At 38.9% G+C, this 72,089-nt stretch overlaps 1 protein-coding gene across 4 annotated transcripts; it reads left to right on the forward strand.

Annotated features, from left to right (window-relative positions):
- Window positions 1-15,905: 15,905 nt before the first annotated feature.
- On the forward strand, window positions 15,906-57,139 carry IL18RAP (interleukin 18 receptor accessory protein). 4 transcript variants are annotated; one of them, XM_012740537.2, is made up of 12 exons: window positions 15,906-16,002; window positions 16,146-16,295; window positions 21,924-22,095; window positions 22,565-22,889; window positions 22,984-23,167; window positions 42,986-43,136; window positions 47,044-47,109; window positions 48,894-49,017; window positions 50,825-50,976; window positions 52,461-52,598; window positions 55,386-55,559; window positions 56,357-57,139. In XM_012740537.2, exons 3-12 carry the CDS (start codon window positions 22,026-22,028, stop codon window positions 56,839-56,841), a joined length of 1,869 nt encoding a protein of 622 aa, XP_012595991.2. In that variant the 5' UTR covers window positions 15,906-16,002; window positions 16,146-16,295; window positions 21,924-22,025; the 3' UTR covers window positions 56,842-57,139. The 4 variants fall into 4 exon arrangements, with proteins under 4 accessions (XP_012595991.2, XP_012595994.2, XP_012595993.2 ...); XM_012740540.2 differs by lacking the exon at window positions 52,461-52,598; XM_012740539.2 differs by lacking the exon at window positions 47,044-47,109.
- Window positions 57,140-72,089: the final 14,950 nt, after the last annotated feature.

Genomic DNA, 72,089 nt, shown 5'->3' on the forward strand with positions numbered 1-72,089 from the left:
CTAACCGCAAGGGATTATGAGTATATTATGGGATGCAGAGGAAAAAGACAAAGCATGTAGAAACCGGAGTCTCTCAGCTAGGACCCAGAACAGGTTAGAGCTTCTCAGGGGCAGGATGAAGTAAGAATCACTGTGGGGGCGGATGCATGACCAGTGTGTTAAAACTGAGTTATAAAAAGGGGACTAACACACAAAGGAGGGTCCCTGCCCAGAGAAGAGGCCACTGCGCTGACACTCTGGGTGCTCGGACCCTAGCTCGAACTAGACAATAAAACTCCTTTTGATAATTACAGCCTCGGTGACTCTGTCTCTCTGTCCTGCGGCCTTGCGAATCTCAAATATAACAAAATAAATAAATACAAAGGTAACTTTAACATCACCCTATGCTTTTGATTTTAATGACCTTCTAAAAGGTCATGGTTTAGATGTAATGAACATAATTCTCCCTAGCTAGTTTAACCAGAAATGGTTACAGAATTGTTTAGAGAGATAAAGAAACCCACTCCAGGCTCCTTTTCCAGGGATATCTTCCAAATTCACACACACTAAAAAACCTGGGCTGCCAAAAGAGCTGCCGAGGTTACCACAGCCAGAGAGAAATAGGTGCTGTCGGGAAGCTCCTGCCGCAGCCCAGCTCCAGAACCGCCCGGGCTGCAGTCCGACTTGATGGAGAACCCCCGAAGATAGAATTGTTGAGGGCTGAGAAAGCCAGTTGTTTTTGTGCACCTAACTGGGAGCACTAGGAGCAACAGCTTTGAATGACATTCTTAGCAGGGCGGGGAAGCTGGGCACTGCCCCCCAAATGCCAACAGAGATCACCTTAGAGGTGCCCCTTCCAGTCTGTCATTTGTTTTAGATGCTTTCCAAGTGGCCACTGTTAAAATGAAACAGAGGAGGGAGCCCCAGAGCACAGAGGCCAGTAAGTCAGTGCCTTGAGGCTTAGAATCTTTCTCGTGAAGGACATTTGGCTCTGGTTCCTAGCACATAGAGCTGACCAGAAGGCATCTTCGTGGTAGGGTGACCTTGGAAAGAAATAGACTAAGGCCACTTATATTGTGCTTGTTACTGTTTACAGCTAGACCTCATATGGACCAACATAACCTCTAAAACATACCTGAAAACTGCACTGTGAACTTAGAATGATTATCTCAAATGGCCTCTGAAAATGAAAGAATGAATAAATGGGTTTTTAGAAATATGTCGGGCATAAGAATCAGCTTTAAAATCTCCAAAAGATTTGGTTGCATTATTTATATTGTATTCAATGATCATTTGCACTATGTGCAGAATGAAGTTTAAAGATGAATGAAGGTGTTAGGAAAATAGAAATTATAATTAGGATGCATTTTTAACAAATATATATGAAATTAGCATCCAAATGAGAGTTGTCCTCTTCAAAGTAAGCACCTAAGCAGATCACAGACTTTCTAAAACTAGTTTTCTTGAATCAAATCACTTTTTAAAATTCATCTTTAGAAACTCACAACCCAAGGCACATGATAGCTAATACCCTTACATTTTCATTCATTAGTAGATATTTTTGAAATTATCGAGGCACTTGAGCTAAGCCTGATGAATAATATTGATAATAAAGTTGATTTTTAAAAATAAAATCGTAGTGTGATGTTAAAGTTACATTTGTTTTGCAATGAGTTGTAAACTAGTTATTGGCTTTTGAAGTTGTTTCTTTTGATTTTCAATGTTATTATATTATTACATTCAAATTGTGAAATTTAGAAAAAGTATGGTCAAGAGGGAATTCAAGCTTGTGTTAACTGAAAAGACAAAAAGAAGAAGACCTGGCTTTACTTTTTACAATGTTTATTATAAAATTTTTGAAACATACAGGGAAGTAGAAGGAAATATACAATAAATACTGACATATCTACAATTCAGATTCAAAGATTATAAACATTTTCCTATCTTTCATTAATCCCTCACTGTACTTTTTGTACTATTTATTTATTTATTTTTATTTATTTATTTTTTTGAGACAGAGTCTCACTTTGTTGCCCAGGCTAGAGTGAGTGCCATGGCGTCAGCCTAGCTCACAGCAACCTCAAACTCCTGGGCTCAAGCGATCCTCCTGCCTCAGCCTCCCGAGTAGCTGGGACTACAGGCATGCGCCACCATGCCCGGCTAATTTTTTCTATATATATTAGTTGGCCAATTAATTTCTTTCTATTTATAGTAGAGACAGGGTCTCACTCTTGCTCAGGCTGGTTTTGAACTCCTGACCTTGAGCAATCCACCCACCTCGGCCTCCCAGAGAGCTAGGATTACAGGCGTGAGCCACCGCGCCCAGCTGTACTATTTATTTTTGCTATAATTTTTTTGCATCATGACATCACTGTCAAATACTTCAGCATGCATCTCCAAGAAATAGATGTTTACCTATGAAACCACAATATGATTGCCAACATTTAACAACATTAATTCCCTAACACTCAAATTGTCTATCTTTGGCCATCTTCAGATCGACTCATAAGTCCTTTTGATACCACTGTTGTATTTTTGATCATTTCCTTTTGTTGCTGTTGTTGTGGTTTCCTGCTATGAGAAGATGTTCTAGACTTAACTTGTTCTTTTCTTTGTTTCAAAGCCATTTCTCCAAGAGCCATAATCCCTTTTGGTGGGAAGTTATATGTGGAGACTCTTAGGGTTGCTCAGTCTTAACTAGGTTCATCATAGTTTCTAGGCTTTTTAAGTAGATAGAGCAAGGAAATACATACACATATATAAAATGAATTATGAATTAATACTGAAAAGTCCAATTTAAATTCAGGACTACAGCTTTTACTTAGTCTCATCAATTTTACATTGATATCACTTCCATACAGAAAATCCCAATTCCCAATGACATCCACATAATTGTTAATTTGCTTTATCGCACAATGTGTATATTAAACACACATAATATACATATACTTCAGAATAATTATGATACTAACACATCTATCAATATTTTATTTACTAAATGCAGTTCAAGTTTTTTTTGCATTGTTTTATCCCTTTAGACTATTTCATTAGAAATAAAGTCAAGTTGTTATGTTCTAAAGTCATTTTAAATTATTCCTCTTGGTGTAGTTTTATCAATTCAATATGCAGATAGATTTATTTGTTTTCTTAGGGATTCTTAAAATTTTATTTTGTTTTCTAATAATATGTAAAAATATTTACATTTTTAAGATCAAATCTACAAAATGTAATATATGCAGAGAAATCAATATTAATATTTTCTATTCCTCTTCTTGCCACTTCTTTGCTCCTTCTATAGGTAAACATTTTGCAAAAATGATGTTGGTTTATCTTTCTATATTTTAATATAAATAAATACACATGTATATTTATCTCTTCTTACCTCTCAGAGATAAATGGTAGATATTATGTACAATTTTTCCACCTTGATTTTCCCCCTTGATAATATATTCTAGAAATTATTCCATAATTGTATATGGAGCTATTTCCTGTTCTTTCACATAGATACATGATACACTGTTGTATGGCTGTACCATAGTTTATTTAACCAGTCCCAAATGTTTCCAGTCTTTTGTTCTTCCAAATTATGTTATATAGGTGTTTTATACATACATATTTTCACATTTTTTGCTAGAAAATGGGATAGATTCTTAGATGTAGGATTTCTGGATCAGAGGGTAATGCATATGTAATTTTGCTCAATATTGACAAAATTCATCTTCATATGGATTGTACCATGTTGCATTTCAATTATCAATATATAGGAATACTGGTCCCTTAGCTTTGGCCCATTTTTCTCTAGAAATGTTGATCTCTTTCATTATTACTATTTGAAAGGTCTTTACATATAAGCAATATTAAAACTTTGTGATGTAAGTTGCAAATATTTTTTTCTAATTTGTCATTTGTCTTTTTACTTTGCTTTTGGTAGGTACCTACTCCCAAATTATAGAAGAATAACCCATTCTTCCAATACTTATATATATTCATTTATCATTTTAAATCTTCAGAGCATTTAGAACTTCTTCTGGTGTGCAGTTTAAAGAGTGAATCCATTGCATTATTTTCCATAAGGCCATCCATTGATCACAATACCACTTTAAAAAGGTCATTTTTTACCCACTGATTTAGAATGCCCAATTTAACTTCTACTAAATTTCCATATCCAATTATACCTATTTATGGACTATCTACATTGGTCAATTTTGTTTCTAATTGACACATAATAATTGTACATATTTATGGGGTATAATGTGATGTTTTGATACATGGATACATATATATACATTATATAAAAATTAAATCAGAATATTTAGCATATCCATCACCTTATAACATTTAGGACTTCTTAGTAGTGAGAACATTTAGAATTCTTTTTTCTAGCAATTTCTATTTTAAATTTTTTGAGGAATATCTATATTGTTTTCCAAATGGCTGCATTAACTTACTTTTCCACCAATGGTGTTTAAGTGTTGCCTTTTCTCTGAATCCTTGCCAGTATCTTATTTTGCTTTGCTTTGCTTTGCTTTGCTTTCTATCTTTTTTTCTTTCTTTCTTTGTTTTTTTTTTGTTTGTTTTTTGTTTTGTCTTTTTGGTAATAGCCATTCTAACTGGGGTAAGATGATATCTCATTGTGGTTTTGATTTATATTTCCCGATGCTTAGTGATTCTGAGCATTTTTTCATATACCTGTTGGCCATTTGCATGTTTTCTTTTAAGAAATGTCTATTCAGAGCCTGTGCCCAATTTTAATGAAATTATTTGGGGTTTTTTTGCTATTGAGTTCCTTACATACTCCAAATATTAACACACCCCCCCTTTTTTTTTGAGACAGAGTCTTACTTTGTTGCCGAGGCTAGAGTGAGTGCCATGGCATCATCCTCGCTCACAGCAACCTCAAACTCCTGGGCTCAAGCAATCCTCCTGCCTTAGCCTCCCAAGTAGCTAGGACTACAGGCATGTGCCACCATGCCCGGCTAATTTTTTCTCTATATATATATTAGTTGGCCAATTACGGGGTTTTGCTCTTGCTCGGGTTGGTTTCGAATTCCTGACTTGGAGCAATCCACTTGTCTTGGCCTCCCAGAGTGCTAGGATTACAGGTGTGAGCCACTGTGCCCTGCCAATATTAACCCTTTTTCAGATGCATAGTTTGCAAATAATTTCTCCCATTCTGTAGGTTTCTTTTCATTCTGCTGATTGTTTCCTTTGCTGTGCAAAATCTTCTTAGTTATAATCCTGTATGTCCACTTTTTATTTTGTTGCCTGTGTTTTGTCCAAAAATTCTTGCCCAGACCAATGTCATGAAGTGTTTCCCTGAAGTTTTCTTCTAGTAGTTTTATCACTTTGGGTCTTACGTTTTAGTCTTTAATCCATTTTGAGTTTATTTTTTTATATGGTGAGAGATAGGCATCTAGCTTCATTCTTCTATGTGAGTATATCCAGTTTTTCCAGCACCATTTATTGAAAAGACTGTCCTTTCTCCATTGTGTGTTCATGGCACCTTTGTCAAAAATCAGTTGGCTATAAGTACGTGGATTTATTTCTGCTCATCAGTCTATCTGTCTATTTTTATGCCAATACCATACCATTTGGGTTACTATAGCTTTATAATATATTTTGAAGTCAAGCAGTGTGATGTTTCCAGCTTTATTCTTTTTGCTCAAGATTGCTTTGACTCTTCAAGATCTTCTATGGTTTCACTCAAATTTTAAGATTGTTTATCTGTTATGCAGAAGAATGTCATTGGTATTTTGATAGAAATTATATTGAATCTGTAGATCACTATGGGTAGTAGAGACATTTTAACAATATTAATTCTTTCAATCCATAAGCATGGGATATCTTTCCATTTTTTGTGTTTTCTTCCTTTAATCCTTTAATTTCTTTCATCACTGTTTCATAATTTTCAGTGCAGAGATCATTTACCTCCTTTTCAATTTATCCCCAAGTGATTTATTATTTTTGTAGCTATTATAAATGGGATTGTTTTCTTGATTTTGTTTTCAGATAGCTTGCCATTACTGTATAGACACAATAATGGTTTTGTATTTTTATGTTGTATTATGTAACTTTATTTACTTTATTAGTTCTAAAAGTCTTTTAAATGATTCTTTAAGATTTTCTGTATATGAGATCATGCCATCTGCAAATGGGGACAATTTCACCTCTTCTTTTCTGAATGGATGCCTTTTCTTTCTTTCTTATGCCTAATTGTTCTGGCTAGGACTTAAAGTACTATGTTGACTAGAAGTGGTAAGAGTGGGCATCCTTGTCTTGCTCTAGATCTTGGAGGAAAAGCTTTCAATTTTTCTTCTTTCAGAATATTATCTATGCGCTTGTTATATATGGCCTCTGTTGCATTGAGGTACTTATACATTCTATAAATAATTTCTTGAAAGTTTTTACCATGAAGGGATGTTGAATTTTGTCAAAGGAATTTCCTATATCCATTGAAATGATCACACAGTTTCTTTCCTTTGTTTTATTACCGTGATGTGTCATATTTATTGATTCGTATCTTCCCATCCCTGGGCTGAATCCCACTTGATCATGGTAAATGATCTTTTTAATGTGCTGTGAAATTCAGTTTGCTGAATTTTTTTTGAGAATGTTTGTATTTATGTTCATCAGGGATATAGTAGTTTTCTTTTTCGTTGTCGTGTTGTGTCCTTGTCTGGGTTTGGTATCAGAGTAATGCTGGCTTTATAGAATGAGTTTGGAAATATACCCTCTTCTTCAATTTTTTAGAATAGCTTGAGTAGAAGTGGTATTAGTTCTCCTTTAAATATTTGGTAGAATTCAGCAGTGGGCCATCAGGTCCTGGGCCTTTCTTCCATGGGAGACTTTTTACTGATTCAATCTTGTTACTCATTATTGGTCTTTTCAGATTTTCTATTTCTCCATGATTCACTATTGGTAGGTTGTGTGTGTCACAAAATGTGTCCATTTCTTCTAGGTTATCCAATTTGTTGGTATCTAGTTATTCATAATAGTCTCTTCTGATCCTTTGTATTTGTGTGGTATCAATTTTAGTGTCTCCTTTTTTATTTCTGATATTGTTTGTCTTCTTTCTGTTTTTCTTATTCTTGCTAAATGAACCCAATGGATATACACAGACAATTCTATCCAAGAGCTGCAGGATATACATTCTTCTCAACTGCGCATGGAACATTCTCCAAAATAGATCATATATTAGGTCATAAAACAAGTCTTAGTAAATTTAAAAAGATTAAAATCATATCCAGTATCTTTTCTGACCACAATGGTATAAAACTAGAAAATAATAACGGGAGAAACTTTGAAACTTTACAAATACATGGAAATCAAACAACAGGCTCCTCCATAACCAATAATGAAATCAAAATGATGAAATGGAAGAATTTCTTGAGAAAAATGGAAGTGGAAACACAAGAGGGAAGTTTATAGCAATAAAAACCTACATCTGAAAAGAAGAAAAATTTTAAATAAACAAACTAACACTGCACCTCAAGAAACTAGAATAACAAGAACAAACTAAATTCAAAATTAATGGAAGGAAAGAAATAAATATCAGAGCAGAAAGAAATAGAGACTGAAAAAATATACAAAAGATCAACAAAATGAAGAGGTTTTTTTGAAAATGGTCAGCTTTCTATTCATATGGTAATATTACACTGTTTTAATGATAGAGATTTTGTAGTATGTTTAAATATCTTGTAGTAGATATGTCCTCTGCTACTTCCCAAAGTTCCTAGTTTTTAGCAATTTTCTGATTTTTCTTGCATGTTTTTTCTTTCAAATTAAATTTATAAATAGCATATTTAACTCCAGAAAAAAAACTTGATAGCCTTTTTATTGAGTTCACATTCAATTTTTAAATTAATATGGGAAGGTTGATTTCTTTTTGAGGTTGAGCCTTCCTAGACAAGAACATAGGACAGCTTTCCACTTGGGCAAGTCTGATATTACATCAGAGCATAGTAAAGAGGAGCTGAAAATTTAAAATGAATGACCTAAAATGGAAAGCACAATATCTGAATCGGAGAATAGTGAAGTGTCACCCATAATGTAAAACAAAAAGCCAAATAAATGAAAATAGAGAAAATACCAAAATAATTAGAAAATTAGTGTAAACTAAAGTAATACAATGTCTATAAAATGGGAATAGATGCTCTATAAAATGAGAGTAGAGAAACAATGAAAATTATTTTAGAAATAATTAAAGAAAATATCTCTTTTCTTTAATTATTTGGGAGAATATGCATTTCCAGATTGAAAGAGTTCCCCAATTACTCAGCAAAATGGATAGATAAATGCCTTAAGATTTTGGAGGGAAATGATGTTGTTAACTTAATAAGTGACTGAAAAATGAGAGAGTCACATTCAGTTGAGGTTTATTAAGCCAAGATTTTAAGAGCGTGCCCAGGAAAAGCACATCCCACAAAGTATCTGTTGTGGACTGGTCTCTCCGTAGACGAGGGTGAGGAGTTCATATTTAAAGAAAAAAGGGGGTTCACAGGAAAAAGGGAAGGGTGAAGGAGGTGAGCAGTAAAGCCATTGATGGTATTCTAGTAAATCTACATAAGATAAGATGAACATTCATAAAAGCGGGTGGAGGAAGTATTCAATGTTGTAAATCTTTTCAGGGCGGGTAGAAGAATGATCTTATGTCTTCTTGGATTTGCATCTGTTGAGATAAACTTGTAATTAACAGTTAGGAATTCACTCAAGCCAAAGTCCTAAGATTATAATTGACATGCACCCATTTTATAGGGGCTGTATATCTTAAAAGAGTTTTTATAGGGCTGAAGGAAATAAGAAATATTTTAACCTCAAATACATTTCTTTGTCATGTTTTGAGATGGCTACAGGCAAACAGGAATATGCTGTAAGGCTGTCTACACGGATAGGTTGGGGGAGAGATTTCCGTCTGCAGAGAATCTCTATTAAATGCGCCCAGGCCATGCCTATTTGTTCTGGGACAAATCTGTAGAGAGTCTGGTACCCTTAAAAAGCTGAATAAAAAACCATTTCCCTGAGGGCTGTTATGAGATTTATATGCATAACAAGACTATCTTGCCAACCCATTTCTCCCTCCCATACCTAGTCCAAAGAGAAAAATTCTGTTTAGCCATTTTCTAAGCCCCTTCGTTTCTTAAAAGAGTATCCCTGTACCTCACTGGGGAGAGGATGGCAAATGTTTGTGTGGCTCAGTTCTCAGTTTTCCCTTTTGGCATAATGAATTTCAGGGATTGCGGCGGTGGGTGGGGGGCTCCTGGGATTTTTCTTTTTCGTTTACAATGTGTCACTTAAAGTTCTCTACTAAGCCAAACTATTATTCAAACATGAGGGCAAAATAGAGATTTTCAGATGTGTAAGCCCTCAAGACACTTACCTCCCATGTACCCTTTGTATGAGGGCTAAAGGAAGCAGTGGTTCTCTAAAAAGAGAACATACCCTAAGAAGAGAATGGTTTGGGGTTCAGAAACAGGGCATTCACTGTGGGGGCGGATGGGGATGCATGACCAGTGTGTAAACAACTGAGTTATAAAAAGGGGACTAACACACAAAGGAGGGTCCCTGCCCAGAGAAGAGGCCACTGCGCTGGAACTCTGGGGGCTCGGACCCTAGCTGGAGCTAGACAATAAAACTCCTTTTGATAATTACAGCCTTGGTGACTCTGTCTCTCTGTCCTGCGGCCTTGTGAATCTCGAATATAACATGGGATTCTTGAAACTGAGAATATAAAGGTGTAGCGATTATTAGTAATGACAAGTATAGGGTATGACCATGGGAATAAATGGCTAAGGTAAGGGTGGAGGACAAGAGCTTTGGAGGAGAGGAAGTCAAAGAACTGAGAACCCAGGATGTTAAACTGATCATCTATGTAAATACTAAAATGACCCAGAATCAAAACAGGAAGGGTTCTGGTGACAGTAAGAGTGCTGGGGAGCTAAACTTGTCAGAGAGTGGAATAGAGTGACTTTGTGGATGACTGCGCAAGGAGGGGTAATGGGTGGCTTAGCACAAGGAGGGAGAAGGGAGGTACAGTGGCAGGATACCAATAACACAAGGAGTCTGAGAGAGAAAACAACCACAATTCTAGTGTTGTTAGAGAAACAATGTCCTGAGGGGAGAATCAAATAGTCATAAAGGAGAGTTAGTGAAAAAAAAGTCTAGGGAAGGGTGTGCAAATATTAGAGAGGATCAATTTGACCATCTACACTTAAAGTTTCAAAAAATTAGTAAACATTCAGTGAATTCCCTCTAGAAGTCATCCTTTAGTCCCTAGCTTGACTGAGAGCCTCTCTCCGATGGTTTGCTGTGCACACCTCTAACATTACCATATAAGAAATAACCTTTAGAACTCCCTCTCCCTCAGTAAGCTGTTAACTTCTGAAGGGCAAAAGCCTTCTCATATTTGTCTGTATGATGACATTTCCCAGGGAAAAAAGAAAAATAGCTCAGAGTAGTCTGAGCTACATGAAGTATGCAAAGTTTATCAGGCCCAGAGACGTGAATATGGGATTTCAGTCATGCATTCCTTATCTGGGGGCCATTATTTAAAGGTATTTTTGTTCCTGACTAGCTGCCTTGCCCATTATCTTCACATACCTGGAATTTGTGATAGGCAGAACAATGTATAGCAAATCAATAGGTTATATTATTATTATTTTAATGTAAATTCTTGGTAAACAATTTAGGAACTGCCTCTTTTTTTTTTTTTCCTTTGAAAATTGCATTTGTAACTGCTGCTAACTGGAGTGTTAGGGCACTTGAATCATTGCTCCCCTGTTGCAAATTCAGAGCAACTTGAATCTATGCTCCTCAGTCACTGTCCTCAGCTTTAACCCGGACTCTCTACTTACATGAACTTTGCTTCACCTTCTTCCTTTTGAGTGGTCATACTTGGCATAGTTGGTAGGATTCAGAGTGACTCCTTTCCATTATCTGGTGTTTCTCCCTGAAAGCAAGGCTTGATACAAGCATGAACTCATTGCATTTTCTCCAGCCTCACAAGTCCCATGGGGCTCTCCTGGATTCAGGCCTCCCTTTGGTTGAAGGTCTAGACTTTATTTGGGCTGTTTTGCAAACCTTCTCTTTTCTTTCAGAGTGAGGGCTTTGATCTCTGTCTTCTTGGACAGGAGATTCAAGTAAAGAGCTTTGAAGAGAACTTCCTTTTTTCCCACTTGTCTCACAGCAGGAAAGAAAGGGTCAAGGTTTTTCTGCCTCTATTTCAGGATAGCAGGTTCAGGTCAAGGGATTGTAAGTATGGCATCAGTGGTTTCATTTCACATAGCGGGCTTTTAAGATTGCAGCTGTTTTCTACTATTTGAGGTTGAGACTTGGTTTTTCATCTATGACCAACTCTGGTTAAACACCTGCTAGATTCACGTATAACACTTATGGAGGACCCTCGTGTAGATATCTAGGAAAGTGGATCCACCTCACCTGGAATGGTCATAAGCAGCAGTAAGCAAAATTGGATCCTTTGAAATGTCTAAAACAATTCATTTGTACATCTGACTGGAAAAAGAAAAAAGCTGGTTTTAGAGTAAGACAAACCAAATGGGAGACCTAGTTTATGTTCCTCCCAGATGAAATCTGATGATAGAAGATTTGGAAGCGATTTTCTTTTTTAGAGCTCTGTGTTCAGAAGTCAACTTAATTGAAAGCTAATATTTAAGCTGTAATTTTTTGGGTGGGAAACGCCTTTTTGCTTTTTCCTCTTTTGAATCCTATTTCTGGAATATTATGCATTGACTAAAGTGCCTTTTTAAAAATGTTTGATCCCTCTCTTTGCTCCCTATCTTGTTAGCATGATTTTTGCTGAGAAAAATGTAAAGCTTCATTGGCTTCCTTTAGACTATCAATCTGTTGATTTCTTGTTTCATTGCCCTAATCCAAACATTTATTAGCTAGGCAACACTGCATTTGCCACTTTTAAACATGAATGGTTGTTACTGAATGAGGTACTCATTTCTTTGGGCAGAAATAAAGGCAGGTTTGTACACTTGGGGGTTGTGGGAACACTCACCACCATGGGATATGACTCATGTGGGGCATGGGCTGTCACAGAGTGTCCTGGTTGGCATTAGGTCACCCACCAGACTCAGGGTAATGTCCTTGTAGCAAGGAACACCACGGATATGTTGTGCTTCCAAGTCCCATGGTGTTTCCCTCTTTCTGGGGTCCCAGGATCCAATATAGAAGTGATGTTAGCAAAATTTTGGTACTTGTCCTTGAGGCCAAAGAAAGAACAAGGACAAATGGTTTGAGGAAAAGGAAAGAGAAGTGTATTAATTTGCTGGCATATGAGGAGGATGGTAGACTCCCATCTTAAAGTACCATCGTCCTATTTATAAGCAGAAACACAGAGCTTTTAAAAGGAGTGTTCAGCTTTGGGCTATTGTTGTTTAACTATAGCATCTCCAGTAAAGACAATCTCATGACCTCAGCTGGAAGAATTCCATTGAGCCATCTCCTGTGGTACAAAGAACAAAGAACACATCCCTGTCCCTCTGATTACTGGCCTCAGGCAGTTTCAAAAAAAATATTTTTGTGTAGTATTAATGAGAGATGGTAAAAGGTTTGTGTTCACCTTTTCAGTAAACTTCAAGAAAAAAAGGGGGGCTGGAGGAAGTGTTCACCTCATGTTATTTTTATTAGGTCTTTTGATTATTTGGAAAACTGAGTCTCCTCTCTCTCAAAAAGTAAAGGTTTTTGCTTTTTGAAATTTTTTAATTGTCATTTTGGCTAAATTGTTACAGGAAGTTTAGTACTTGTCCCCAAGGCTGTATCACTGAGAATGAAGAATGAGAAGTGGTTTGAGGAAAAAGAAAGAGAAATTTATTAATTTGCTGGCAAATGAGGAGGGTGGTAGACTAGCATCTCAAAAGACCACCATCCTATCTTTAAGCAGAAAAACAGGGCTTTTTAAAGAGGGGAAAGGTTCAACAGTTGAGCCTGGGTCTACGTGACTGAGTATCACATGTGTGGCTTCAGATTATTGTTGGTTAACTATAATTGGTGGTTTCAGTCAACTTTATTTCCAGGGACCATGATCTGATGACACTTGTCCAAACAATTATGATCAGCTATCTCTTGTGGTTTAAGATACTAGAAGACAAACAGCAAAGAACATTTTTCTGTCCCTTTGATTACTGGCCTCCAGAAGAAATGCAGGTTTTAATTCCTGAAAAGAGTGGGGAGTGTTAAAGAGACAACTCATAAAACATTTTGTTGTCCTTTTTTCAGAGATTTACCTCTGTTAAAAAATGAATGACCATTATTTTTCAGGGATCTGTGATCCTATTTTGATCAAGTGTTTTAAACTTTTAATGTTTGACTGACTTCCCCAAATCAAATTTCAAATTCTAAAATTAAGTCTTTTCCAAAAGGAACCCCTGGAAGTCCAAGACAGACATATTAAGCTTATTTAGTATGTTAAAATTGTACAGGAAGCATTTTCAAATAAGAATTTGAGTTATATTTATATGGAGAGGTTACTAATATGTGTCCAAAAATTATGTGAGAGTCCTAAAATTTTGATATGTCTTAATATATCTTCTTCAACAAAATTATGGTTATTAATTATTAATTATGGTTAAAGTATTATATGCCACAGAAATAACCAGGTTTCCTCATCAATCACATCTTTATGGATACTCTAAGTCTTTTGTCACTCACAGTTATTATTTTACTTTGGTACTTCTCAAAAAGTGGTTTATAATTGGCTACAGTTCAAAATTGGTTTTCTTCAAGATTCATAGAAAAGAACCCTGGAAAATACTCATGAATACAGGTTTCTGATAACGTTGGAAATCACATCACTGAACTAAGTAAAAATTTTCAGAGCACTAATAAAATGATGAATTCATGAAGATTGCTAAGCCAACATTAAGCAGAAAAAGAATTGATTACACGGAAATGAACTGATAGAAGACTGAAATGATTTTTAATAACTTTTATTTGAAACATTGTTGATTCTTTTTATATTTTGTTTTACAGAGTCAAGAAAACTTTTTTATTTGGAGTTATTTATATCTTATAGCAATTGGGTAAAATATACCTTTGTGAGCAAAGTTGAAACATTTGCCTTTTTCTCCACCCAATGTCTCCAAGATTGGGAAACTATTTATGAGTATTCTTATTTTGTGGCAATCTAGTTTTTTATGTAAGTTCAATAAGAATCTGTTTCATGTAACAAGACACAATTGGAGACACTGGTTCTTTTACCAAGGTTTTAACTGGAATGGCATAGTTTCAGATATGACCAGACTGCTTTGAGGAGTTGACATTGACTTTGTAGAACTGATCAAAAACCCCTTGGATCTCCAAAACTTCACAAGGACAGCTCCCACAACCCAATTCACTCAGTTCAACTGGACAGTTATGAAGACTTGTCATAAACAACACCTTATTTTTAGCCTTTCACCACCCAACCATACCTCTCCCAAACTTCCTAGGTCTGCCTGCTGCCCTTATTCTTATCATTGGTGCTAGTCCCACATGCACAGTTAGCCTGGAGCTTCACATTCCTGGAGTCTCTTTTCCATTGCTCCTCTCACCACTCTTGGAATTGGCTTTAAAAAAAATACCTTAACATCCTCCTGCAATTGTAGGCAGATTCGTGATCAGTGGTTGATACATTTTTGGAGGTCATTCCTGGCTATAGTTGCTAATTCCTCTTCTACACTTCATCCCAAAGTAAAATTAGTTTTCATTTGTAATTTATGTTATTTTCCAGTTATATGTAGAAGTAGCTTGGAGCTTTGATGCTGAAGGAGTTCAGGAAATTTCACCCCAAAACATGACTCCTTTGGTATAAATAATATTTTGAATTAACGGTCTTTAGAGATCAACAGGCCTTGGAAAGGGCTTTCACTCTATCTGCATAAAAACCCATCAAAAATAATGTTATTTATGACCCATCAAAAATAACACTGGACTTCCCTTCCCTTGCCTGCTATCTCAATATATTACAGGAAAGCATATCAAGAATGCAACAAGATTTGACCCAAATAATTTTAAACATAGTGTATATATAAATATAAATATAGTGTAAATATAAAGATAAAAAATAATTTTAAATATAGTGTCTGTCTCTCAGGTTAATGTAATGTCCAAAGAGAATCAAGTCAATCTGTTACAAAGCAGTCTGTTACAAATCAATCTGTTACAAATCAGTCTGTTTCTCCCCATCCATTCATTCTCCCTAGTAACTATTTATTGCCCTGAAACAGAATTACCTGTATTCCTCATCCCACTGCTCCTCTAAAATGAGATTATATAAACTTCTGTACTCCATTGGGATATCGGGTAATCACTCTGTGATTTTCCTTATGCACATGGTAAATAAAGCTCTTTCTCTTGTTAATCAGCCTTGTTGTGAGTTGATCTTTTAGTGAACCTTCTGGGGTGAAGAAGAAGTTTCCCCTCACCCCCACAATATGCTAAGCTATATCAGGCTTATCTTTATTAGAATATTAGGTTCTTGAGGGAGGATGATATCTAGGCTTAACCAAGATGTTTTCTAGACAGAACTGTTTATAACCAGTGTGGTCTCTGAGTGTCCTGTGTGTTAAGTGGTTTTAGTTGCTCTGTCACACGAACAATAGACTTCTTAATTATATGTTCTTTTCTGAAATGTTCTCTTAATAAATAGGTATGAAAATCGTTGAGCAACTTAAAGACTTTAAATGTATTTCCCTCTCTTATCAATAAATTATTGCTTCATATAAATGATATTGGAAAGATCTTATTTTCTTTTTCAGAACTAAAAAGTCAATCACAAGACAGGCTTTAGTTTTTATCTTAAAGGTTACACTTTTGGGGGTTAGTTTTACAAGAAGAAAAAAAAAACCCACAGTTGAGAAAATGAGTTGATGTTAATATTCTTTACAGGAAATTCCTGTAAAGGAAACAGGCTTACTCACTCTTTCAACTAAACCCAACCACAAACCTTATCTAGTCAAGGAGTCTGGTCGAAGAAGAGTTTTACGTGCTTCATCTTGAGGGCATTTCCTTCTACTGATAAAGGTAGTTTATTTGATTTTCCTCTGTACGACCATGCATTTCACAATGTTAATGGTCATTTACAAAATGCCAAAGGTTTTCTTTTTTCTCTCTAGGTATAATTAATTCAAACTGTGTGAGTTAAATGGCTATTGTGTCTTCTCCAGGTATCCCTCTGATTAGGAAGAAATATAGTAGAACTCTTTGAAAATGGATGTTTTCACATGGTTTTCTTCAGATACCAAAAGCCGGCAGTCACTGAAATAAGGACTTGAAGTTCCTTCCTCTTTTTTTATGTCTTAAGAACAGGAAATAAGGTAAGACAATAGTAAATTTTTTTTCACTAGATTTCCTAACCCAAAAATATAAATTGGGAAAAGAGCTTAAGTAATTTTCAAAATGAATTGCTAATACAATTACTTTTCCTGACATATTGTAGAATAACAGATGTACTATCTCACTAGTATAATTTACATCTTCATATATATGGAGTTTTTATAAAAAACTTTATCACTTTTTTAAAAACTGGTGGTTATAAAATAAATCTATCCATAGTGCTTTGAGCATTTTACAGGAATAGTTAAGAGTAGAGAGATTCAAGATGTTTGCTGAATTTGAATGCCCATTTTAACTACCCATTTTAAGATTTTTGAGGGCAAGCACCACACCCTTCATTTTCTCTTATCTTTAGACAATGGGGTATGTAGCTACCATGGACCATGTAAAAATCATAATAATTTAATATTAGTTTCAATTAAATACTGTTACTATTATACCAGACCAAATCTCTATTTGCACATGTGTCCTTCATGCAAAGTAGTTTAAGTCTGCCTTTGACAGTGAGATTCCTCTTCCTGGGCCTCAGATCCCCTGTTGACACCTACCTACTCCAGCGTTTTCCTCTCTCTCCTCCCCTTCTCCCATCAAAAGCTTTGGTCAGCGAAAATTTTAATTCATTATTTCCCCCAAAGATAGTTGAAGATATAACTGACTGAAATCTTCATACTCTGACAAAAGAAATATGATTTTCAAAAAATGCATCTGGAAAATGCTTTGGGAACGAGACCTGCAGGTTCTTGAAGCCCTGTCAGGCTCACATTCTCTTTTGTGAGGGACTGCATGTGGCGATGGGAAAATCAGAAGCTTTGAGACCTTCTACACCTGGAGGGCAATCTCTCTTCTAAATCCTACCGGGCAACGTGAGCCTTGGCTGTCCATCTGTAAAATGAGAAAGACAACACTCGTCTTTACAGAAAGTAAATGAGTGCAACATCATTTTACTTCCACGAAAGCGTCTGCAGCCTGGTTTGGCTTTAGTTGCCCAGTGCTCAATAAATTATATACTCTGTACTTGCATGGATCCTTATGATTTTCTGAAGGATTATGGTGATGGTGGAATTAAAGGCATTACTTAGACATTAGATGGTCTTTTTTTTGAGACCGAGTCTCACTCATTGCCCAGGCTAGAGTGCCATGGCGTCAGCCTAGCTCACAGCAACCTCAATCTCCTGGGCTCAAGAAATCTTTCTGTCTCAGCCTCCCGAGTAGCTGGAACTACAAGCATGCACCACCAAGCCCGGCTAATTTTTTCTATATATGTTTGTAGTTGGCCAATTAATTTCTTTCTATATTTTTAGTAGAGACAGTGTCTCGCTCTTGCTTAGGCTGGTCTCGAACTCCTGACCCTGAGTGATCTACCCGCCTCGGCCTCCCAACGTGCTCGGATTACAGGTGTGAGCCACTGCGCCCAGCCTATATGGTCTTAAAAAGGTAGACACTGACAAGCCATAAGGTGTGAGTGTGTTTTCCCATATACATGAGATTTCTAGAATGGGCTTTTCTGTGTGTTGTTCGATTGACAACAGTGCTGGCAACAGCTACTAGAACTCAGCGCTGATCCACCTCTCCAACGTCTATGCTTGTCCCTGAGCAGGGCTTCCCCAAAATGTCTCTTGGATTGTAGTGATTGCCCTGACCCTTGTTTATGATGTGGGTTCCATTGTTCTTTTCCCTGAGAATCTGATTTAATGAGTCTTGGTGAGCACAGAAATCTGCATTTGTAACAAGTGTTTTACGTGATTCCTAAAATCAAGATAATTTGAGAAACACTATCCCAGAGCCAAAGCTGCAGCCTGGAATCAGCCCCAGGCAGCCTGAGGTCCAAGGTCAGCAGGTGGGTGCATCACTAGGGAATGTTTGTCATCGCAAGTTTGGGATGGGAATTCTGAGCGCTGGAGACTGCTGGTGCCTTGATAACCAATTTACTACAAGCTTGGACATGCAGACATGGAATATGAAACAACAATTCTACTATAGTGTGGCTAAATTCTGAACAAGTGGTTATTGAACTTCTGTGGTTGGCTAGGCACTGTTCCTGGAGAGAGGATGCAGAGCCCAGAAAGACAGACTCAGTTTCTGCTGGCATGGAACTTTTATTTTATTTTATTTTAGACAGAATCTCACTCTGTCCCCCCAAGCTAGAGTGCCATGGCATCAGCCTAGCTCACAGCAACCTCAAACTCCTGGGCTCGAGCAATCCTCCTGCCTCAGCCTCCGGAGTAGCTGGTACTACAGGCATGCGCCACTGTGCCCGGCTAATTTTTTCTATATATTTTAATTGGCCAGTTAATTTCTTTCTATTTTTAGTAGAGACAGGATCTCACTATTGCTCAGGTTGGTTTCGAACTCCTGACCTTGAGTGATCCTCCTGCCTTAGGCTCCCAGAGTGCTAGGATTACAGGCGTGAGCCACCGCTCCTAGCCGGAACTTATATTTTAGTTGGGAGAAAAGTTTTAGGCATGAGATATTTTCAAACAATAATATATGCAAGACAAAAGTAATGTAAAATGAGTAACAGGGGAGATGGCTTCTGGTGAGGAGGGAGGGAGGGACATCTTTATCCAGGTGGTCAGGGAAAGTCTCTCCAGGAAAGTAATCCTATAGGGTTTTGTACATGGTGCATTGGAATCAGCTCTTTATGTCATGGGTGCTGGGAGTTGGTGGAGTTTTCAGCATGAAAATGAAGTTCTCAAGGTTGCTTTTTAGGAAACTGTCACAGGGGGCTCTAGCTGGAAAAGACTTTCTTTCAAGGGTCTCGTAGGTAAAGCAAAGGCAAGTGGGGAGATGACATCTTTAAAGGCAGTTGCTCATCCTGCCTGGTTCCTTGACTGCAGGCCTTGTAAGAATCAATGGGGATAAAAAACACAGTGACCCTAGCGCCCTCCACCCCCACACTCACCCGGTCTTCAACCCGAGGCTCTGCAGGGCTCATTTCCTTCTCCCCTGAGCAGGCCCTTGCTCTCAGCAGACCCTGAGGTTAGCAGCCAGGTGGCACCGCCCTGGGCTGGCAGCTCCCACCTGGCCAGAGTGGTCTGGGCAGAGCTCCTCATTCTGCCATGCTCGGCCTGCCTCCCACCCACATTAATCTCTCCGCGGTGTCGGGAGCCCATCTCTACTGGCCTCTGTCCCGGGAGGAATGAGTCCATGCCCTCCCTCCTCGCTGTCACTTGTACTTGACCCCGCTGGCAGGCTGACTCATCCCCTCGCAGGGGAATCTTGCCCAAAGTGCTCTCACTTTCAACAGGAGCCACAACGCCTTGCTTCCCAGCTCTGGGCAGCCCTGGAGGGCGCACTTCTTCCACACTCCTGGTTCCCTCCTCTGCTGTTTTCATCCTGCAGCCTCTGTCACCTCGCCCCGCTGCTCATCTCTCAGGGGCAAACCCGGTGGGCACTTCTCAGTCTTTCCCGTGCGACTCCTCGGCAGGTGCTGACGTCGATGTCTAGTCTCTCCGCCAGACTTCCTCTGTCCTGAGCGCAAAGGTGGTCTCTCCGCTCTGCTGCTTGCCTTCCTTCTGGGTTTGTTAATTCTTTATTTTCCCTAGGCCCTTGCCCACTCTTAAAGGCTGATGTTCCTCCAGGGACCTCATCTGCCCTTCCTCTGGGACTGCAGACTCCCCACTTATGCGGCTGGCACCGGGACCCCCCTCTGTCCCAGCCCACCCGCACTGCTGCCCTGGGAACCCTCCAGTCCCATTCCTTAGACTCTTCAAACTGAATGTTTCTGCTAGAGAAACATTAATTACTAGTAATTAATTCATAATGATTAAAATGACTTCCTCCGTGTGTTTGTGTGTGTGTGTGTGTGCATGTAGTGGGGGGATTGTTACAGATGAAGAATTTTATAAGGTGAGAAAAGCTAAGTATGTCTTTATGAGAAAAGATGGAGCTACCTGGAAAGACAGGTCCTGGGAAAGCCGGGGTGGGGTGGTGGCTGTAAGAATGGCCTAAGAGCACAGGAAAGAGTGAGGAGACACTTCCATGGCTGGATAGATGCAGAGGAGAGATACAGAGAAAGAAAGTGATGCATTTTGTTAGAGGCTTAAAAAAATCAGGGATAATATGAGGAGACAATTTTTAAAGGGAACTTTTAGAGTGGTCATTTAATATTTAATGTAACTTCCCTCCCTCTCCTTCCTTCCCTTCTTCCTCTCTTTTGTTCTTTTCTTCCCTATTTATTTTTTTCTTTCCTGTCATCACCGCACCTTGTTTCTTTATTGCATTTTGTTGTCATGATTCATCTGCATGTTTATGTTGACAAGGACTCTTTCCCTGGACAACTTTTAGTCAGGTCCCCTGAGCCTTCTTCTCCATTTGGCCTCAGCCTTGGCGCCCATCCTATCTTTGGCCTGCCCAGCTCAGTCTTAGCAAAAAATCCTGCTGAGTTATCATTCACTCTTGGTATCTGATCACTGTTGATATCTGAGCAAGTTCCTCATCCACCACCCTTGATATCTAAGTCCTGCATTTAGAAAGAATCCTGTTAGGTCAGTTTAGCATGATTCTGTGTTTCCTTGATGTGTCTTAGTAATTTTCCATCCATTAACCCCCACCCTGCTCCTTGGCTATAAATTCCCACGCAACCAGTTATGTTGGGAGGTGAACTTGCTCTCTTTCTCCTGTTTTAATCAATACCTGTGTTGCAATAGTCTTGAGTAAAATCTTCTTTATTGTTTTAATGAGTGTCAGAATAATTGTTTCTTTGACCGTATTCCCCATACTGTGATAGACCCTTGAGAACAGGCACTGTACCATTTACTACCCGCCCTCCACTTCCCTTAGAGAGCCTATGACAGTGTGGAAGTGTTTTAGTGAGAAAGTTTAGCCAAAGTTCAGGGGGAACTTACTATTGCCTCAGGGATTACACATAAATTATTTTTAAGTTAATGATAATAGTTCAGAATTCTAAGAGACACAACAAAACTGTTCTGTAGCTAAATCCTTTTAGTTTCTACCTACAACAAAATGAAATAATAATCAAATATTACCCACCCAGGCTTCTCATCTCTCATCTCTTGTAAGTGGTTTGAAAGTTACCATGACCACCCTAACAACAAAGGGGATAAAAGCACCATGGACACAGCCCAGCTCTGATTCTCTTTCTTGGGGTGACTTATTCTTCATTTTCTACTTGAGAAGATTGGTAGTGATGCCATCTGGGGACAACTTTCCCTTTTTTATTTGGGGCACGGAGAGACAGGCTTTCTCTATTCTCCAACAGCTAATACAAACATTTTGTAGGTAGGAGCTATATCTCTAGCTTCCCTAACTAGGAAGAATCTGATGTTTTCATTCAATCTGGGTCATCTTTTCAGGAAAAGTTAATCCTAACTCTTTCCAAATTACTCACAGAGCTATTCCTACTCAGGAGGGAAAAAAATGGCATTAAAAGAACACTCTGTATTGTGCATAGGTCTAAGGGATGTCATGAGCTAAATATAAGAAATGACACAGATAAAGAGACTGCTACATGCCAATGGAAATACCCTCACGAAGTATGGGTATGCGAAGGCCCGTTTGGGTAGGACCTGCCCTTTCAAAGCTTCCTGTGTGACTTGTATTTTGGTCACTGGTTCCGATTTCTCCATTTCCCATTTCTTGATTTACAGAAATGAAGAGGATACTCAGGGCGGAGCTCTGACTCTCGTCTTGCTCTACTCTGGCCCAGCAGAACAAAGTTACTGAAGTGATGACGGGAACAGGGGAGAACAATGCTTTATTTGGGCTGGATGTTTCTTTCTCTTGTCGCAGGAGAGAGGATGAAAGGACTTAATATTTCAGGTAGGAGTTTTCACTTTTCGTGTTAACACTGCGAGTCTTGTGGTCAAAGCTTAAAGTGACAGATAATTGGGTGTATCAGCAGCGTGGCATGTCAATGCACAGCCTTTCCTTTCTACTGTTAAAAAGAGAGTAGGAGAGAAGCATTGCGTGTGAACAGCTTTCTGCTGATACCAAGCATTGCTGGGGGGCTCAGTTACTACGGCTGAGTGTTCAGTGAGCGCAGCTAAGGAGGAGTGAGCAATGGTTCGACCATCTTTCACAGGAAACCAAGGCGCTATAGGCCATGCCGAAGTCCACTGCGAGGGAATTAGAACTTGCACTTCCTTTCCCTGACAAAGTGGCCCCCGTGAAGAAGAAAGACACACAAGGAAGCTTAATCTCTTGCCAAATCAAGTACTATTTGTAAATATAAGTTAGAGTTTCATCTTCTAATGTGTTTCTGTGTTGTTTTGTTTATTGTGATTTTCAGATTGTTACACAAGAAAACTCCTTTGGATATATTCTTCAAGGAGTGATGAAGAGTTTGTCTTATTTTGTGATTTGCCAGAGCCACAGAAATCACATTTCTATCACAGAAGTCAACGCTTACCAACACAAGGCCCTGAACACCTGCCCTGTGGGGATAGTAAGGACCTGTCTGATGTCCAGTGGTACCTACAACCTAAGAGTGGAGATCGATTAGAGGAAATTACAGAAAGCTCTTCTCGCCACATCATTCAGGAGAAGAATACACTTAGTTTTTTGGCCCCAGAGATGAATACTGCTGGGTCATATATTTGTAGACCCAGGATTAGGTATGTTCCAATGCATTCCTATCTGAAAACATCCCCAAATCCTTTATTATGTGGATAAAGTATCTATGTTCACAAGACCTTGTTAATCTCCTAGGAGCTCTCAGGATGTGGCCTGTTGTGTCAAGACAGTCTTAGAAGTTAAGTTCCAGCCAAATGCATCTTGTGAGAACCCCGCATTACACAAGCAATACCTACTTCTTGGTAGCACTAACTCCATTTATTGCCCCAGTCTCAGCTGCCAAAGTGGTGTACAAAGTCCAGAGGTGACCTGGTACCAGGTGAGAATGAATTCTCTGAAATGAATATAATAATAACGTTGTTTTTATGGTAACTACTCTGCAGGTACTTTATAGAAAAGTATGTTCAAGAATCTGAGGTGTAGAACTTCTCAAAAACCAGCCCCATGCCTGTGCAGAACTGACTTTCTAAAGTGATCTCGGCCCCTGGATAGACACACAGAGCCTGATATTCTAATTATTAGAACCACCATTTTGATCAATGCCAGAAACATTTTCAAAATTCAAGTATATCACACATGAAGTAAGACATAAGCTTACATCTGGTAATGCAGAAGGACAGGTTAATTCATTTTTGCTGTCTTTAGAAAGCAGTGGGTACAGAGAAGGGGAAGGGGACACCAGACAAGAAAGTCTTAAAGGGTTTGTGAAAGAAATAGGAGACTGGAGTACTTTCCAAAAAGGACACATCTGGGAGGACAGTTAGGAGAAGCCCAGGGTGGCCCTGGGTAACAGGTGTTTTGTACAGGTGAGATGGTGGGGAGTGAGCACAGCGCTCAGAGAAAAAGGGAACAAGGGGTAAGTTTCATAATGATGTTGAGTCATCGACCGCATGTACACGAACTCCTGTAACAGAAACATTTCACATTTCCATCATGGCTTACAGTTTTTCCAAGTGCTAGCAGATGTGTAAATGCTGCTTAAATATCTCCTTCAACAGAGCCTTGTGTCAGTTAAACCCTAAGTGGTGGATTCTGGGAAGAGACTCTATACTGCTCCCCTCCATTCGCAATATCTGAAGCCCAATACTTTGCCTTAAAAATTATGCACAATTTGACACTCAGCTTTATAATGTTGTTTGTAAATTTAAAAATACCATTTAAAATTGCCACTGCTTAAAGTCAGAAAGGTGGATCGTGTTTATCTGGTGGTTTCATGCACCCCAAAATTTAAGAATCAGAGACTCCTGGGGGTGCAGTTAGGTATAGTTAGTGTGGAGAGAGAAGGCATTTCCTCACTTGATTCTTCAGACTCTGCGATGACAGGTGGACAGAAATAAGCACACGGACAGGGCGGATGGTGTGGCTGTGGCCTCACATTTGTATTTTAAAATGACAATGAGAGAATGGTGGCCTCTATAAAACTCTAACTCCAGAAACGTTAATTTTATAATCTCTAAAATGAGGTTAGTAAGAAGAGTCAATACTTCTGTTCATTATTTTCAGTTCTCTCTCAAGAACAACACTTCCCTTGGTTCAAAGTATCTGTGATCAGGGATGACAGATGGGACGCTGTCTGGGTGGGCTGCTCCTAGTCCAGCAAAGCAACTTTGCCCCAGTTATTTCAGATGAAAACGTGTTTGAGTTTTCAATGACGGTGTACCCAACATGAAAGCTATATTCACTTTTCAGGTGAGCACGAGCCACGCAGTACTGTTGGCCAGCTCTCTGCATCTATTGCTCTTGTAAGCTAAACCCTAAAGCTGTACGGCAGTCACAAAAGGAAGTTTTCTTTCACTTCTCTGAAACTTCGACTGTAAACATAAGTATATGTTTAATGTTGAACATGCAGCTGTTCTAAAAGTAGACAAATGATAGTTGTTGTTAAAATTTTTCCTCTTCTGATAGAGATTTGGACAGGTCTTAGTTAAGGTTGTGTTTCATGAATTACACGTATGCACATACACAGTAATCTGGACATTGCAGACCTCATGGCAGTAGCGTATCACTAAAAGTGATGACATTAGACAGGGAATAACCCAAGTGTCCCTTTCCTTCATGCTAACCCCCAGTTTCTCGTATGGTAGGTGGGTCATACTTAAGATCTCTGAACAGAGGAAGCTGACACTTGTTGAGAGTATGAACATGATATTATTTAATTCGAATGAAACTGCTGACCAGGGATATACCTACAAGATGTACAGAATATCCAACTGAAATAAATCCTGGAGCTTAGAGTCTCTGGAGGGTTCTAAAATATTTTTAGTAGGTACATGAAATAATTTAGGATTGGAGATTCTTTTAAAATGTTCTTCAGCTGTTTTATTTTATTATGGTATTTTTTATTCTTTTAAATAAATCAATCATACTTACCTACATTTACAGGGTACAGTGTATACAATTATGATGATGATGTGATGCTTTGATATATGTATACAATGTGGAATGATTAAATCAAGCTTAGTTATTTTTTGTGATGAGACATTTGAAATCTACTCTCTTAGTTGTTTGAAATATACAATATATTATTATTAACTACAGTTAGTCTGCTATGAAATAGATTTCAAAACTTATTTCTCCTGTCTGTCTGAGACTTTGTATTCTTTGACCAACATCTCTCCATTCACCCCCTTCTCCCCTCAACTGAGCATCTGGTAATCATTATTCTATTCTCTACTTCTATGAGGTCAAATTTTTTATATTCTACATATGAGCTGTCATTCTGTGCCCGGTTTATTTCACTTAGCTTAATGTCTTCCACATTCATTCATGTTGCTGCAAATGAAAGAGTGTCCTTCTTTTTAAGGATGACCAGTATTCAATTACGCATATATGCTATATTTTCTTCATCCATTCATCAGTTGATAGACACTTAGGTTGATTTCATGTATTGGCTACTGTGAATAGTGCTGTAATTAGCATGAGAGTGCAGATATATTTGTTTGAAATATTTATTCTGAATTATTTATTTCAATTCCTTTGGCTACATACCAAAGTATATATTCCAAAGACATATACCAATTCCAAAGGTGGCATTGCTAGATCATATAGTATTTCTATTTTTTAGTTTTCTGAGGTACCTTCATAGAGTTTTCAATAATGTCTGCCCTAAATTACGTTCCCATCAGCAATGTGTAAGAGTTCTTTCTCTCTTCTTCACATTCTTGCCAACATTTATCTTGTTTTTAATTTTAAAAAATTTAGGGGTTGTGCGTGTTTTTTGTTATGTGTATCGATTGTATGATGCTGAAGTCAAGGCTTTCATTGTACTCATCACCAGAATAGTGTACACTGTACCCAATAGGTAGATTTTTATCCCTCAACCCCTTTTCACCCTTCTCTCTGCTTAATTTTCAATGTATACTACAGCCCCTTATGAACATATGTTCCCTCATTTAGCTCCCACTTGTAAGTGAGAACATGTGATATTTACTTTTCTATTCCTAAGATACTTCACTTAGGATAGTAGTCTCCAGTTCCATACAAGTTGCTGCAAAAGACATTATTTCATTCCTTTTTATGGCTGAGTAATACTCCATTGTGCATGTGTGTGTATGTGTGTGTGTGTACATCATATCTTCTTTATCCACTTATTAGTTCATTATTAGATACTTAGGCTGATTCCATATATTTGCAACTATGAATTATGATGTGATAAACAATTGGGTGAAGGTGTCTGTTTTGTAAAATGACTTTTTTCCCTTTAGATAGACACCCAGTAGTGAGATTGCTCGATTGAATGGTAGGTCTACTTTTAGTTCTTTGAAGGATTTCTGTACTGTTTTCCATAGTGGTTGTTTTAGTTTACATTCCCACTAACAGTATATGAGCATTTCCTTTTCACTACATTCACACTATCTGTTGTTTTTGAATTTTAATAATCACCATTCTGACAGGGGTAAGGTGATATCTCATTGTGATTTTAGTTTGTATTTCCATGATAATTAGTGATGTTAAATATTTTTACATTTTTTTTTTTACTATTTGTATATCTTCTTTTGAAAAAATCTGTTCATGTATTTTGCCCACTTTTTGGTAGGGTTATTTATTTTTTTCTTTTTGATTTGTTTGAGTTCTTTGTAGATTCTGAATATTAGCCCTTTGTCGGGTATATAGTTTACAACATTTTCTCCCATTCCATAGGTTTTTAATTTATTCTGTTGATTATTTCCTTTGCTGTGCAGAAACTTTTTAGTTTAATTAAGTCCCCATTTATTTATTTTTTTTTTGTTGCTTCTGTATTCACTTTTGGAGTCTTAGTCATAAATTCTTTTCCCCTCTGCCAATGTCCAGAAGGGTTTTTTAAAAATGTTTTCTTCTAGAAATTGTATGGGTTCAGGTCTTAGATTGAAGTCTTTGATTCATCTTGAGTTAATTTTTGTATATGGTGAGAGATAGGGATCCAGTTTCATTCTTCTGCATGTGGCTATCCCGTTCTCCCAATACCATTTATTAAATAGGGCATCCGTTTCACAATGTATGTTTTTGTCTGCTTTGTCAAAAAGAAGTTGATCATAGCTATACGGTATTATTTCTGGGTTCTATATTCTACTCCATTGGTCTATGTGTCTACCTTTTTACCAGTACCATGCTGTTTTGGTTACTATAGCCTTGTAGTATAATTTGAAGTCAGGTAATGTGATGCCTCCAGATTTGTTCATTTGGCTTAGGATTACTTTGGCTATTTGAGCTCATTTTTGGTTCAATATGAAGCTTAGTATTTTTTTAATAGATCTATGAAAAATGATGTTTGTATTTTGATGGAAATTACATTGAATCTGTAAATCACTTTGGGCAGTACTGGCATTTTAACAATGCTGATTTTTCTAATCCATGAGCATGGGATGTTTTTCCATTTGTTTGTGTCATCTATGATTTCTTTGATCAGTGTTTTCTAGTTATCCTTGTAGAGATATTTCACCTCTTTGAGTAAGTATATGCCTAGGTATTTTGTTTAATTTGCAGCTATTATAAATTGTATTGAGTTCTTATTTTGACTCTCACTCTCTTATTAGTATGTAGAAATGCTATTGATTTGTGTACATTAATTTTCTAATCTGAGAATTTACTGAATTTATTTAGCAATTCTAAGAGTCTTTTGGTGGAGTCTTTAGGGTTTTCTAGATAAAAGTTCATATCATTGGCAAACAAGGGTAATTAGACCTCCTCTTTCCTGATTCGAATGCCCCCTTTTTTTTTCTTTCTCTTGCCTGATTGCTCTGGCTAGAGCTTCTAGTATTATATTGAATAGAAGTGGTGATAGTGGACATCCTTGTCTTGTTCTACTTCTTAAAGGGAATTCTTTCAACTTTCCCCCATTCAGTATGGTGTTGGCTGTGGGGTTTGCTATATATGGGTTTTATTATTTTGAGGTATGCTCTTTCTATGCCTAGTTTGTTGAGAGTTTTTATTATGAAGGAGTGCTGGATTTTATTGAATGCTTTTTTCTTCTTTCTTTTAATGGAAACTGCCAAGTACATGCTTTTTCTGGATCTATTGAGATGATCATTTGATTTTTGTTCTTAATTCTGTTTATGTGGTAAATTACATTTATTGATTTGCATATATTGAACAATCCCTTGCATCACTGGGATCAAATTGATCATGGTGAATTATCCTTTTCATGTGCAATTGGATTCAGTTTGCTAGTATTTTGTTGAGGATTTTTGCATCTATGTTCATGAGGGATATTGGTCTGTAGTTTTCTTTTTCTACAGTGCCCTTTCCTGGCTTTGACATCGGGGTAATATTGGCTTCATAGAATGAGTTAAGGAGGATTCCCTCCTTCTTGATGTTATGGAAAAGTTACAGTAGGATATGTGACAGTTTTTTGAAGGTCTAGTAGAATTATGCTGTGAATCCATTTGTTTGGGGGCTATTTTGGGGGGAGAGATTTTTTACTAGTGTTACAAACTTGCTACCTATTATTGGTCTCTTCAAGGTTCCTATTTCTTCCTGATTCAAGCTTGGGAGACTGTGTGTTTCCATAAATGTATCCATTTCCTCTAGATTTTATAATTTGTGTGCATAGAAATTTTTATAGTAGTCATGGATGATACTTTGTATTTCTGTGGTATCAGTTGCTCTTTTTTAATTCTGATTGATTTTATTTAAGTCTTGTCTTTTCTATTTCTGGTTTATCTAGCTAGTGGTCTATCAATTTTATTTATCTTTTCAAAGAACCAAATGTTTGTTTCATTGATCCTTTGCATTATTTTATTTGTTTTTATTTCCATTTTGTTTAGTGTTTCTCTGAGCTTTCATATTTCATTTCTTCTGTTAGCTCTGGGTTTGGTTTGTTCTCCTTTTTCTAGTTCCTTGAGGTATGACATTAGGTTGTTATTTGTGATCTCTCTGCCTTTTTGATGTAGGCATTTAAGGCTATGACCTTCACTCTTAGCACTGCTTTTTCTCTATCCTAGAAGTTTGGGGAAACTTGTGTGGTCTTTGTAATTCAACTGGAAAATCGTTTTATTTTCATCTTAATTTCATCAAGGATTTGACCCAAGGATTGCTCATCAGCAGGTTGTTTAATTTCCATGTATTTTTGTTGTTTTGATAATTTCTCTTCAAATTGATTTCTACTTTTATTCTATTGTGGTGTGAGAAGATATATGGTGTGATTTCCATTTTTCTGAATTTGCTGAGACTTGTTTTGTGGATTAACATATGATTTATCCTGAAAATATTTCATTTTCTGATGAGAGCAATGAATATTCTTTGATTTGGGGTAGAATATTCTGTAAATGTCTGTTAGGTCCATTTGTTCTAGAGTTCCATTTAAGTCCATCATTTCTTTGTTGATTTTCTGCCTCAATTATTTGTCCAATTCTGCCAGTGGGATGTTGAAGCCACTCATCATTATGATGTTGCTCTTTATTTTTTTTCATTAGATCTAGTAGAATTTGTTTCATGAATCTGAAAGTTCATCTGTTAGGTACATATATATTTAGGATTGTTATATGTTTTTGTTGAATTGCTCCCTTTATCATTATGTAAGTACTATTTTTGTCTTTTTTTTGCCATTGTTCATTTAAAGTCTATTTTATCTTATATGAGAATAGCTATTCTAGCTTGCTTTTGTTCTGTTTACGGGGAATATTTTTTTCCATCCCTTTACCTTGAGTCTTTGAGAATCTTTGCAAGTTAAATGGATTTTTGGAGACAGCATATATTTGGGTTTGGGTTTTTTTTTTTAGTCCATCAGCCAAGCTATATCTTTTAACTGAGGCATTAAGACCATTTACATTCAATGTTAGTATTGATATGTAAGACAGTGTTCTGTTTATCATGTTAATTGTTACCAAGTTTCTCTGTTTTCTTTCTCATTTTACAGTTTTATAAGAGCTGTGAGCTTTAACTTTCGGGTGTTTTTACATTGGTGGGTATTGATCTGTTCCATGTAGAGCACTTCTGAGCATATCTTGTAGGCCAGGTCTAATGATGACACATTCCCTTAGTGTTTACTTGTCTGGGAATAACTATTTCTCCTTCATTTATAAAAATTAGTTTTGCAAGATACAGAATTCTTGTCTGACAATTATTTTGTTTAAGAAGACTAAAGGTGAGACCATAATCCCTTCTTGCTTATAAGGATTGTGCTGAGAAGTCTGTCATTAGTCTGATGGGTTTTCCTTTGTAAGATATTTTTTGCTTTACTCTCTCCACTTGTAGTATTTTCTCCTTCACTGTGACTTTGGCCAGACTTATGACTATGTGCCATCCATGGTGATGTCCTATTTGCCATGAATCTTTCAGGTGTTCAGTGAGCTTCTTGATTCTGGATATTTAAATTTCTAGTGATACCAGAGAAGTTTTCTTCCATTATTCCCTCAAATAGGTTTTCCATGCTGCTTGCTTTTTCTTGTTTCCCCAGGGATACCTAGGTTTATTATATTTGTTTGCTTTACATAGTCCCACACTTCTCTGAGAGGTTGTTCATTCCTCTTAATTCTTTTTTCTACATGTTTGACTGACTGAGTTAATTCAAAAGTCTTTTGTTCAAGCTCTGAAATTCTTTCTTCTGCTTGATATAGTCTATTGTTAAAACTTTATACTGTATTTTGAAATTTCCTAAATGACTTACATTTCTATGAGTTCTGTTATATCTTTTCTTATGTTATCTATCTCCTTAGTGATTTTTTTCTTCCATTTCCTGAATTATGTTTTTTTTCTTTGTGTTGGTTTTCAACTTTCTCATTAGTCTAATTGATCTTACTTGCTATCCATATTCTGAATTCCATATGTGAGATTTCAACAGTTTCCTTTCTGTGGAGTCAGTTGCTGGAGAACTATTGTGATTCTTTGGGAGTGTAAAAACAGCCTGTTTTTTCATGTTGCTGGAGCTTTTATTCTAGTTCTTTCTCATCTGGAGCCTCTTCTTTCAGCTCAAGAGAGATAGGTTTGTGGTACACCTGTTCTTCTCTGGTGGGAAGTTTATGGCTCAGTGAAGAGAGAGAGAAATCCATGGATGATGCATTTGAATCCTACTCTGGAAGATTGCACTGGTAGGAGAGGAGCAGATGCACTATGAGCCTTTAAAACTGCTGCTCTCCTACATCTCATCATTTCCCTGTGGTTGGCATGGGCAGTTGGTGTGCTGTGGTATGAGCAATCACCCTGCCCAGGTCTGGCAGTGGCAGCAGGGATTGGTGTGAAGTAGCCTGAGCATTTCCCCACCCTGGTCCCCCCAACACTTACCTTTCATTTTTTTGATAAGAGCAATTCTAACAGATATGAGGTGATATGTCATTATAGTTTTAATCTGAATTTCCCTGATTATTAGTGATGCTGAGCATATTTATTTATTTATTTATTCTTAAACATCAGTATTTTGTTTTTACCGTATTATGGGGGTTTGAGCATATTTTTAATATACCTGCTATTTCCATGTTTTCTTTTGAGAAATGTGTGTTTAGATCCTTTGCCCATTTTTAATTGGGCTGTTTGTTTTGTTGTTATTAAGTTATTGGAGTTCCTTATATATTTTGGGAAATAATTCCTTATCAAAGTTTGTAAATATTTTCCTCCATTGAGTATATTATTTCCTCATTCTGTTATTTCCTTTGCTGTCTAAAAGGTTTTCAGTATGATGCAATTTCATTTGTCTATATTTGCTTTTTTAATCCATACCATTGTTGTGGAACTTTTCCCCTATGTTTTCTTCTAGTAATTTTAGTTTAGGTCTTATATTTTAAATATTTAATCTAATTTGAATTGATTTTTGAACATGATGTGAGATAAACGTCCAATTTTATTCTTCTGCATGTAGACAATCAGTTTTTCTGACACCATTATTGAAGAAAATATCCTTTCCCCATTGTGTACTCTTGGCATCTTTATCAAAAATAAACTGAACAATAATTTGTGGGTTTATTTCTTGGCTTTCTCTCCTTTTCCATTGGGTGATATATCTGTTTTCATGCTAGTCTAATGCTATTTTGATTATAATGGCTTTACAATATATTTTGAAATCAGGGTGTGTGATACCTTCAGCTTTGTTTTTGTTTGCTCGAGATTGTTTTGGTTTTTTGGGTTCTCCTATGGTTCCACGTGAATTTAAGGAAAGTAGTTTCTCTTTCTATGGGAAATAATATTGGAATTTCGATAAAGATTGCACTAAATCTGTAGATCACTTTGGGTAGTAAGAACATTTTAACACTATTAATACTTTCAATCTATGAACACAGGATATCTTTGCATTTATTATGTTTTATTTCATTTCTTTCATCAGTTTTTGACAGTTTTTAATAAACAGATTTTTCTCTTCCTTGTTTAAATTACCTAAGTATTTTAATTTTTTTGCTGCTATTGCAAATGGCCTTATTTTCTTAATTTTCCTTTCAGATAGTTCATTATTATATGTAGAAACACTATTAATTTTTGTATGTTGAGTTCATATCCTGAAAATTTACTGAATTTTTTTATCACTTCTAACAGTTTCTTGTTGTAGTCTTTAAACTTTTCTATATATAAGATTATGTCATCCACAGATAGACACAGTTTTACTGCTTTCTTTCCTATTAAGATGCATTTTATTTCTTTCTCTTGCCTAACTGTTCTGACCAGAACTTCCAGTACTCTGTTAAAAAGAAGAGGTGACAGTGGACATTCTTGTCTTGCTCTTGATCTTAGAGGAAAGGCTCTAAACATTTCACAATTGAATATAATGTTAGCTATGAGTTTATCATATGTAGCATTTATTGTGTTCATGTACATTCTCTCTATACCTAATTTGTTCAGAGTTTGTATCATGAAGGGTGTTGAATTTTGTCAAATGCTTTCCTGGCATCTATTGAGAGGATCACATATTTTTTTATCCTTCATTTTGTTAATATTTATTTATTTGTGTATGTCGAACCATCTTTGCATCCCAGGGATAAATTTCACTTGATCATAGTGAATGATTATTTTAATGTGTGGTTGAATTCAGTTTGCTAATATTTTGTTGAGAATTTTTGCATCTATATTCTTCATGCATATTGGCCTGGAATTTTCTTTTCTTGTACTGTCCTTCTCTTGCTTTGGTATCAAGATAATGCTATCCTCACAAAATAAGTTTGGAAGTATTCCTTCCACTTCAATTTTTGGCAGAGTTTGAGATGAATTTATATTAGTCTTCTTTAAATGTTTTATAGAATGCAGCAGTGAAACCATCCACTCCTGAGCTTTTCTTTGATGAGAGGCTTTATTTTTACTGATTCAGTTCCCTTACTCATTGTTGGTCTGTTCAGAGTTTCATTCTTCATGATTAAATCTTAGTAGGTTGCATATATCTAGGAATTTATACATTTGTTTTAGATTATCCATTTTGTTTGCATATAATTGTTCATAGTAGATTATGATCCTTTCTATTTCTGTGGTATCACTTGTAATATATCCTCTTTCATTTTTATTTGATTTATTTGAGTTTTCTCTATTTTTCTAGTCTAGCTAAGCTTTTGTTGATTTTATTTATATTTGCACAAAAACAATTTTTAGCTTCATTTATTTTCATATTGCTTTTTCTAATCTATATTTCATTTATTTCTGCTCTAATCTTTATTTCCTTCTTTCTGCAAACTTTGAGTTTAGTTCTTTCTTTTTTTCCTAGCTCCTTGTGGTGTTATCTTAAGTTGTTTATTGGAAATCTTTCTTCTTTTGAAATCTTTTGATGTAGGCATTCATTGCTATTAATTTCCCTTTCAGGATTCTTTTGTTGCATTCCATAAGGTTTGGTATGTTGTGTTTTCATTTTTATTTGTCTCAAGGTCTTTTTAAATTTCCTTTTTTATTTCCTTTGTGACCCATTGGTTATTTAGGAGCTTGTTGTTTAATTTCCATGTATTCATGTATTTTCCAAGGTATTTCCTATTCCTGATTTCTAGTGTTATGCCATTGTGGTCCAAACAAATACTTGATTAAGGGGATAATTTCAATCCTCATACTTTTTAAAGATATTTTTTGGGCTAACATACTATTATCTATTTTGGAGAAGGTTCTGTGTGTGCTTGTAATGATGTATATTCTGCAGCTATTAGATACTATATTTTGTATATGTCTGTTAGTTCTATTTGGTCTAAACTGTAATTCAACTTTTTTAAAACTAATTTTCTTTCTAGATGATCTGTCAATTTTTGAAATAGGGGCACTGAGTCCCCTACTATTAATGTATCACAGTCTATCTCTTCCTTCATTTAATGATTGCTTTATGTATTTAGGTGCTCTGAAGTTGGGTGCATATATATTTAAAATTGTTATGTCCTTTTAGTGAATTGACACTTTATCATTATATAATAGTCTTTGTTGCCTTTTTAAATAATTTTTTACTTAAAGTCTATTTTTTAGATATAGACTCTCTTTGGGTTTTATTTGTGTAAACTATGTTTTCCATTCTTTCACTTTCAGTGCATCTTTAATAGTAAAGTGAGTTTATTGTAGACATCATATGGTTGGATTAAAAAAAATCCATTCAGCCTTCCTATGATTTTTTATTAGAGAACTTAATTCATTTACATTCAAGGTAATTATTGATAGATAAGAACTTGTTACTGCCATTTTATAATTTGTTTTCTGGGTATTTTGCAGTTTTTAAATTTATTTTTTCCTCTATTACTGTCTTCCTTTGTGTTTTGACAGTTTTCAGTTGTGTTATGTTTTGAGTCCTTTCTTTTTCTATTTTGTGCAGCTACTACAGGTTTTTTTTTGTGTGTGTGTGGTTACAATGAGGTTTACTTAAAACACCCTATCCTTATAACAAGCAATTTTAAGTTATAACAACTTAACTTTAGTCACATCAAAAAACTATACTTTAACCCTTTCCCCACTACCTTTTATAATTTTTATGTCAAAATTTTCATTTTTTGTAGTTTGTATCCTTTAACAATTTATCGTAGCTACTTTTTTTGTTACTTTTGTCTTTTAAACTTCATGGTAGATATAAAATTGCTTTATATAGTTATGGTAAGCACTAGAGAATTCTCAATATGACTACACATCACTTATACTATTGTTTTCTAGTTTCATTTTTTGATTATTAATTAGAAGCCTTTCATTTAAGCTTAAAGAACTCCCTTTAGCAATTCTTATAAAGTAGTCCTAGTGACCATGAATTCCCTTAGCTTTTGTTCATCTGGAAAACTTTTTATTTCTCTCTCATTTCTGAAGAAAAGCTTTGCTGAGTAAAATATTTTTGGTTAACTCTTTGTTTTTCCCCTTCAGCACCTTGAACATATCATCCCACTCTCTCCTGGCCTACAGAGTTTCTGCTGAGAAGTTCACTAATATCATATTGGTATTTCCTTGAATATGATGCATCTCTTACCTCTTACTGCTTTCAATATTCTTTGTCATTGATTTTTGATAATTTGCTTATCATGTGTCTTGGTGAACCCCTCAGTTGGTTGAATTTGTCTGGAGACATTTGAGCTTTTTGCATTTCATATCGTCTTTCCCCAGATTTGGGAAATTTTCAGTCATTATTTCCTTAAATAATGGTTTTTCTGTCTGTTTTTTTCTTTTAAAGTTCCTATTATGTGTGCGAAGCTTATTTCTCTTGATGATATCCCATAATTCCCTAAGCCTTCTTCATTATTTTTTATTCTTTTTGCTCCTCTGACTGGATAATTTCAAATTTCCTAACTTCAAGATCACTGATTCTTTCTTCTGCTTAAAGTTTTCTATCCATTTATTTTTAGTGCAATCAGTCTATTAATATTATTTATCTCTAGGATTTCCATTTTTAATTGTTTCTATTTCTTTTTCCAAGTTCTCATTTTATTTATGAATTATTTCTAAAATTAATTTGATTTTCTATCCATATTTCCTGAGTTCCCTGAATTTCTTTAAGATGACCCTTCTGAATTCTTCGTCAGTTATTTCATTGGTCTCCATTTCTTCAGGTTCCATTATAATAGCTTTATTAGTTTCTTTTGGTGATGTCCTATTTTCTTGACTTCTCGTAATCTGTAGGTCCATTCATTTGTGCCTGCACGTTTGAACAAATAGTCACCTCTTCTGGTCTTTGCATATGTTCTCAGGTAGTGATAGACCTTCACTATTTAGTCTAGCCTGGGATTCTAGATGGGCCAGCTGGTAGTCACCCCATATAAGCAGATCTTGGTGTCAGGTTTTCTACTGGGCTTGGCTGTTACTTGTACTCTGAGGTCAGATGGAATGGTTGGCTATGCTCTGTGGTCCAGTGAGACCACTGGCTAATCTCTGTGGTCAGGCAGAGCTGCTGGCTGGGCTCTGAGATTGCCTGTGATTAGTCAAGGTTTCAGATTATTTTCCCTGCTGGGTGGTACTGTTGTTTAGAATCTGTAGTTAGGCAGGGCCACACACAAGGCTTCAAAACAAGATGAGTTATCTGTGGTTGCTACTCAGCCACTCAGGGTGAGTAGAGGCAGAGGCTATGCTCCACAGATATGTGTGGACTTGATTTTGCCTCTGGGTCTAGGGTAGCCTTAAGCAGAGCTATGAGGCTTGGTTAGGTTGCTACTTGGCTGCTGGGACTGGGTGGGGCCACCTGAACCCTCTGCAAATAATTGCTGACCTGCACTTGCTTCCTGGCCTAGAGAAGGCTCAAGGAGAGCACTGGTGCCTGGCTGGGTCACCATGTTTGGAGATTCTTAATTAAAGTATTTAATAGCTAAAAAGTCAGAATTAAATTGAGCTACATGTTATTTATTCTAAGAACATTTTCTCTATATTTTCCTAATTCTAGAAATATAATAAAAATAGCCTTGGCATAAGCAGGCTTTATCTTAAATAAATGATAATTATATTTAATGGGATGGTGGTTTTATGATGTTCAGCTCAGCAAATCTTTGACACAAGACAAAATTATAATGAAGAGCAGTAGGAAAGTCTCTTCTAGAATGACCTCGGGCAACAGGGTATGGGTTTCACTGACACCTCTGTCACCTGTTGTCAGTAGGATATGTACCCTGAATTAACATTTCCATTGGTGGTTTAAAACAATCTCACTCATGCCACAATCACTTGCCACAATGGTGATATGGCTGCTGGGTTGTTTTTGAGGTCAGTGTTCCATGGAATTTTTTCACCTAGACCTGCCGCTACTTCTTCTCATTTCTTTTTGGCCTAGTTCTTATAACTGGCAACTGTTGGCAGTCTGTGAGTCTAGTACCATGGAGAATTGCTGTGCATGGTGAGATGTTTAGACTCCAAATTTAACGTGTTTCTAAATAGGGAAGATGTAAAGATAACTTAGATTATACTTTTGAAAACTATTTCCAAATTGATACATTGGCCCATTCAATTGTTCTCACTGTGAACATTTCAGAACTCTCATGATGCTGGACAGCTTCCTAACACCTTGTTCAATACAATAATGCGCATGCTGTCTAATCAATACTGAAAACAGAGGAACTATTTCCTTCCTTGTTCTGAACAGAATATTAATGCAGCCTACAATTGCTTTAGCTTTGGGACAGCCTCATTATATGGTTCATTTATTCGGAATTGGCAGGCAGGTATTTTGTACAAGAACTAAAATTGAGCCAATTATCTCTATTTTGTGCTTATGGAATAGAATTTGTAGCTCATACTCATGATTTCACATTCATTCCTATTAAATTATAATTTTTTGGCTTTAGTGCATCATTCCATATGTCAAGATACTGGAATTCTGATTTTGAATTCCAACACATTAACCATCACACCCAGATATCTGAGGCTTATAGAAGAGATAAGCATGTGCAATATGTGCTCGCTCAAGAGTCTAGTAAAATTACTGAACAGGTTAGCTCTGAGGACAGTGATCCTTCTAGTTATGCATGGTCCATTAATCCACACTTGAGTGTATTGCTGCTCAATTAAGAAAGGAGGCACCCAAATGTCCTTTCAGCCCACATGTGTCTTTTGTTTAACAGAGTGATCATGAAAGTACTTTCCAAGTAACTCACTATAGTGAAGAAATACTGTGTCTGCTATATTCGTCTGAGCTTCTGGTCTAACCATTCAGTCATGAAGGAAAATGATATAACTTTGATAAGATTGTTGTGAATGAATGCAAGCTGGCTGATATTAACCATTACTTCCTTTCCTAAGGGTTCATAAACCACCTGTTAAATAATTAATTAAGACTTTCACTAGGGAGTCACATCTAGCCCATCATCATAATTTCCATAATGTACCCTTTTCCCATTAAAACATAAGTATTAGTGCAAAAATTATGTATAAATATAATATTCTCAGTTGATAATTGGGGCAAGAGACTGCAGTGTTATACTTAGCAAGAAAGAGCAACATAGGCAACAGAAACAAAAAAAAAAGGGCATATTCAGTGAATGGCAAGGGCTCAGCATGATGGAGCAGAGAGTTCTTGAATGGTATAATAAGAGTTAGGTTAGAAATGAAGGTTGTGGGTTGATCATGCGAGATGGTTACTGGGACCCTCTTGATGTATTTGAACTTTACAAGTGTGAATCCTGACTCAGGGAACTAGAAGAGGGAACCAAAATAAGGTGGCAGATGCTAGTGATATTTTTATGAAATAAAAAGATTAAAAGCTTTGATTCAGGGTATATAAAAGAAATGATTATAATATTTTGAGTATTTCTGGCTCAAAATATATTCACGGTGTTTACTAACTTACCACTTGTCATTTACCAGAGAAAGTAGAAATTAATTCAATTAGAAGTGGGAGAGAGGTAATGTGTACAGATCTGGACACATGGGTCCATGATAGGGCATGAAACATGGACATGAAAACCTGAAGTCCATCAGAGAGGACAGGACTAGAAATGTAGATCCTGAGAGTCCTCCCAGACTAGGGAGTAAAAGCTCAGCTAGAAGCTCCACTGTTTTGCCCAATTATAGGGAGCACCATTCCCATAGAATTATATAGTGTGTACAATCCTCCCAGGAGTAGCTGTACTGACTGGCAGTATAAACACTTGTTGAGATTGTAGTATAATATCATCATAACTGTGTCTAGTAGTAAGAATAACTTTGTTCCTTTCTTTGCTTCACACATACCTTTAAAAGTCCTTCTTAATGTCTTCAGCCTTTTTTATTTTGTACGCCTGAGTTTTATCTAGAACTTTATTGACAGAACTTATTGACAATACTGTCAATACATATTCACACTGTATTGACAGTATTCATGTAGACTCACACTGGTGGATGTTCTTCCTTCCATATTTTGTTCACAACTGCTTCACAAATGAGCAAAATAAAGAGCTCCCTATGCATTTACATTAGCCTGTCTCTTTCCTACTGAGATCATTTGTAACTGTATTATATGAAGGTTTCCCATCATCCTTGGCATAAATTGCTAATTTCTTTTCTGTGATGTCTCCTTTGAGTTCCACGTCATAAAGTCTTAATGATACGTGCTAAGCCATACTTAGCACTAAGAAATCAGGTCCATGTGGTTATGCCCCATGTTCCCCAGTGACTCAGCTGAGGTCTTAATGACACCCTACATCCCTTCTCTGCTACTTTCTCGTGATTTACTACACCCTTCCCCTCTAAATTCTGATCTTCACGTGCTTTTACTGTGTTCTTTAAAGTTTATCTCTGAATTTTCACCCCCTTGACCAAGATCTTACACTTTTATTGCAAAGTTTCTTGGTCCTTGAGATCACCTAACAAATATTTAAGCTCGTATGTTCGTACCTTCTGGCCTTTTGCTACTTCCTCCCAGCAGCTGCCTCTCTCTGACAAGTCTTCTGGGCTTCCTCTCAGGCTCCTAGCCAACCTACTGGAAATTCCTTTTTGGACCACAGGAACCACACCAGAGATTTGGAGTGGGGGAATCCCTGCTTCTACCAGTCGGCAGGCAAAGCGGAAGGGAAATTCCTCAATCAGAACATGAAACTCAGAACCAGAAAATGCTAGATTAATTCTCAGTGCTCTCATGTATCAGCTTTGTCATACAAAGAAAAACCACTCAAATTCTAGAACCTCTGTTTTCTCATCTGTAAAATGGAAGAAAGAGAATCCATAAAAAACAAGACAGATAATCCTTTGTACGATCATATGCAGTAATATATGAGAAAGAATTTTGTAATCTATATAAGATAACAGACTCTTATTATTTTATTTTTTTGTTTATCTCTTTTCTTTCAACTATGATGGTAAGAGATATGCTCCTAGCACTCTCAGTTGGAAATTGGAAGCTTATGTACCATAGGACATTATTATATGTGGAGCGCAGGGGCTACATGATTACTGGCACAGCGGTAATCATTCAACAGATATCTATTGAGTCTGTACTATGTCCTAGCCCATGCTGACACAAAGGTGACTATGCCAGTCTTCACTTAAGCTTACAAGAATTTCCATACCAGCTGTCAGTCATTTCTCTAAAATGTCTGATCATGTGACTCTCCTGCTCGAAAACCTTTTTTTTCCAATTATACATTCATGTAATCATTCATCATTTTCAAAGAGCTTACTATTGCTGTCCCACTTGATAAATATTGGAGACACAAAAGTCAAACACATCTTTGGTCATCAGCCCTTTCACCTTGGCCTTGCTTCCTGACTACATGCTTTGCTGCAAATATTCCTAAAATGGTCCTTCCTTTCAATCAATTGATTCCTACATATTTTTCAAGGCTCTGCTTAGCCATAAGGGAGCATCCCTGCATCGTGTGAGCTGAGATAGGGCCACCTGCATGCTCCTTGCTCACTCTGTGCATGGTACCATAGGACGGCTTACTACTCAGGGCCTGCATTCTTAGACTGAAAGCTTGCTGAGAGAAGGGACCCATGTTTATTCCTCTCTGTGTGTCTGGGACCAGCTAGATGCCTTGGCACCAAGGCTGCTCTCAATAACCATGGGGAAGGAGATACATAAACACATAATTACTACTAAAGGGCTATATGCACAATAATGGTTTGTGCTCACTACTCTGGGAGCTTGACATGACCAATTCTGCTGGGAGATGCATGATGACTTATCACCTTAGGAGCTACTTTTGGAGTTGGAGCTGTAGACTGAGCAGCAGCCTACCCAGTGGGAAAAACGTGGTGGGAGACATGTGCAAGTTGAGGGATCAGGAAAGAACTTGGTTATTTAGGGAATGGCAAGTGGGTAGATGGGCAGTACCAGGAAAGGAGACCAGGAAGGACTGGCAAGACCAGACCATAAAGAATTTTAGAATTTCTTCAAAAGATATCAGGGAGCCACTGATAGATTCTAAGTGCAGGAGAGATAGATCAATAATTACATTGAGTTCTTCCTTAACTTCAGGTCCACTGTGAGCTAAATAATTGTTTCTCAGTCTTTAGTCATTTTTTGTACTATTTATGTGTACCTATTTATTGACAGGGGCAATCTGTCAATTTCCAGAAAAAAATATATACATATATACACACACACTTCGTTTTTTTGTTTTTTCCCCTCCTTTTATTTCATCATATTATGGGGGTACAAATATTGTTAGGGTTACATATATTGCCCCTGCCCCCCCCCCGTGCCAGAGCTTCAAGTGTGTCCAACCCCCAGGTGGTGCGCACAGCACCTGTTATGTAAGTATACACCCTTCCCCTCCTCCCCCCTCCCACTTGCCCACCACCCGATAAAAGTGTTTGGTTTTTTTTTTGACATTTTTGTTACATTCTATATCTTTGCCTCTCCGTAAGAAAGGTTAGAGGTATTCTCTTCCTCTCCACAATGCTCGCCACATCCCTAAGATGTGGGTCTCCCCCACCCCCGAATCCCTGGTGTACACTACCACCATTTGAGCACCATAGTTTTAGTCAGTCAGTACCAATTTGATGGCAAGTAGATGTGGAGCCCATTTTCCAGATCTTGTTTCGCCTCACTTTGGATAACGGGCTTAAGCTTAATCCAGGATAGCATAAACGGTGCTGGCTGACTGTCGTTTCTTAGAATTGAGTAATATTCCATTGTGAGCATATACCAAATTTTAATTATCCACTCATGAGTTGACGGGCACTTGGGTTGTTTACATGACCGAGTTTTTTTTTTTAATTCATTTAGGTATCAGCCCTTAGAACACAACAAGCTTTCTAGAATATTCTCAGGGACCTGAGCCAGGCTCTGAGAAATACTAGGCTAAGTAGCTCTTTGTGGGCTTATCAGGTTTGCCTCTCTTATTTCTACATATAATGTAATTGTGTTAGAAAATGCCCCTTGGCCGTTCATGGTGTCTCACTCTTATAGTCCTAGCACTTTGGGAGGCAGAGATAGGAGGATCACTTGAAGCCAGGTGTTTGATACCAGTCTGGGCAATATAGCAAAACCCTATGTCTACAAAAAATTTTTAAAAATTAGCTAGATTTGGTGGTGTGTGGCTGTAGTCCCAGCTACTTGAGAGGCTGAGGCAGGAGGATCACTTGAGTCCCGGAACTTGAGGTTGCTGTGAGCTATGGTGATGCCACTGCACTCTAGCTCAGATGAAAGAGCAAGACCCTCTCTAGGAAAAAAAAAATGAAAGAAAGCAAAAAGAAAATACCTCTTTTTTCATATAAGAATCTTACAAATATAGTTTTTTAATACAATTTCTTCATAGCTTATGGGATTCCCTTTTCTCAGACTTATTTTCCTCCTCCGTGGTTCAAGTTTGTAAAGTTTTTCTATAGGTAGGATTCATAAAATTTTTCTTCAATAAAAACTCTCTGGTTAAAGAAAGTTGTTTAATTTTCTTATCTTTTGGATTAGAATGGAAAACTTCTCTCTCAACAAAGGAGCAACCCAATGGTAGTGTTTGGAGTTTATGACTTTCACCAGGGTACATATGTATGTGATTACACCCAGTCGGATAACACAAGTTCATGGACAGTCAGAGCTGTTGTTCAAGTGAAAACCATTGGTAAGTGAGATTTTTGTCTCAAGATTTGAGATCTTAACCCCAATTGGCCAAATTAAGATTATCTTCCTTTGGCTTAGTTAAAAAAAAAAAAAAAAAAAAGGATAGTCGTATATTTGCAGTCATGAAAAGCCTTGAATGTGGGCAAACATCAGTTTTCCCACTGACCCAGTTCCCATCCCCCAGGGAAGGCTTGGTTCTGAACCATGTTCAAGCTGTCACAGGTTGGGTTGTGCATGCATTGATCTCTGATTTGCTTTTGCAATAAATTAAAAATGCATTAAATATATTTCACACACAGAAATATTAAGTGACATCCATGTACCTATCACCAGGTTTAACCACGTTGATGTTTTTCCATGTGCTTAAAATCTCGTTTTTTGTCTGTTCCATAAAGAAACAAAACATTGCAGATGTAGCCGGAGGTCTATGCCCCATCCCTCCCCTTGCCCTTTCTGCACCAGTATAGTCACATCTTGTCGTTAAGGTCCTTCCCATTTGTGTATTTATGCTTTTTCTACATATGTATGTATCTATTCATAAAATATTGTTTTGTTATGGAATGTGTTTTGTGTCACAAGCACATGGCATCATACTGAGTTATCATTTTGCCAATTTACACCCTTATCAGTAACCAACAGATTCCTGTTACTCCCAAATGGTATTTGGTGTTATCAGACTTTTTGATTGGCATTACATGGGATTTCTTTTTTTTTTTTTCTCCCAATTTACACTGCCCTAATAATCGGTTAAACGCCTTGTCATATGTCTATTGGAACATTGGATATTTCTCTCTGTGTCTTATCTATTTTTGCCCTTAGGTTGTTCTACAAGTATCAGCATGAATAAACTACATGATGTCATTAATTTATCCATGGCTTACAGAGTCAAAACATCACAAAGCCAGTCATTCATGCTTTGTATCAAAGACCTACAGAGTGGTTGACTTAGCTCTTAGTAAAGATACTAATCAATTTTATCTCCTCTTTTATTGTAACATACAAACCACATGGAGCACCGATGACCAAGTTAAACACCCCTGCCTACCTCCTGGCCCTGGCACCCTCTAGTACTTCAGATTGGGTTTATTTTATTTTATTTTAGATTTCATATATATTAGATTTCTCCTTGAAAGAGAAGTTAGATGTGAATCTGCCACTTGCACACTGCTTTCCCCTTCCAAGTGATGTGTAATTGTTCTTTTACTCAGCCATCACTCAGCCCTTCAGATTCTCAGTGGCATAATCTGCTTTTCTCTCCTTCAAAGGACACTTTGCCCCATCTATTGCATCTATTTCGATAAAGCCTTCTCTGTCATCATTCCTGTCTTCCTCATCGATGCATTCATTCTTACATTTATTCTTTCCCACACAAATATTTACCGTACATCTAATACGTGTCAGGCTTGGAGCTAAGGGTATAAGAACGGGCACCTGAGCTCTTTATCTGGCCTCTGAGAACTTACCATTTGGGGAGCAGACAGGTGGGAAGTAGGCTACCACAATACAGGGTGGTGACAGAAAGGGGAGCAGTGGGCATATGGGAGGCCCACCGGACCCACACCTGGGGAAGCCCACCCAGGCCAGGTGAGAAGAGCTAGCTCAGTGAAGGTGGACACTGCCATTCCAGGCGGAGGAAGCAGCACAGCTGTTGGGCAGTAGACGAAGGAGGACATGGTACACCCAGAAGGAGCAGGAAGGTCAGCTGAGGGGGAGGCTGTAGAAAGGGACTGACCTCACACTGTTCTAATAAGTTTGGATTTTATCCCAGGAACAATGGGGTGACACTGAGGGTTTCAAGTGGGAGAGTGTTGCAAAAGATTTGTATTTGAGGTAGATCATTCTGTCTGCTGTGCAGAAAGTGGATTTGAAGAGCAAGAATGGAGGCAGGGAGAGGAGTCAGCAGGTTGCTGAGGTCAAGCAGACAATTGCTGAGGGGACCTGAACTGGGGAGTGGTGGAAGACGAGGTGAAGTTCGTAGGCAAATCTGAAGCATTGAGTGGTTGGGAGTGGGAAGAGGGAAGGAGGAACCAAGGGTGAGAGCCAGGTTTTGAGTTGGGCAAGTAGGCCAACTGCCTGCAAGGTATGGAGTCTGTGAGTGCAGAGGCCGACAGAGCACAGGGCTGGGGTGCAGCAGGTGTGGGTCCTGTCCTCAAAAGATGCCTCGGGGTGCTCTGTGAGTAGACTCAGCAGAGGTAATGAGAAGGGCCTGGATGAGTGAGTCAACAGAACATGACGATGGATTTTGTGTAGAAAATAGGAGAAAGAAAGAAATCAAGGATGTTTCAGTTTTCTGGCCCAGGCAAGTTGGTGAATGTTGGCACCATTTAATAAGACTGAAAATGCTAAAGAAAAACAGGGTTTAGAGGAGATTAAGTATGATGCTTGGAAGGTCTTGTAGTCATCCAACTCATGATGACAGGTGGGTATTTGGATAAACCAGCCTACAGAAGCTCGGGCTGCAGATGTGAATGTGAGAATGGCCAACTTTTCCAAGATACCTACAGCCAAGGAACTGAATGGGATTGCCTAGAAAGGGGGATAGAGAGAGGAGGGTCTATCACAGGGCCCTGGAATACTCCAACACTTGGAAAGGTTGGGGAGAGGAGGAAGATCCCCAATGAACCAGGGCATGCGTATGAGGATGCACATCGGCCAGTTTATGCCAGGGGAAGGAGGGGGAGAAGAGCAGGGGAGGAAGTGAAATTGATGATGCAGACAGAGAAAATCGCAGGCACTATGGCCCTTCATAGGGAGGAGTGACCTGCACTCCCTGGGGGAAGCAGGAAGAGTGAAAGAGCACTGAGAAGAGAACTGACATGCAAAAGAGGCTCAGAGGAAGGGGTGCCCACAAGGACACAGAGAAGTGAGTGCAGAAGTTGAAGGAGAGGACAGGAACGCAGGTTGGAAAAGGAGAAAGGGTCTCAAAGAGGGCATGGCCAACAGTGCCGATGCTGTTGAGAGGTAAAGTAGATTAAACACTCAATTGTGCCCAGTGAATTTAGGCTCAAGGGTGTCACTGGTGACTTAGGCCAAAGCAGTTTGAGTGGAATGATTGCAACAGAAATAAGACTCCATGGCAGATGAGGGGATGGAGGAAATGAGCACAGAGGACTCTGTTTAAGAATTTGGCTGGGAAAGAAGGAGAATGGGTAAGGCAGGGATGGGAGGAAGAGGCTGTTTTCTCTGTTTTAAGACAATGAGACTGAGCATACTGAGCATGGGTAAATCCTGATGGGAAGGAGAGAGAAAGAAAGAAAGAGAAAGAGTGAGATAAAGACACAGGACAGAGATGGTATAACTGAAGTAAGGTCCCTGAGAGGTAAGAGTGGATAACATCGAGAATAAAAGCCCTGATTTTCCTTTATCAGGAGATGGGACACCTTCAGGAGGAAGTTTGACAGTGGACGCAAATTGAAAGTTTGTGGCAGGAAGCTAAAGGATAAGATTATTACTAAGAGCTGCACTCTCTTTTATTTTGAAACAAACCAGGAGTTTAAGGATGGAGGGGGCAGGCTCAGATCTACTTGACTTGTACAGTTTCTCAGGTGGAGTCTTCTTTCTGTTGGATTGCTCAGCCAGATAGCATCAAAAAAGAAACCTTGGAGGAGAAGACCAGGATGGGGACTCAAGTCTTCAAGGGATTAGCAGGGTTGGTGAGGAAGAAAAGGCACCCAGGCAAATACAGATTAATCAAGGACCGGCGTTTTACTAACACCTGAAACCTGATGTCACAGCCATTCTGGGGACAAGCTTATCACATGGAAACTTGAGTTCCTCGACTTGTGGAGGAACTTTGAAGGGGGAGATCCAAAACATTTAGATCAAACTGTGGCCACACACTCACATCTTCAGCAAGCTGGCCTTCAGATTTCTCCATGCAAATAATGATTTTTATTCTCATCTTTTAGTGAAAGACACTAATCTCAAGCCAGACATTCTGGATCCCATCCAGGACACACTGGAAGTAGAACTTGGTAAGCTGGGCTTTATCATCCTCCAATGACATGTGCGTCTGAGAGCAGGTCTAAGTGTGATATAAGGAAGAGAGCATCAGCCTTTCCAGTCAAAAACAGAACTGGGTGTGAATCTTGACTCAGCCTCTGACTAGTTTTGTGACCTTGCATGTTTACTTAATCCTTCTAAACCTCAGTCTTTAAATCTGCAAATAAACTCTGGGAGGCCGAGAAGGGAGGATTGCTTGAGCTCAGGAGTTCGAGACCAGCCTGAGTGAGAGCGAGACCCCGTTTCTTCTAAAAATAGAAAGAAATTAATTGGCCAACTACAAATATATAGAAAAAATTAGCCAGGCATGATGGCGCATGCCTGTAGTCCCAGCTACTCGGGAGGCTGAGGCAGAAGGATTGCTTGAGCCAAGGAGTCTGAGGTTGCTGTGAGCTAGGCTGACGCCACGGCACTCTAGCCTGGACAGTAGAGTGAGACTCTGTCTCAAAAAAATCAATCAATCTGCAAATAAGTATCAAAACACTGATCTTACAAGGTTGTATTGAGAAACAATGGGACAATGTATGCTAAGTGGCTGGTGCATTGGATGTGACTGATAGAATTTAGATTCTTTCTTAACTCTCTACGGGAACAGATGGTTGGTTATGTATACTGGCTAGGTCCGTTGAGTACATCTGTAAATGTACCAACTTGAGTAGCATTAACCCTTACAACTATGATGTTTGGTCTGGCCTTTAAAAGCATTGCAGTGGAATACTACAAGCTCTGCTTAAACAATTTGCATTCCAAAATAGTGTCTTCTGCTGGGCAGAGGGGAAAGTGACTTCCCTGTGGTCTCCTTTTATTCTATCACTTTCAATAACATCTATATCTTTCCACACAGCCAAATAAGAATTGCTCTATTTAAAACCAATTGCCAGCTGTTTCACTTAAATAAGTATTCTTTTACCTGCTAATAAAAGATTTATTTTTATAGAAATAAATGTAGAAGTATATATTATGGTGTAAGATCAGTAGGTGGCAGTAGTGGCCTATCTTGATTACAGAAATTGCAGTAGCCATATGGGCAACATCATAAGAATGGAAGGAGGGAGAAAGGAGGAAAAAATAAATAAATTTGAAATAGTCAAGTTAAATATGGTATTAGTGAATTTAAGGTATCACTGCTTAAAAAAACATTAAGGTGCAACGATGATTTTTCAAATGGAGTTCCTAACCGTTTCCTGGTTAGATAGTAAGTGTGAGTCAGAGCATACCTGGGTAACTCTTGTGGAGAAAATGGGTAGAAAGAAGAAAATCTAATAACATGCATGCTCGTCCCTAGGGCATTGTTCAGAAAAGCATCTGAATATCTAAAGAATTTTTTTTCTTTAAACTACATGCTACAATAACCTCATGATTTTCATTTAATATAGAAATATTGGTTAGAGAAAGGCTTTCTATTGATGTACCTTGTCCTTCAATGGTTCTATTAAAAATAGAGCTGGTCACTGAGGCTGCTCGTTTTCTTAGTGTCTCTATCAAGACTTCTAGTGATACGACCGTGCTCATCTTCATTTTAGGAACATACCGTGACATGGTTGAGATAACAAAATCGCTCATTAAAGACAAAGATACCTGGTTTTGTGTGTTCCTGAGTGAGAGCGATGTAGGTGCTTCATTATTTCTGACACAACTGTTCTACCCATAACCCTGACCGTCTGCAAATGGTTTTCTGGGCAAGTCTTCCTCCCCCATACAGGCCAAAGTGTTCTCATCACTGCCTTCCTGTTTTCTCTGGCCTCTGCATTTTCAGGAAAGCCATTAACCATTAGCTGCAGAGCACGATTTGGCTTCGAAAGGGTCTTTAAGCCTGTGATAAGATGGTACATCAAAGACCCTGACCGGGAGTGGGAAGTCTCGGCACCTGAGGCCAAAAGGTGAGAAAACTCTTGGACTCTATTCCCTGTAACTCAGAGGAGAAGCTTGCACCTTTAGAAACTTCTAAAATACACACACAGAGTCTATGGTGTAGCCAACAGCACCAATTAGTGGTGAAAATAAAAGTACAGAAATGCAAAGTGAAAAGGGCCATGAAATGAAATATTTAAGTTGTGTTAAAGCTCAATGTGTAGCAACAGTGTGATTTGGCTGCTATAAAAGTCAAGCTATGAAGCAGACAGACATACTGGCCTAGGCTTTAAGAGAAGTAGCACGCCCGACAAATGGGAAAGAAAGCTCCAGCTACCATGTCGCTTGTGCTATCCACTCAGAACACGTGGTGAATTCAGGGTCCCGGATGCGTGGAGCAGTGTAGAAAGTGTCCGAGGGAAGTGGCACTATTATAAGGAGCCTGGAAAAAAAAAATATGTGAAGTGAATGAGGCACAGTTGAAACAACTTAACCTGGAAAAGGAGACCGAGAAGTCGTCTCTCTGTCTTGACCTACTTGGGGCTATCATGTATTATGAGAAATTAGACTCAGTTTGTTGCTCCCTGGAGCACAAAACTCAGTTCAGTGGTCAGAATCAGTGGTGAGAGGTTTTGACCAATACGAAAGAAAACTATAGACATTCGGAGCTAACCAGTGTCTCAAAAAGTTGGACTCCAGTCCCCAGAGGGGACAAGGGGCTTGGGTCCCATCATCCCCAATCAGACATGTGGCTAAAGGATACATTCTCTCATTTTTCCAAGATCTCACCCAAACTAGGAGTCTATGCATTAAGTACCTTCTCTGGATTTTTGGAACATTTCAATGAACAAATATGACATCATTTTGAAAAGTACACATCATTACAAAACATAAAGGACAGATTTTGATAACAAAAATAAAATTTGGTGAGAACTTCTAAGTTCAGGAAAGTCATTGGCGCCTATCTTAACCTGACATTACATTGAAGTTCGGAGTAGGAGAGTATGGCAAGGAGAGTATACTTTGATGTCATCCACACTTGGGTTTGAGTTTCTTCTCTATCTAGTAGCAATGTGACCCTTAACCCTGGCGAGACTCCATCGCCCCATCCATAATCCATGGATAGCAACGTCCATAGTGCAAGGTCACTTACGGGGCAGATACAGGAGGGGTGATGCGCTTATCACAGTCAGAGCAACACAGCCTAAAACATTATCCCCATAAACATGATTTCTTAACATGAAGACACATTGTAGACTGGCAAAATTGTGAGTAAACTCCAAGACTCACAACTCCGTAGATGGGGCAGAACGGCACAGGCCCCGGAGTCAGGCTGCCACTCCCCAGCGGTGTGACCGGGGCTGCTCACTCACCTTCTTTGCCTTTGCATGTCACTTGCTAAGTTGGGATGATCATATTATTATTCTGTAAGGTTCCTGGGAGGTGAGGAGTATAGGAGATTAGAAAGTCCATATTCACTACTCAGAGGAGTGCCCAGTGCATAGTAAACCCTCAGTAGGAATTAGCCATTTTTAATATTATTCTTACAGTATTGTTATTATCTGTTCTCATGGGGAATTCTTAGAGTAAGGAAGGTCAGATGAGACCCCCAAGGAAATTACATCTTAGTGCAAATGCTTACTACAGTCAACAATTGAATCAAAAATGAGCCCTCTTTGACCATCTTACATTCTTCTGGATCTTTTTATACTATAGATCTCACAGTTCTTCTGAAACCCAAACTGGTGGCTGTTTATAAGGGTTCCAAATGCTGCACGTGGATGTATTTTATGTAATTAAATGGGCGTGGTGTTTTCTTCTTCTCTCTTTTCCCAGTATTAAATCCACTCTAAAAGATGAAATCATTGAGCGTGATATAATCTTGGAGGAAGTTACTCAGAGTGATCTTCGCAGGAAGTTTGTTTGCTTTGCCCAGAACTCCATCGGGAACACAACCCAGTCCATCCAACTGAAGGAAAAGAAAGGAGGTAAGCCTGGAAGTTTGTCCCAGAATATATGCAACCGCTTTTACTTAATAAGGGAGGAACTTTCCTAAAGAATAGTAGTAATGATGATGGCAATTAACATTCTCCAGAAGCAGACATTGTTCTCAGTGCTTTGTTTGTGTTAACCCATTTGATACCTTGACAAAGCCAGATGACAGTAAATTGCATATTAGTGGTCCAGAACTGGTCCTCTTTTTTTTTTTTTTTTTTGAGACAGAGTCTCACTTTGTTGCCCAGGCTAGAGTGAGTGCCGTGGCATCAGCCTAGCTCACAGCAACCTCAAACTCCTGGCTCAAGCGATCCTCCTGCCTCAGCCTCCCAAGTAGCTGGGACTACAGGCATGCACCACCATGCCCGGCTAATTTTTTCTATATATATTAGTTGGCCAATTAATTTCTTTCTATTTATAGTAGAGACGGGGTCTCACTCTTGCTCAGGCTGGTTTCGAACTCCTGACCTCAAGCAATCCGCCCGCCTCGGCCTCCCAGAGAGCTAGGATTACAGGCGTGAGCCACCGCGCCCGGCCTCAGAACTGGTCCTCTTAACTAATACTCTGCATATGGGGGTTGTGTTGGAAAAGCCAATCATTCATTCACTCACTCATTCATTCATTCTACAGATACCTACAGGGCATGCCCTGTGTGGCAGGCATTGTGCTAAGACCTAGCTCCCTTTCTTATTTTCCTTTCCTGGCTTCCAAATCCAGAGAACGTGATGGATTCATGTTCTGGATGGAGAACGGAGGCAAGAAAGAGTAATCGTGCTCAGTGTTCAGAATGATATGTGTATGTCACAGACCATAGCCTTTTAAAAAGCTGGAGTAGAAATTCCAGGTGTGAAATAGCTTTTACACATTGCTTTAAGAAGATGCCCACAGATGAGAGTTGATATCATTCATTCATTCATTCACTCATCCAATTAATAGTTGACTATAGTGCAAGCAGGTTTGAATGTGTGTGAGGCTCAAGCCAGACGGAAATGTGCTCCTGGGCTGTAGTGGATACTTTATGGAGGTGGCTTCCCTCATTGGGGGTGTGAAGGGGAGCCCTGTGTTGGGTACCAGGGAGGGTGCAAAGGTAGGCTACATGTGACTCCAGGTCTCAGGAAGTTTAAACTTAGTAGGGATGACAATCCACGAAAATAAGTATTACAGTATGCAGTGCGAGAGATGCAAATGGATTGCGTGGAAGCGTATAGGGGAAAAATAAATAAACTGGCTACAATGTATTCCCCAGGTCACGCTGATCAGGAATTGCCCATTGCCCTGGATCTAGAGTTTGTTAGAAGATAGTCTTCAAGATGTGATTTAAAACATTCCCAGGTTCGAAAGAACTGCTGCCAGTGGCAGTGATTTTGATAAAACGATGGGGCAGGAGAGGGTGCTGGGCGGGCCACGCTATGGCCTGAGTGGGCTCGGCCCGGGACTGCCACCTCCGCACCTGCTCACGGCCGCTGTGTTTCCCCAGTGCTGTTCCTGTACCTCCTGCTTGGCACCGTCGGGGCGCTGGTGGGCATGCTGGCCGCGGGCGCGCTGCTCTACAGGCACTGGATTGAAATAGTGCTGCTGTACCGAACCTACCAGAGCAAGGACGAGACGCTCGGGGGTAAGGTCACCCCACCAAGGACCCTCTACCTTGCCCTCTCGTAATTGACTTAGAGCAGGACAATAGAAAATGCCATCACTGCCCCTTGACTTTGTTTCCCTGGAGTTATCTTAGGTGAGAAAACTTCAGGTGCCTCCTGCCAGCCAGGGGAGAGCTTATGGGAGGACCTCAAGAAAGAGGGGCTCCCTGGTGGATAAAGTCACGCCCCTGAGGTGTTGAGACCTTCCTCCAAGTCTGGTGGCTTCACACTGGGGAAGGCTGGAGAAACGATGGTTTTTTTCATTCCAGTTGCCAGGAATCTTGCATACAATGCTATTTGTGAGTCATGTTGGACTTGAGAATAATCTCTCTGCTAACCAACCTGAAGCAAGATGTGCAAACAACTTAACAACCCTGTGCCTTAGTTTCCTCATTCATAAACTAAAACTGTAATAGTATCAATCACAAAGGATGCTGTGAGGGCTCACTGACTTATTAGTAAGACATATTAAGCGTTTAGAATGGCACCTAGCACATAGTAAGCACTCAGCACGTGCCAGCTATTGCTGTTAATAGTTTTTGAGGACTAGAGCATATATGCCCATTGTGGCTATTAGCTACTTTAATTTTCACAGCAATCCACTAAACCAGGCAGAGAGAGATGAAGTCACGTGCCCCAGTTTGAATCACTGTAAGGCGTTAGAGCTTGGGATTCAGGCCCAGGTCATCTGGCTGAAGAGTTCCCATCAGCTATTACTTCCGTTAGCCTCATCTGTACAATGAGAAGCTTTAGGATGGTGGAAGTGCTGCCCAAAGTGGGAAATCCTGCAAAATGCAAATACTATTACTATTTATAAAGTATCTGTCCATTTTCCCATGAGATAGGATAATCATGTTCATTAATGTTTGCTTCTTTAGAATAGAAAAGCTACTTCTATTTTTTTCTAATCCTGGAATTTTCTAAGGCTAGAATGTTTACAGTTTTAGTAAATGATTCTGTTGCTTGCAAAGAGTGCAATCCCCTTCTGCTGGATTTCATGGATAATTATTTATCTCACTGGGAGGCCTCTCCAAACTCTAGTGCTTTCTCCACACTAGGAATTCAGTGAGGAGCTGTCAGATCCCTGGGGAAAGGGCTAGTAAAGAAATGCATCAGCTATATCTTTCTTTAGACTAATTACTGAGAATACATACTAGAAATCCTTAAGCCAAAAGTGTTTTTAAGATTTATTTTTTTTAAAAATTAGTTTTTTCAAATGGAGCAAATTATTGAATCCATGTCTTACTCGTTTCCCTAGGCAACGTCATAGGTCTTTTACTGAAATGCTATTCACCTTAAGATTCTAGAGCTTGTGTAGAAGACTCAGTCAACTGTGAAAGATTTCAATGTGTCCTTTCTCTTTCTACTTTGCAAAGACAAAACAGTAATCAGATCTGGAGGAAGAACTGGGTTTTTAAGCATAGTGGTACAGTGCTCTCTGCTGGACAACATGACATTTTGCAGCAAAATGATTGCTTTGAGGTTAATGCTGAATATCTAAAATTTTAAACAGACATAGAATGTTAGAGTTGTGGAGGACCGAGAAGGACAAATAATACTCCACTCTCTAATTTTATGACTAAAGACATTTAGTTTCCAAATTATAGAAAAATAATAGTTTTCTGGGGTTTCACATGATATGGAAGGAATATAGGCAACTCTGGTGTGTGATGCATTTACACTGCAAAGCACTTGCACTTACCTGCCAGCTGCACCCCTCGAGTTTCTCCTTCGCACCTGCACGATCAGGTGCTCCACAGATTAACATCTCGACCTCACCCGGGCTCTTTGGCATCCTCCTCTCTTGACTCTTGGACCTTACTTTTGGGTAGCTGCACTTGCATCTGCCTAGGCCTCTTTTTAGATCCAACTTGAGCAGATAATATTGCTAAATAGCATCAGACACCAGTGCTATTGTTTACCATTTTGTAACAACCCTTGACAGGGGTCATGGGAAGTGCTGGGATATGAACCCCGTGTGTCCTATTCCAAACTGAAGTCCAGTGTGTTAACCTCTGGAATTTTCTACTTCCAGTTAGCTCCTTAGCATGTCCCAGTAATCAATGTGCATTTGTAATAGTATTGTCAACACAGGCATATGAAATCCTTAACACACCCTATAACAAATTCTATAAATATAGTTTCCCATTAGAAGGGAGGGGAATGGACATTTATCTTGTGCCGGCTATGAGCCAGACACTAAGTACTTCATATACATTCGTTATCTTATGCAACCCTTAAAACAGCCCGCTGGGGAGTTAATGTTACCTTCATTTTACATATGGGGATTCAAACATAGGTGTATGAGCTATCAGCTCTCCACGGAGGTATTTTTTTTCTCCTACGGATGCAATGTGTTGGGTGTTAGCAGTATTTTGCTCACTGGATCTTATCATGCTTTGAAAGCACAGTCTCCTCTTTGATGTGTAACTAATGAGACAGAAACACTGCAGATGCAAAGGAGGCTCAGAGGAACTCCCGTGTACATGAGATTTAATCATCGAAGGTCACAGCTGTTTGATGTAACCTCAGTGATGATGCAGGAGTGCTTCATAAATTAGAACTCGATTGTGGGTGGACAGTCAATACCACTCAGTGGTGCCATTTTGAAATGGACACAGCTGCTGCTGTTAATTTTTCGAATCAATTTTGTGAGTTCTCAAATCTGATTTCTTATCCATTTACCATATGTTTCAAGCACATGTATGTGTACCATGATAGTAAAAAATTGTAAATGGCTCACTTTTTTCATCGTTCCTCTTCCTCAGATAAAAAGGAATTCGACGCTTTCATATCCTACGCGAAATGGAGCTCTTTTGAGAGTGAGGCTGCGTCATCTCTGGGTGAAGAACATTTGGCCCTGAATCTGTTTCCTGAGGTTTTGGAAAACACATATGGCTACACCTTGTGTTTGCTCGAAAGAGACGTGGCCCCAGGAGGAGGTAGGTCTTGCATGCCAAGAAAAAATACAGCATAAAAAGGGCAGTTAAATGCAAGCTCTTTCTAAGTGTTTTCTGTTGTTCTTCCTTTTGGGATATACATCGTTTTGTGAGGTTTCATGAACTTAGAACATCTTGGGCAACAACACAGAAAAACATGTATTCAAGTGACATGTACCATCGTCATCAAAAAATAATAATCCACCGTCAGAAGACAATAATAATGTGGGGTCCTAGGAAGACCTTCCAAAACAAAGAAATCTTTCCTGGCTTTGCAGCAGGAGGTTGTCTCTGTTGTCCCAAACAGGTACCCCTCCCCCCCACACACACACCTGCACTCCCTGATTTCTGGGACTCTGCCCTCCACAAACCTCAGCATTGTTTGAGCAGGCTCCTCAGGCCTGGGCCCAGTCCTGGCCACCATGAGACATCCAGACCTTGGGCTGTCCTGGCCTCCCTGGCCTCATATACTCCCACCAAAGAGTCTGGGACATTCCAGGACCCCTGTTACTCCAACTTACCTAGTTCCAACGTGCTTTGCTCCTAGAGGAATTGACAATATGGGGAGTCAGATCACAAAGGGAGGAATGTAAAACTGAGGGTCACCAGACACTAGAGTATATCTTCAATTATCGATAGAGTTGATACATCAAAAGTGATAGCGTAAACATGTCTCCTTTCCTCCTCATGTAAGAGTACTTATTACAACGAACTCTCTGGATAGATCTGGGAGAGTCAACGTCATTGTGACTCACGGTTTAACAATTTCAATTGACAATACTTAAATTCTTTATTTCCAGTCTACACAGAAGACATTGTGAGCATTATTAAGAAAAGTAGAAGAGGAATATTTATCTTGAGCCCCAACTACATCAATGGACCCTCCGTCTTCGAACTACAAGCAGCTGTGAATCTTGCCTTGGCTGATCAAACACTGAAACTCATTTTAATTAAGTTCTGTTGCTTCCAAGAGCCAGAGTCTCTACCTCATCTTGTGAAAAAAGCTCTCAGGGTTTTGCCCACGATCACCTGGAGAGGCTTAAAATCAGTTCCTCCCAGTTCCAGGTTCTGGACCGAAATGCGCTACCACATGCCCGTGAAAAACTCTAAAGGATTCACGTGGAACCAGCTCAGGATTATCCCAGGGGTTTCTTGCTGGGAAAGACTCAGTAAAACAGAAGCCACTGGGAGGAGCTCCCAGCCCAGCAAACGGTGGAGCCACCTCCCTTCCAGTCCCAGGGACAGAGATATTGCTGGGCAGAACACACAGCACGGATCAGGCTGATAGGAAATTGAAACAGTTTTCCGACAGCCACAAACAAGCCTGAGAGACACTGAGACGAGACTGAGGCTGTGGTTTGGAGCCTTTGATTTCCTGGACTGGACAAAGGGAGAGTAAATCCTCTAGACCTTGTGTACACTCAGCACACAACACGCCTGAGACCTTCCCAGTGGTCTGAGCAGAATCAGCAGGTGCAGCTGCCTGGTGGCCATGGACTGCCACATCTACCCTGTATTGTACATATGACTTTATGTACACTTGCTGTCAAATAAATATTTTTATTAGAAATGGGTGATTTAAACTCTGCCTAAAGCATTTCTGTAAAGAAGGCAGTTTTTATTCCATGTTCTCACATCACCTCTGGAGCACAAAAAGTAAGTGTCAAAGATGGAGACGTATGGGACACAGAGTAGACAGGGCTGTAGTTAGTTTCTACTATGTCCTTACAGGAGGTGCTGCCTGTGGGTGGAAGGGCTGATGCAGTCTGTGCCAGGATATAGGCTTGGGGAGAAGCATAGGGTTAATCTTAGTTCCTCCTTGTGATGTTGGTCAGAGACCTTTGTTCTGGACATAAAGTATGCAGCCTCACCCTGGACCACTGGAAATAAGAGCCAGTTAAGCCAAAATTATTAGGCCAGTGAGGAGACAGGGAATGTGTGAGCAGTTCCATACAACTTAGAGAGGCATTGGCAAGAGTCAACAGCCACGCTAAGAGTCTGAGAAATCAATGCACACACTGGTTAAAAGGCAGCGAGAGTGGAGCTTGAACAGGCTTTAGCCTGAGCCATTTGCGTACTGTGTGCTTCCTGACCTAGTGGTCTCAGTCTCAGCCCCCCTAAGTAATGGAGTGATGGGCTGGAGGGCTAGACAAGGCTAATTTCACTCTCATAATTTTGTGTTCTTTACAAGAGTTCAACCTGCAGTTAAAATAGTGTTCTAGTCACACATGGACATCAAACCCTCACGCTCTGTCCTCCCTGATGGGATGGAGTGATTCATCTTTTGAGCAATACAGAAAAGCAACTTTTGGACTCATTCACATGTAATGGGTCACATCCACGCAATGTGATCAAGTTCAGAGTGGCTAAATGTCACGGCCATCTGGCCACTCCTGGTGCCTGTGCGAAACGCTCTTCTGCTCATTCTTCGCAGAGGCACCCACATCATAAAAACCACGGTGGCTTTGGCACCAAGCAACATCCTTGTTGGAAATTTCAGTGATAGAGTTAACGATGAGTTAAAGGGTATAAATTATTCCTGGAGGAAGTTTCTGGTGGGAAGGATCATTGCAGGGTGTCAGTGGGGAGGAACCCACACTGTCATTGTGCCTTTGTGCCCCGGTGATGGCCAGGATCCCTGGCTTTTCTGCCAGCTGCTCTCTGAGATTTAAGGCTCAGAAATTTCTGTTGGCCAGTCCATTCAGGTTTATCTTATTCTCAGATAGATGTTACTGTAACTGTGCTCTCCAGAGGTCTAGAGTTTTGTCCTTAGCTTTATAGGAAATCAAACTGAGCCTCAGGTTCATGCATACACAAAAGGATATATATCTAGCTCTGATATTTACAGGATATAGTCTTTCCAGGTTAGTAGGTACCCTGAACATGATAAATTAGCATTCAGAACAAAGGTTATTTATATTTCTTACATGTAAGTCAACCAAAACAAAGCAGATAACCAAAACAAGTGTTCTATGTATAAGAGACTGGTTGTAATCAAACAATTGGATGCAGTGGAATATAATTAGTAAAAAAGTATTATTATTATGAGGTTCTCTTTCACTTTGAAAAAGTGTGGATGATGAAAAGTTTGGATGATGGCCAGCCTATTTCTAATACACACTGTAGAGTCCTCCTTCCTGACCCTACATAATAGCCTAGGCATTTTTCACAGCTTTCCCAGTCTCTGTTAGTTTTTAATATCTGCATTTAACCTATCTGTTAGTTCCAGGTTGTAATTCCAGGTAAGATGCAGTAAACACACATCATCCTGTCTCTTCCTCATATTTCAGCTACAAAACCTGTACAAAATGCATAAAAAATCAATGTGAGGATTCTAAAAAGTAAATAAAAGCCAGAAGAATGCAGAAAACAAGAATTCAAAATTCCACAATTTAATTTTCCTCAAATTTCTCTTGACTTAACCTTAGTACAGTTTGAAACCCAGAAATAGACCTCAGTGATAACAGAAATTGCTCCAGAAGAAGCCCTCTGGTTCTAGCCTGAAGACTAGGAAAGGGATTTCCTAACTCTCCTGCATTTTCTTTTCTATGTTCTCTCACTGCCCAGCCCCTAAACAATCCTGTGGTAGCAGCAGTGGCACCAACAAAAGCAGTGGCAACAGAGGTCCTCAAGGGCCTACATCTCTGAGGAGGGGGCATTGTCCACTATGATGGAAGGAGCTGTGGTCCCAAGAGGCTGTGGCAAACTTCTATTGTTTTTTTTCTCTCTTCGTGTCCTTTTACCATTTGGTTACACAGGTGGACATAGTTAGGAGAAGTGCATTGTACAGTGGGGTAAATAAAGCCCCAATACCCTGGCCAGAGAACTGCACAGAACTATACAGGAGAGAGGAGGCTTATGGAATCAGAAAGTGCTGTGGTGATGGCAGACAGAGAAGAGCTCAGGAAAATGAACCCATAAAGCAGTTGATAAACTCCTGGGCTCATCCCCATATATGATTCTGACTTTAAAATGGAATACTACAAACTTTGAGAATTGAACTATAGGATAGAGCACTTCTGAGTCCCAGACTGGCCACTGTACGGGGGTATATGTATATATAGTAGGTCCATATAGGACTGAAAGGCAGTCAAGTAGAACTGACATTGAAACCACAAGTCCGCTTAAAGTTTGGGGCCTTAATCCCACCGGATCAACTGCCTGCTGAAACAAAAATTACATTCTACATAGGATTTCAATAAGACTCAGAATTATATAACATAATAATTAAAACATTCAGGAGGCAATCTTTTGAAAGCAAAATATAACATTTTCTCATAGCATTTTCAAGGTAGGTAGATGTAATATGTAAGTTATCTACGACATAAAGGAGAGAGGGTAGGGAGACTTTTATGATAGTAAGGTATCTACATACCACTTGAAGTGGTAAAATACTGATTCTAAGTAGAATGTGAAAATAATAGTATGTTATATTTTAATTCATTGGGCAACCACAAAAACAAACAAGCAAAAAAACCAAATGGTGTTAAAACATGATAGACAATGGAATATTATTCAGCCTTTAAAAAGAAGGAATTGGTGCGATATGCTACAACATGGGTGAACTTGAGAACATTATTATAGGTGAAATAAGCCAGACACATAAAGGCAAATACTGCATGATTCCACTTATATGAGGTATCTAAAATAGTTAAATTCATAAAATCAAAGACTGAAATGGTAGAGACTGGAGAGAATCCAGAGACTGGAGGCCAGAGGAAATGAAGAGTTATTAATCAACAGACATATCAGTTAAGTAAGATAAATAAACTCTAGAAATCTGCTGTGTAACATTGTACCTACAGTCAACAATAATGCATGGTACACCTAACATTTATTAAAAGGATAAATCTCATGTTAAGTGTTTTTACCACTTTAATTATTCCATTTAAAAAAAACCCCACATTTTTAAATAGAATAATAAAAATGTTCAAATAACCCAAAAGAAAAGAGAAACAAAAGAACAAAAAAACTGAGGAAATAAACAGAAATCAAATAATAAAACTGTAGACAAAAATCCAAACAATAATTATATGAAATATAAAATATCTAAACACAATAATTAAAAGACAGAGATTAACATTATTGATTTTTTAAATGACTCAACCTTATTTTTATTAGAGATATCTCCTTACAATAAACATACTTCAAATATAATGACAAAGGAAGGGTAACAGTAAAATTTTAGATACAAATACATTACATGAACATTGATTAAAAGAAAGCTCTAGAGTGCCTATGTGAACATCAGCTAAAGCAGACTTCAGAGCAAAAAAATTTACCAGGGATAAAGATAAATATTACATTATGATAAAAGGATAAATTTACCAAGAAGTCATAACAATCTTAAATGTGTGTGCACCTAACAAAAGTGCTTCGAAAATACATGAAGGAAAAATGTACAAAACTGAAAGGAGAAATAGAAAAATCCACAATTACAGTTGGAGACTTCAACATTCTTCTCTCAGGTATTGGTAAAACTGGTAAACAGAAATTTAGCAAGGATGTGGAAGAACTGAACACCACCACGGACCTGGTGTTTTTCTGGACCTGCTTGACAATTGTAGGATTCTCCACTGAACAACAGCAGAATACACATTCTTCTGACGTGCGCATAGAACATTCGCCAAGATAAACCATATCCTAGATTGTAAGATAGACATTAACAAAAATTTAAAAATTGAAGTTATACAAACTATGTTCACTATTTATAATGAATTTACACTAGAAATTATTAACAGAAAGATGACAGAAAAATCTGAAAACTCTTAGAAATTAAACAACACATTTCTAAATAATCCATAGATAAAAGAGGAAGTCTCAAAGGAAATGAAATAACATTTTTAAATGAGTGGAAATAGATATACAACATATCAAAATTTGCTGGGTGAGACTACAGCCATGCTTAGCAGGAAGTATATAGTATTAAATACTTATAAAAGAAAAAATAGGCCGGGCGCGGTGGCTTACGTCTGTAGTCCTAGCACTCTGGGAGGCCAAGGCGGGTGGATTGCTTGAGGTCAGGAGTTCGAAACCAGCCTGAGCAAGAGCGAGACCCTGTCTCTACTATAAATAGAAAGAAATTATTTGGCCAACTAATATATATAGAAAAAATTAGCCAGGTATGGTGTCACATGCCTGTAGTCCCAGCTACTCGGAAGGCTGAGGCAGAAGGATTGCTTGAGCCCAGGAGTTTGAGGTTGCTGTGAGCTAGGCTGACACCACAGCACTCACTCTCGCCTGGGCAACAGAGCGAGACTCTGTCTCAAAAAAAAAAAAAAAAAGGAAAAATATCTTAAATTAATAATCTAAACTTCCACATTAGAAAGTATGAGCTAGGAAATAATAAAGATAAGAACAGAAATTAATTCCAATGACTATAAGAAAACAATAAAGAAAATCAATATCACCAAAAGCTTGTTGTTTGAAAAGATCAATAAAATTGAAAAACCCCTAGAAAGACTGACCAAAAAAAAAAAAAAAAAGAAAGAAAGGAAGGCACAAATAACCAATATTGGGAATGGAAGAAGAGCACTACAGAGTGCTCACATGTTAAAATGATAATAAAATACTATGAATACTATATGGATACATATCTGACTACTTAAATGAAATAGACAAATTCTCAAAAAACCACAAACTACAAAAACTCAACCAAGATGAAATATATAATTTGACTTGGCCATAACTATTAAAGACATTGAATTCATATTTTTAAATTTCCAAAAATGAAATCTCCAAATCCAGATAGTCTCACTATCTAATTCTACTAAACATTTGAAGGAAACAAAAACCAAAAAACAATTGTACACAATTTCTACCAGGAAACAGAAGAGGAAGGGACACCTCCCAAGTAATTTTATGAGGCCAGAATTTTTCTAATACCAAAACCAGACAAAAAAATACAGATCAATATTTTTCACAACATTGACACAGAAATATTCAAGAGAATGTTAGCCAATTGGGTCTAGCAATAATAACACACCATAATGAAGTTGAGCTTATCCTGGGTGTGCAAGGCTATTTTAATATTTCAATGTAATCCTCTATATCTCTGGTCCCAGACACCTGGGTGGAGGACCAGTACCTGTCCATGGCCTGTTAAGAACCAGGCCACACGGCAGGAGGTGAGTGGTGAGCAAGTGAAGCTCCATCTGTATTTACAGCCGTTCCCCATCACTGTATCACCCCCTGAGCTCCGCCTCCTGTCAGACCAGCATCAGCATTAGATTCTCATAGAAGCACAGACCCTGCTGTAAACTGTGCATATGTGGAATCTAGGTTGCACGCTCCTTATGAGAATCTAATGCCTGATGATCTGTGACGGAGCTGATGTGGTGCTGTTAGTGCTGGGGAGTGGTTGCAAATATAATAAATGTAATGCACTTGACACATCCTGAAACCACAACCCCCTACCTCTGGTCTGTAGAAAAACTGTCTTCCATGAAACTGGTCCCTGGTGCCAAAAAGGTTGGGGACTGCTGTTCTATATCAATGGTCTAAAGAACAACCACATGATCACATCAACTGATTCCAAAGAAACATTTGAAAAAATTCACCAGCCATTCATCCATTCAAACAAAAACACTATAGATAAAAATCATACTTAATGGTGAAAGACTATATGCTCTCTCTATAAGACTTGGAAAAGAGCAACAATATTCAATCTTCCAATACTGTAGAACCTTGTATAAAAGTTTTCACCAATGAAATAAGGCAAGAAAAAGAAATTAAACGCATGCAGTTTGGAAAGAAAGAAAGAAATCTCTCCTTATTCCTGCAAATTGATTTTCTCTGTAGAAAATCCAAGAAAGTTACAAAAAAATTCCTAGAACTAATACGTGAGTTCAGCAAGTTCTCAGGATACAAGATTAACTTGTAAAAATTGAACATATTTCTATTTGTTCAATTAGTGACAAACAATTGAAAACTAAAAGTTAAAAGGCATAACCAATTATAATACCTCAAAAATGAAAAAGAAAAAATACTTGGTATAAATCAACAGAACATGTGGATATTATATACATTGAAATCTATAAAATGCTTATGAGTAAAATTAAAGAACAATTAAATAAGTGAGGAAGCATAGTATGTTTGGTGACATAAAGATTCAATATATTCTCAAATCAACAATTCTCCCCGAATTGATTTAGATGTTAAACACAATTCCAACCATTAATTTTTATAAATACGGGCAAACTGATTTTAAAATTTATGTAGAAAAGCAAATAAACTAGAATAACCAAAACAATTTGGAAAAGAAATTAAAGTTGGAAGAGTCATACCACTCAATATTATGCATCAATAAAACGTTACAGCATTCAAGGCAGTATGATACTGACAAAATGATAGATTAATGGAACTGAGAGTCCAAAATACACCCACACAAATATGGTCTGTTGATTCTTGACGAAGTTCCAAAGGCAATTCAATAAAGAAAGGGTAGGGTTTTAAGCAAATGGTGATGGATCAATTGGATGTACATATGCAATATGAATTTCATGCCTTACACAAATATCAACTTAAAATGAGCCATAGATCTCAATGTAAAACCTAAACATATAAAACTATAAAAAGAAAATATGACCTAGGATTAGGAAAAGAGCTCTTAGATATGATACCAAAAGCATAATCCATAAGAGAAAAAACTTATAAATTGAATTTCAACACAAATAAAAGCTTTATATTTCCTGAGAAAAACACTGTTAAAAGAATGATAAAACAAGCTTTAAACTGGCAAACATTACTTGAAAGTCACATATCCAACACATGTATATTTTGTATCAGGAATATGTTAATCTAAAGATCTCTCCAAATTCAATAAAAACAAGCAAACCACACAATTAAAAAAGGAGCAAAAACTTGAAAAGTCATTTCACAGAAGACAATATGCAGATGGCAAATAGGCACATGAAAAGATGCACAATATCCCATGCATTAGGAAAATGAAAATGAAAACCACACTGAGAAAAACCCCATATTCCCTGCAATGGTCAGGGGTGGCAGCCTGAGGAGAAGGAAAAGTCACCTGACAATGCAAAATGTGGCTGTGGGTGTGAAGCAACTGGAATTCCCATGCACTGCTGGCAGGAATGTAAGATGGTGCAGACACCCTACAAAACAGTATAACAAACATTAATGTGAAATAGCCACTGACTATATGTTCTAGAAATCCCACTGCTAGGTATTTACCCTAGAGAAACGAAAACTTATGTTCACACAAAAACCAATACAAGTAAAGTTTATAGCAGCTCTACTCATAATCATCAATACCTGGAAACAAATTCAATGACCTTCCACCAGTATGTATCAGTTTCTGTCTAATCAAGAGAGAGAAACCACACAGTAATTTTCAAAGGGAAATATTGATATAAATAATTATTTGGCTATGATAAGAGGCTGATAAAGATGTGAATAGAATTCCAAAGGGTATCTCAGGGCTTAGGAAGAGTGGACAGACTAAACTGGAAGTGGTCCCCACCCCAAGGCCCGTGCCCCCTCCTTTGCAGTTCAGACAGAACTTTAATGTCTCCTTTCAAGCTCAGAGATTGTTAGACAAGATGTGGTGCAGCCCAAGGACTGGCAAAGATGTTCTCCTTTTTGCTTGGGCCAGAGCTAGTCCACAGTTGCTGGGAAAATGGAAACAAACCTACAAGGCACAAGGAAAGCATGACTGGTGGGTGGACATGCCACATGGGTCAAGGCATGACTGGGGGCACTGTGGGAAACAAAACTTTGGGGTGCAGGTGAGCTGCACCTGATGTGGGGGTGCATAAGGCATTTGGAGTGCGGCTGTGGGCATGGGGCCACAGTGCAGTGTCTATGTCAGGAGGATGTGGGGAGGTGGTCGCCTAGGTGAGGCTAGGACTGTGAGGTCGCTGAAAGCCCCCGTCCTCTGGGTGCATGGCCAGGGCAGAGCACACACATGCACACTGCTGACTGATGGTGCCACACAAGCAAGGACAAACACAGAACGAGGCAGCTGGAGCCAGGAAGACTGCTGTAGTGCTCCTCCAGCTCCCTCTACTGAAGAGCTTAACACTATGTTCACTTTATGGGATAAACGCCTCAGAAATTTAATCCATCACACAGAGCAGGTACTGAATGGTGAATCTGCAGCTGAGAGGTCATATAAATCGATAACTGGCACAAGGTGAAGTAATCAACAGATAGCTGTCCATGCAGACAATGGAATACTTCTCAGCAATAAGAAAGAACTCATCATCACCAATACATGCAGCAATTTGGATGAATCTCAAGAGAGTATGGTGAGTGAAAAAAGCTAATTTCAAAAGGTTACATTTTTCCATTTCTATGACATTCTCAAAACAGCAAACTGGTGACAGAGAACTGTGGTTTCCAGGGGTTAGGGGTGGGGGAAGTTGTGACTCAAAGGGAGAACCGAGACAGTAAGTAACCCCATTGTCTTGGTGATTATGTGACTCTACATCTGTATTAAAAACGCATTCAACTGTAACCCAAATGAGCTAATTTTATCGTAGGTTAATTTAACAATAAAAATTTTAGCTGCTCTCCCTAACCCCATGGGTACTTCCACTGCTCCTTGTGCACCTGATGCGTGTGGTCACTTTGGCTCCGTCTCATCTCCAGCTTCCTCCCGTAAAGCCTCTAAGGGTCGGTTCTTCCAGTGTGGCTCCAACCTGGTTGTCTTGCACTGCATTCGCCTGGCTGGTAGGGGAGCGGTTGTCCATGTTCCCCACCATTGCTCCCACCGTTTCCCTCCCTTTCCTTGCTTTCCACTTGCGGTTGTTCCGGCTGAACTCCCACTATCAATGGTATTCTGTTAAGGATCAGGCACCCATCTGATCTTTGAACCTCCCAAATTCCAAACTCACTCAAGATTTAAAAAAAAAAAAAAAAAACAAAAAAAAAACTCTTCTACATCCGAATCCCATGAATGCTGTAGGGGTTAGCTCTGTACACCTGCAGCAGAGGATGAAATGTCAGTCCTCCTGTTGGTGAAACCACAAGGGGGTTTCGGACTAGGTCAAGTTGCTCCTCACACAAAGATCCAATTATTGAGACAACGAAGATTGCCAAAGAAGAAAGGAATTTTTTAATATGAAAGATGAATTGTCAGGAGAACTGGGGCAGCTGCCTCAAATCTATCTCCCCACTAACCAAGCTCATAAGCTTTGAAAGGAGGGGCCAGGTGCCTTGGGGCAGGTCATGGTGTAACTAACAAGGGTATACATGCACTGGGGGTAGGTTCTGAGGGATGCTGAATCTTGGTGTCAGGAAGTCTACCCAGGGGTGCTCAGAATTTCGGTTCCTTTGACTTGAAGAAAATCCACCATTTCTGGGAAACAACTCAATAGGTCAAGCTGTTAGTTAAGGGAGAGGATTATTAAAAAAACATATAGGTATCATTAAAATTGGTTCATAGAGCCAGTTACACTTCCAGCTGGCAAATAAGCCCGTGTCTATGAGTTGTTCTCTTGGAGCTCTCTCACTGGTGGGGTTGGACTGTCCTTAACACAGGTCACTAGGGGCTGTGATTGCTGGACCAGTTTGGTTGCCCTTAGCCAAATCCTGCAGGGGTTTTATCTAACACGACCGTTTGGACTAAGAGGGCACTTGTCACTCTCAGTTCTTAAATCCATGACCTCTGTCAAATTCAGTCAACTGGAAAAGCCCCATTTAACATCAGATTGTACCCTCCCTTGGTGAAGTTTCTGTGGCCTCTTAAAAACCAACTATGTACAGCAAGTCTCTGACCAGAATTTTGCACAGTTAAATGTCACTTACCAGCTATTCTTACCCTTTCTACTCGTGTTCATTTCATGTCTAGGAATTTTTCACAAGCCTCTAACAACTGTTACTGGAACAGGCTGAATTTACCAAGATATCTACAGAAAATGGCATTGTCCTTCTCCCACTGTCACCTCACCACACTCTCTAGGGTCTCCTTTGCTCCCACTGACCAGATTCCTTAAGAAACTATTTACAAATCAACCATTCAACTAGGATGGATGATCACTTACACAATTGTACCTTGAGTCTAATCAGAGCTAACTGCAGAGGTATGGTAGAGACAACACCAAGTGTTCACCAAAATCCTTTTGTTTTTCTGAACACACAGGACAGCCACTCTCCCTAGCTTTCTTTGTAGTTAGTTGGGGCCATATGACTAATTTTTTCTAGAAGATGACGAGAAGTGATAGATGATCTCTAGGCTGAGGCAATTATGTTCAGGTATAACTTTCGTACACTGTCTCCCTCACCACTGTGACCTTGGAGGCCACACACTTGAAATGACGTTGTCACACGCTAAAGGCCTTTCCAACCCTTCCCCTTGGACTATAATGTGAGTGCGAAATAAACTTGCTGTATTGAGCCACTGAAGTTTCTGGGTAATATATTACTATAGTAGAGTCTAAACTGTCCTGACTAATATAAGAAAGACGACTTTCTGTTCTCCTTCTTGACATCTCAGAGTGTTTTTAGGGTTTTGTCATCTGAAACCGTCATTCTTTTCAGAATTAAAGAAATTCATATTGAAATAGTTCTCTCTTGGTGGAGAGTGTCCTAGGATCTCCCCCATGCTGTTCTGCCTCTTTTTTCCTGCATGCTTTCTCCTTCTTGCGCCCTCTCATTGTGGACTATGTGCCCGTAACAAAATAATTCAATCATCGTCGGACTGAACTGAGCTCTGATGCACTACTTTATGAAAATCCTAATGAAGGACCCACCCCATCCCACTCCCAGACTTGCACAAGTGGTATTGACAACTTATTCCAACAGGTGCTCTTTCCAACCCTTTCCCAAATTCTTCTATTTTCCTCCCCTTAAAATTAACTAAATGTCTCTTCTCTTTTGTCAAGTAAGTAGAATACAGACACTTATCAAAGGAAATAGAATACACTGGAATCACGTCGTTTAGCATATTTCTCAGTAAAATGGGATTCACTCTGAGTGCATGGATGTGGGTACCTCATTGCAAGTGGGTTTAATTGGTATGGAAAGGTCACACCCGCCCACCCAATATTACCAGTCCGCCCCAACAACCACACTGACACTGAAAATAGTAGAACAGGGTTGGCTTCCGCAGGAGGGGCATGTGCAGCTTTCCTTGTAGGGATTTCCCTGGCCTTTGGTTTCCTATGAATCACAACATCCTTTCACTTTCCCCAGGCAATGAGATTCCTGCCAGAGTTGACAAAATAGGCTCATTCTTGGTACCGTACTAGTCTTGGTCCTTAAGCATCATGACTGAACAATCTATGACTTCTATTTAAGGGACTTACAAACAAACTGTGTGCTCTTAGTTCTTGAACCCTAATTCAATATTATTTCAGCCACACCCTGACATGCAGAGGAAGCAAAGTCAATGTCTGGACCCCTGTATTTTACCAGTATCCCTGCTTTCATGTGCCTGAGAAATCCATTATTTTTTCTCTCACAGAAAACATCCTGATTCTGGTTAAAAGCCCTCTTACCTGAGTGGTTCCAATAATGACTTTGGATCAAGAATCATGAGCACAAACTCATTTGCCTACAATAAGACACAATCCCATCCCATTGATTCCATTATCCAAATGCTCTCTCACTGTAAGAGACTTTCTTTTACACCTGAGCACCCAGCAATTATCCCATGGCCAGGTCCTGTCTGCTGGTTGACAAGAGAGTTGTAACCCTCCCACCTCCAGCCTCACAGATTTATGGAATCACACAGATTGTGTTACCCAGGCCTCCTTTGCCCGATGTTTGCCAATTGTCTCTTAGCAATGTTGCTTTGTTTTCTTTTCCTGTTTAGAAGCCTGCTCTCATGTCCTCTATCATACATGAGTTGAAGAAGTCAACTGCTCAAGAAGAGGGAAGGATTATGTTCTCGGCTATGGAAGTTCAGGCCAGCAGACAGGGAGGTATCTAGGGACAGGGTGGTATTTCCAGCCCATGTCAAAGAGATGAGAATTTTTATCAGGGCCCCAACTTTCTTAAAGTTTTGGGAAAAACTAGATGTGGAAGTTAAATATCTTTTACTTTTCTTTAGAGACACATTGGTTGGCTACAGCAGTGCTTGCTGGCCTCTGCTTCAGTGGCCACTCAACTGGTAGCTACAGGGTAGTTTCTTCTTCTCTGTGGCAGAACATTCTGATAGGAGTGGTCCATTTCAGCGATTTATACAGACAGGTCTTTGGAGAATCTGTCTAGCACTTCGTCAAAAACCCTCCTTTTGCTAAAGGCAGACGGTCGTGAATGCTGTATCCTTAAGGGACATAAAACTCTGTCTTATAACAAAGAACAGATCTCAGAAGTGACAAGCTACCTGTGGAAGCCTTCTGCATCAGGGAGATTGACAGATACACTCTTTTATCTTAATAGAGTGCCTAAGAAAACGCAGTTCTACTAACTGAGACAGCAAAGAAAACAAGTCCGTCTACTGGAAACAAGTAGATTCATTATGGGAAGTGAGAGCGAGGCAGTGACAACACTCTCCCTAAAATTTTCTGCTATGGATGGAATTGTGCCTCTCAAATATATATGTTGAAGCTCTAACCTCGATTGTGACTATATTTGGAGATAGGGTCTTTAGGAGGTAATTAAAGTTAAATGAGATCATTGGGTGGGGCCCTCAACCAAGAGGATTGTTGTCCTTACAAGAAGAGACACCAGACTTCCAGCTCTTTCTCATGTTAGCATACACAGAAAAGCCCATGTAAGGACATGGCAAGAAGGCTGTCAGGAAGAGAGGCCTCACTAGAAACCTAATCAGCTGCCACCTTGGTCTTGGACTTCCCAGCTCCAGAATAACTTCCTGTTGTCTCTGTGCCCTCTTCTGTGGAAATTTGTTATGACAGCCTAAGCAGATAAATCCAGTTTCCAAACTTTCCTAGGTATGTGGTATTGGAGATGATGTAAACCAGGCAGAAGGCTTGAAGGGAGAATAGTTTCACCTGGACTGAGCCACAGACAACGGGAGGTGGCAGTAGTTCACTGGCATGCAAGCTGCTTCCTTGAGAACTAATTGTGTTTAAAAGGTCAGCTAGCCTCCTCCACACCCAGGCGTGTCCTTAAAGCCTACGTAGAGGAGAACACTGAAATCTCCTGTGGCCCATGGTATTGCCCCGCATCTCACTAGCCTGTGTCTGCCACATTCAGCTAAGCTGCCTGAACATCTATCAGCGATTCTTCTGGACTAACACAAGCAGCCTTCTCCCAACGTCAGCACATGTTATCTCCCCACCTTAGTGAGAATCAGAGTTCTTCAAAATCCAGTGTAATGGTGCCCCTAAAGGTATAGAAATTTGGTTGGGTGATGAGAGGCAAGGAGAAGTAGTATTAGAAACAGACCTACCAGGCATTCCTAGCATGAGTGATGGTAGTGGTGGGTAGGGCAGGATGGAGAGAGGGTCAGCACCTGGAAGGGAGGGGAAAGAGTAGGGAAGGTACTATTGCAAGCTCAGCTGTTTTAGTCTGGATCAACTAGCCTTGTGACTTGTTTTCTGAGTAGCGGTAAATGGTGACAAAGTGGGTCAGTAGAGCGAGATGATACATTGCATTTTCAGCCACCTGGCTGTCTTCAGCCATCAAATACATTTGGGGTGCATTGAGGACAAGTAACATATTAGGCCGTATTATGGACACTAAACAATATAAGACTTCCACCTAGATGGAGTTTATAATCTCTTTGAAAATAATGAATTAATACTCCTCTAGTATCTACCCTGTACTATTCATTTTTCCCTCTGTTATATGTCATGTCACTTAATCTTCAAACTGTTTTCAAGATAGGCATTATCATCATCATCGTAGATAAAACAACTGAGGCTTGAAAAGGTTTGACATGGCCAGGTTCACATAGATTCAAGTTTTTCCTCACTGCAAAATTCCTATTTCCTTAGGGAAGCTATCACATTAGAATTGCAAAAATGTGACATTAACTCTGGTGTGAAGATATGTCTTATTCCAAACTCACATGCATGCCCACCTTAACCAGTCACACTGCACAGTGGTGCCTAGCCTCTCCTCCCCGCATTGCAGAATCTGCTAGACTTGATTGTTCCCATTCACAAGGCCCCTCTGCTACTCCCTGAGCAGTGGAAGGTTGACTTTGGGAAGCAGAGACAGAGCTCAGCTTCTCTGTCCTGAAAGCAGGGTCAAAGCTCTTGACTTCTCTCCAGCGTGGGATGCAGGCTTTCAATTTAAGGGTATGGTGTATCAGAACTTGATCCAAGGCCATCCAGCCTAATTGCTAGCTATGGGCTTGGAAAGCAAATCATCTTTCTGGACAGCATTGACCAATTCTCTATCACTACTCTTTTTCCTTCTTCTTCCTAAAAAAAGAATAGAAATTTGAGCTCTGACAAAGTAACAAGAGCTCAGGGTCAAGCACCAGATAGACCCTTGAGTCTCAAAAGTGCTGTGCAAACATTTTCTGGGAAAGTCAATTATGACCACACAGTATGAGAAGAAAGAAAAGGCATGTTGATCATTTTGTTGAAAACTGTTCTTGGAGACAGATGACTTTCTAATTCATCATGTGTAGGCACAGAATATTGTGTCCATTTT

The sequence above is a fragment of the Microcebus murinus genome, chromosome 3 (assembly GCF_040939455.1).
Source record: "Microcebus murinus isolate Inina chromosome 3, M.murinus_Inina_mat1.0, whole genome shotgun sequence".
NCBI lineage: Eukaryota > Metazoa > Chordata > Mammalia > Primates > Cheirogaleidae > Microcebus > Microcebus murinus.

Bases quoted from the DNA above. Each gene is read 5' to 3' on its own strand.
- IL18RAP (XM_012740537.2), top strand. From the start codon at position 22,026: ATGCTTTATTTGGGCTGGATGTTTCTTTCTCTTGTCGCAGGAGAGAGG. The intron at 49,018-50,824 runs GTGAGAAAACTC...CTCTTTTCCCAG, and splicing joins TCGGCACCTGAGGCCAAAAG to TATTAAATCCACTCTAAAAG. The intron at 55,560-56,356 runs GTAGGTCTTGCA...CTTTATTTCCAG, and splicing joins AGACGTGGCCCCAGGAGGAG to TCTACACAGAAGACATTGTG.